Source organism: Salvelinus namaycush, chromosome 32, assembly GCF_016432855.1.
Source record: "Salvelinus namaycush isolate Seneca chromosome 32, SaNama_1.0, whole genome shotgun sequence".
NCBI lineage: Eukaryota > Metazoa > Chordata > Actinopteri > Salmoniformes > Salmonidae > Salvelinus > Salvelinus namaycush.
The window spans coordinates 12,528,943-12,589,890 of record NC_052338.1 but is presented as its reverse complement, the minus strand read 5'-3'; the positions used below and the strand labels follow the sequence as shown (position 1 = coordinate 12,589,890).

At 42.2% G+C, this 60,948-nt stretch overlaps 1 protein-coding gene across 1 annotated transcript; it reads right to left on the bottom strand.

Annotated features, from left to right (window-relative positions):
* Window positions 1–8,895: 8,895 nt before the first annotated feature.
* On the bottom strand, window positions 8,896–53,315 carry LOC120026837 (A-kinase anchor protein 9-like). Its single transcript, XM_038971547.1, has 15 exons — window positions 53,069–53,315; window positions 33,870–34,133; window positions 28,960–29,004; window positions 28,313–28,372; window positions 27,230–27,379; window positions 26,362–26,517; window positions 20,409–20,606; window positions 17,299–20,118; window positions 15,753–15,839; window positions 14,624–14,759; window positions 14,263–14,342; window positions 13,638–13,767; window positions 13,227–13,324; window positions 9,334–9,445; window positions 8,896–9,137 (listed from the first exon to the last, which is right to left on the bottom strand). Exons 1-15 carry the CDS (start codon window positions 53,114–53,116, stop codon window positions 8,896–8,898), a joined length of 4,626 nt encoding a protein of 1,541 aa, XP_038827475.1. The 5' UTR covers window positions 53,117–53,315.
* Window positions 53,316–60,948: the final 7,633 nt, after the last annotated feature.

Here is a 60,948-nt window from a genome sequence, read left to right as displayed (position 1 = left end):
TTTACAAGGGTATGTTTGGCAGCATGAGTGAAGGATCCTTTGTTGAGAAATAGGAAGCTGATTCTAGATTTAATTTTGGATTGGAGATGCTTAATGTGAGTCTGGAAGGAGAGTTTACAGTCCAACCAGACACCTAGGTAGTTGTCCACATATTGTAAGTCAGAACCGTCCAGAAAAGTGATGCTGGACGGACGGGCAGATGCGGGCAACGATCGGTTGAAAAGCATGCATTTAGTTTCAGTTGCATTTAAGAGCAGTTGGAGGCCACGGAAGATGAGTTGTATGGCATTGATGCTCGTCTGGGGGTTAGTTAACACAGTGTCCAAAGAAGTGCCAGAAGAATACAGAATGGTGTCGTCTGCGTAGAGGTGGATCAGAGAATCACCAGCAGCAAGAGCGACATCATTGATGTATACAGATAAAAGAGTCGGCCCGAGAATTGAACCCTGTGGCACCCCCATGGAGACTGCCAGAGGTCCGGACAACAGGCCCTCCGATTTGACACACTGAACTCTGTCTGAGAAGTAGTTGGTGAACCAGGCGAGGCAGTCATTTGAGAAACCAAGGCTGTTGAGCCTGCCGATAAGAATGTGGTGATTGACAGAGTCGAAAGCCTTGGCCATGTCGATGAATACAGCTGCACAGTATTGTCTCTTATCGATGGCGGTTATGATATCGTTTAGGACCTTGAGCGTGGCTGAGGTGCACCCATCACCAGCTCGGAAACCAGATTGCAAAGCGGAGAAGGTACGGTGGGATTCAAAATGGTCGGTGATCTGTTTGTTAACTTGGCTTTTGAAAACCTTAGAAAAGGCAGGGTAGGATAGATAAAGGTTTGAAGCAGTTTGGGTCTAGAGTGTCTCCCCCTTTAAAGAGGGGGATGACCGCGGCAGCTTTCCAATCTTTGGGGATCTCAGACGATACGAAAGCGAGGTTGAACAGGCTAGTAATAGGATTTGCAACAATTTTGGCTGATAATTTTAGAAAGAGAGCGTTCAGATTGTCTAGCCCTACTAATTTGTAGGGGTCCAGATTTTGCAGCTCTTTCAGAACATCCAGATAGCTGATTTGGGTGAAGGAGAAATGGGGGAGGCTTGGGCAAGTTGCTGTGGGGGGTGCATGGCTGTTGACCGGGGTAGGGGTGGCCAGGTGGAAGGCATGGCCAGCCGTAAAAAAATGCTTATTGAAATTCTCAATTATCGTAGATTTATCGGTGGTGACAGAGTTTCCTAGGCTCAGTGCAGTGGGCAGCTGGGAGGAGGTGCTCTTATTCTCCATGGACTTTACAGTGTCCCAGAATTTTTTGGAGCTTGTGCTGCAGGATGCAAATTTCTGTTGGATAAAGCTAGCCTTTGCTTTCCTAACCGCCTGTGTATATTGGTTCCTGACTTCCCTGAAAAGTTGCATATCGCGGGGGCTATTTGATGCTAATGGTCAAGGGCAGTCAGGTCTGGAGTGAACCACGGGCTATATCTGCAACTGGTTCTACATTTTTTGAATGGGGCATGCTTATTATAAGATGGTGAGGAGAGCACTTTCAAAGAATAACCAGGCATCCTCTACTGATGGAATGAGGTCAATATCCTTCCAGGATACCCGGGCCAGGTCGATTAGAAAGGCCTGCTCGCTGAAGTGTTTTAGGGAGCGTTTGACAGTGATGAGGGGTGGTCGTTCGACAGCAGACCCATTACGGACGCAAGCAATGAGGCAGTGATCGCTGAGATCCTGATTGAAGACAGCAGAGGTGTATTTGGAGGGCAGGTTGGTTAGGATGATATCTATGAGGGTGCCTGTGTTTACGGATTTGGGGTTGTACCTGGTAGGTTCATTGATAATTTGTGTGAGATTGAGGGCATCAAGCTTAGATTGTAGAATGGCCGGGGTGTTAAGCATGTCCCAGTTTAGGTCACCTAGCAGCACGAGTTCTGAAGATAGACGGGGGGCAATCAATTCACATATGGTGTCCAGGGCACAGCTGGGGGCAGAAGGTGGTCTATAGCAAGCGGAAACGGTGAGAGACTTGTTCCTGGAAAGGTGGATTTTTAAAAGTAGAAGCTCAAATTGTTTGGGCACAGACCTGGATAGTATGACAGAACTCTGCAGGCTCTCTCTGCAGTAGATTGCAACTCCGCCCCCTTTGGCAGTTCTATCTTGTCGGAAAATGTTATAGTTAGGGATGGAAATTTCTGGGTTTTTGGTGGCCTTCCTAAGCCAGGATTCAGACACAGCTAGAACATGCGGGTTGGAAGTGTGCTAAAGCAGTGAATAAAACAAACTTAGGGAAGAGGCTTCTAATGTTAACATGCATGAAACCAAGGATTTTACAGTTACAGAAGTCAACAAATGAGAGGGCCTGGGGAATGGGAGTGGAGCAAGGCACTGCAGGGCCTAGATTAACCTCTACATCACCAGAGGAGGAGTGTGATAAGGGTACGGCTAAGGGCTATAAGAACTGGTCGTCTAGTACGTTCGGAACAGAGAGTAAAAGGAGCCGGTTTCTGGGCGCGGTAGAATAGATTCAATGCATAATGTACAGACAAAGGTATGGTAGGTTGTGAATACAGTTGAGGTAAACCTAGACTTTGAGTGACGATGAGAGAGGTATTGTCTCTAGACATCAATTAAACATAGTTTTTTGGGGAATCTGTACTCCATACATTTTCCTTGACAACCAAAAGTACTCATTACATTTTGAATGCTTAGCAGGACAGGAAAATTGTGAAATTCACGCACTTATCAAGAGAACACATGGTCATCCCTATTGCCTATGGTCTGGCAAACTCACTAAACAAAAATAAATGTATGAGTGTTGGAGTGTGCCCCTGGCAACCGTACATTTTAAAAACAAGCAAATGGTGCAGTCTGGTTTGCCTAATATATGGAATTTGAAACGATTTATACTTTTACTTTCACTTTTGATACTTAAGTATATTTTAAAACAAATACTTTTACTCAAGTGGTATTTTACTGGATGACTCACTTTTACTTGAGTCTATTAAAAAGGTATCTATACCTTTACTAAAGCATGACAATTGGGTACTTTTTCCACCACTGTATTTTAGCAGATGCGACTTACAGTAGTGAGTGCATACATTTCCATTATTTTTTCCCCCCTTCATACTGGTCCCCCGTGGGAACGGACGACCCTGGCATTGCAAGTGCTATGCTCTACCAACTGAGCTACATTTAACAATAAATGAACTGCAACATATCGGCTAAAGCAATTGAATTCAGGAATGAATGAAATCAAGATTGAACTCCTTGGCCTGAATGCCAAGTGTCACGTCTGGAGGAAACCTGGCACCATCCCTACGGTGAAGCATGGTGGTGGCAGCATCATGCTGTGGGGATGTTATTCAGTGGCAGGGACTGGGAGACTAGTGAGGATCGAGGGAAAGATGAACGGAGCATAGTAGAAAGTGATCCTTCATGAAATCCTGCTCCAGGGCGCTTAGGACATCAGACTGGGGCAAAGGTTCACCTTCCAACAGGACAACGACCATAAGCACACAGCCAAGACAATGCAGGAGTGGCTTTAGGAGAAGTCTCTCAATGTCCTTGAGTGGCCCAGCCAGAACCCGGACTTGAACCCGATCGAACATCTCTGAAGACACCTGAAAATAGCTGTGTAGCGATGCTCCCCATCCAACCTGACAGAGTGAGAGGATCTGCAGAGAAGAATGGGAGAAACTCCCCAAATACAGATGTATCAAGCTTGTAGTGTCATACCCAAGACGACTCGAGGCTGTAATCGCTGCCAAAAGTGCTTCAACAAAGTACTCAGTAAAGGGTCTGAATACTTATGTAAATGAGTTTTTTTTTTCTTCTTTAAAAAAAAAATATATAAATTAGTAAACATTTCTAAAAACCCATTTTTGCTTTGTCATTTTGGTTTATTGTGTATAGAATGAGGGGAAAACAATTGAATACATTTGAGAATAAGGCTGTAACGTAACAAAATGTGGATAAAGTCAAGGGGTCTGAATACTTTCCGAATGCACTGTACATCACTTTACAGTATATGTTACATCCCTACTATATACACTGATAATAATTAATATATCAGGAGATAAAAGCTATGCTAATAATAATGGACCCAGGACAGGGTGAGAATAAGACTGAAATCTACTTTCAAAGGATTAAGGAGACGGCTAATACCTTGGCAATTCAAGTGGGCCTGAATGGCAACTGTAGAAGTTCACTGCCTGGTGCTTTCAGGTCACAGTGATCTGATAAGTGCTGCTGCACTCTTTCTATGCATGCACAGACAGACAGATGAGGGAGATGAGCTATGATGAAACTGGCTCTCATGAGGACCGCCACAGGAAAGGAAGACCCAGAGTTACCAGAGGATAAGTCCATTAAGAGTTCCAGAAATTTCAGACCAAATAAATGCTTCAGAGTTCAAATAACAGACATCTCAAAATCAACTGTTCAGAGGAGACTGCGTGAATCAGGCCTTCATGGTCGAATTGCTGCAAAGAAACCACTACTAAAGGACACCAATAAGAAGAAGAGATTTTTGGTTCCAACCGCCGTGTCTTTGTGAGACGCAGAGTAGGTGAACGGATGATCTCCACATTTGTGGTTACCACCGTGAAGTATGGAGGTGGTGTGATGGTGCTTTGCTGGTGACACTGTGATTTGTGATGGTGTGGGGGTGCTTTGCTGGTGACACTGTCAGTGATATATTTAGAATTCAAGGCACACTTAACCAGCATGGCTACCACAGCATTCTGCAGCGACACGCCATCCCATCTGGTTTGCGCTTAGTGGGACTATCATTTGTTTTTCAACAGGACAATCACCCAACACACCTCCAGGCTGTGTAAGGGGTATTTGACCAAGAAGGAGAGTGATGGAGTGCTGTATCAGATGACCTGGCCTCCACAATCACCCGATAATCACCCGCCCTCATCCCAAACCCGATGGTTTGGGATGAGTTGGACCACAGAGTGAAGGAAAAGCAGCCAACAAGCGCTCAGCATATGTGGGAACTCCTTCAAGACTGTTGGAAAAACATTACTCATGAAGCTGGTTGAGAGAATGCCAAAAGTGTGCAAAGCTGTCATCAAGGCAAAGGGTGACTACTTTGAAGAATGTACAAAATAGTAAAAATAAAGAAAAACCCTTGAATGAGTAGGTGTGTCCAAACGTTTGACTGGTACTTGTGGCAAAGGGGGGCTGAGTGATAAATGGCAGATCTAATAAACAGGCTCTGCCCTCGCACTAAAATGGCCACCCCAACATGAACTACAGATCCCCAGAAGCAAGGGGAACGCTCAGAAGGTGGGGCCGACCCACAGATCGGTTTACCATCCTCAGACGGACGGGCTGGTTGAGAAATTCAACCGCACCCTGAAGTCAATGCTCAGGAAGGTAATCGATAAGGATGGGAAAAACTGTGATTTCATGTTGCCGTATCTGATGTTAACCATTAGACAGATTCCCCAAGCCTCGCTGGGGTTTTCACCCTTTGAGCTGGTATATGGGAGGCATCCCCAGGGAATCTTAGACATCGCCTGGGAAACCTGGGAGCCCCAACCAACCCTTTATACTAGTGTTATAGAGCACGTCGCGGCAATGCCAGACAGGATAGCCACAGTCACGCCCATCATGTGGGTGCACATGAGGCAAGCACAAGAGCACCAGCGGCACACTTATAACCGGCAGGCTACCCTGCGGGAATTTCAACCGGGATATAAGGTGTTAGTGCTGGTCCCCACGGTAGAGTGTAAACTACTAGCCACATAGAAAGGACCATATGACGTGCTGGAGAGAATAGGATTAGTTCATTATTGGATCTGACAGCCAGGTCGTCGGCCCCCGGGAACAGATCTATCACATAAACCTGTTAAAAGCATGCAGAGAGAAACACCAATTGTCACGTACCCCACACCCACTCAGGAGGCAGCCACTGTGTGTGTTTCACATACTCTGTCCCCAGCACAAGTACAGGAAGTAAAGACTCTGATCCAGAAAAACAGATGTGTTTTCAGGGACACCAGGCCGAATTGAGGTTACGGCTCATGATATTGTTTCCCTACCAGGGAAAAAAGTGAGCATGAGGCCATATTGGGTACCCGAGGATCGACGAGCCGCGATTAGAGCAGAGATAGAAAATGTTGGCAGATGGAGTAGTCGAAGAGTCACATAGTGAGTGGTCTAGCCCAATTGTGATGATCTCCAAGCCCGATGGGTCTTTGCAGTTTTGTAATGATTTTCGGAAGGTAAATGAAATCTCCAAGTTTGATGCCTACCCCATGCCCCGAGTAGATGAACTGTTGGAGAAAATTGGTCAAGTTCAGTACATTACGACCCTGCACCTAGCCGAAGGTTACTACCAAATTCATCTGCCTCCCAGAGCCAAAGAAAGACAGCCTTTGCAACCTCTGATGGTTTGTATCAATACACAGTCATGCCATTCGGCTTACACAGGGCCCCAGCCAACTTTCAACGGACCAGGTCCTAAATCCGCACAGAGCTTACGCCGCAGCCTATTTAAATGACATGACGGATATACAGCCCAGATTGGGAATCCCACTTACCCAGGGTACAGGCAGTGCTAGACGCCCTTAGGAAAGCAGGGCTCACGGCAAACCCTGCCAAGTGTTGTGGGGTTAGAGGAAACCGAGTATCTGGGAAGAGGGTTCATCAAACCCAAACTTAAGGTCGAGGCAATTAGAAGATGGCCAAAACCAGGACCCTTCCTAGGGTTGACCGGTTACTTCCGGAAGGTCATCCCAAATTATGCCATAGTGGCCACCCCACTCACCGACATGACGAGTGTCAGAGGGCCAAACATGCTAAAATGGAATGAAAAGGCAACTAAATCATTTAGAACATTACAGGAGGCTCCCTGCTGTAATCCAGTGCTGGTGGTACCAGACTTTGAGCGCGAGTTCATTGTTCAGACGGATACGTCAGAGGTTGGCTTGGGAGCCATGCTCTCCCAAGAGGTAGATGGGGTGGGAAAGTTGGAACCACGGGCGGCCAACTACTCAGTACTGAGAAAGAGACTGTGGCAGTAAAGTGGGCTCTAGAAAGCCTGAAATACTACCTGCTAACGCGCCACTTCACTCTACTCAGTGACCATGCCCCACTCACCTGGATGCATAGGGCTAAAGAGAAGAACGGTCGAGTGATGTGGTGGTTTTTGAGTCTCCAACCATTTCACTTAAAACAAAGAGCAGGGAAGGAAATGGGAAATGTGGATGGGTTGTCACGCATGCACGCCTATTTTGCTGCGGTAGCCCGACCTAGGGGGTGCTCAGCATATGTGTGAACTCTTGGAAACTGTTGGAAAAGCTTTCCTCATGAAGATGGTTGAGAGAATGCCAAGAGTGTGCAAAGCTGTCATCAAGGCAAAGGGTGGCTACTTCGAAGAATCTCAAATATAAAATATATTTTGATTTGTTTAACACTTGTTTGATTGTTTCATAGTTTTGATGTCTTCACTATTACTCTAAAATAGTAAAAATTAAGAAAAATCCTTGAATGAGTAGGTGTGTCCAAACTTTGGACTGGTACTTGTGGCAAAGAAGGGGGCCGAGTGATAAATGGCAGATATGTGAGGGCAGAACTAATAAACGGGCTCTGCCCTCGCACTAAAATGGCCATCCCGAAAAGAACTACAAATCGCTGACCGCCAAAAACTACAATCCCCTGAAGAGAGAGAGGAAGGGGCTGGGGGATCTGTGAACCATAGAGAAAGAGAAAGTAACAATATATATTAGCTGGTTTATACCGTATATGACCTGGACTGTTTGGACTTACCTGTTGGCGTTTGGACTAGAGGTCGACCGATTTCAAGTTTTCATAACTATCGGTAATCACATTTTTAGACGCCGATTACATTGCAATCTACAAGGAGACTGCGTGGCAGGCTGACCACCTGTTACGCAAGTGCAGCAAGGAGCCAAGGTAAGTTGCAGGCTAGCATTAAACTTAACTTGTAAAAAAACAATCAATCTTAACATAATCACTAGTTAACTACACATAGTTAATGACATTACTAGTTTAACTAGCTTGTCCTGCGTTGCATATAATCAATGCGGTGCCTGTTAATTTATCATCGAATCACAGCCTACTTCGCCAAACGGTTGATGTTTTAACGAAAGCGCCTTTGCGAAAAAAGCACAATCGTTGCACCAATGAACCTAACCATAAACATCAATGCCTTTCTTAAAATCAATACACAAGTACATTTTTTTTTTTAAACCTGCATATTTAGTTAAAAGAAATGCATGTTAGCAGGCAATATTAACTAGGGAAATTGTGTCGCTTCTCTTGCGTTCAGTGCAAGCAGAGTCAGGGGATATGCAGAAGTTTGGGCCGCCTGGCTCGTTGCGGACTGTGTGAAGACCATTTCTTCCTAACAAAGGCCGTAATTCATTTGCCAGAATTTTACATAATTATGACATAACATTGAAGGTTGTGCAACGTAGCAGCAATATTTAGACTTAGGGTTGCCACCCGTGTTAGATAAAATACGGAATGGTTCTGTATTTCACTGAAAGAATAAACGTTTTGTTTTCGAAAATGATAGTTTCCGGATATGACCATACCTAACGCTCGTATTTCTGTGTGTTTATTATGTTATAATTAAGTCTATGATTTGATATTTGATAGAGCAGTCTGAGCGGTGGTAAGCAGCAGCAGGCTCATAAGCATTCATTCAAACAGCACTTTCCTGCATTTGCCAGCAGCTCTTCGCAATGCTTGAAGCACATCGCTGTTTATGACTGCATGCATCCACCATCGATTGAAAATGACTGATTCCGTTAGTTTGACAGAAGTAGTGCCTAGTATAAACACTGAGAAGTTCATGCATGTGATTTATGTATAGCTATTTCTAAATCATAGTTATCATCACCATTACCTGAACTACCTGAATTACCTGAACTGGGCCTCAGTGCCTGTGACCTCATCAAGGTGCTGCTGTAGCACTAGGAGTTCGGTAGAGTAGCGCTCCTCTGTCTCTTTGGCCTGCTGCTGGTAGTAGGCCCTAAGGTGCTCCACCTCCAGTCTGTGGCATTCCTCCAGCTGGGCCCGCTGCTGCTGGACGTCGGCCCTCAACTTCTGGACGTCCTCAGCAGTGTGGGAGGAGGGCGAGGCAGTGGTCAGCTCCCTCTGATCTGGGTAGAGAGAGATAGCCATGCTAATGCTAACACTATGTAGACGGAAGCAGATGGCCTCTATCTTTCCCATTCATTTTGGTATTGAGGCTTGCAGACATTCCAAATGCAGATGGTATAGAATATGGGCACCACATAATTCGGCACCATTTTGGGGTGATTTTGGTTTAGACATACAATGTAGATCAAGATTTACCATCGAGGCCGTGTGTGGAAGTAATAGAGCTGTCGATAATCTTGCGCAGGCTGGCGATCTCCTCCTGACTGCTGCGCTTCAGATCATTGTACCCCAGCTGTATCACCTCAATCTAAGAATAACAAGTAGTTTGACAGCAGAGTTCGTTGGCGTTATCATTAAAGTCAATTAGCTAGAGTGCCTTCAGGAAGTATTCACACCCCTTGACTTTTCCCCTCCCAAAAAATCATAATTGAAATTGTCACTGGCCTACACACAATACCCCGTAATGTCAAAGTGGAATTATGTTTTTAGAATGTGAATGTACCCCACACATACAATTATCTGTAAGGTCCCTGAATCAAGCAGTGAATTTAAAACACAGATTCACCTGCAAAGATCAGGGAGGTTTTCTAATGCCTGGCAAAGGGCACTATTGGAGGTAAAAAATAAACAAAATAAAAACATTGAACATGCAAGTTATTAATTACACTTTGGATGGTGTATCAATACACCCAGTCACTACAAACCTACAGGTGGAGTTTACGGCAGGAGTTTAATGGCTGTGATAGGAGAAAAATTAGATCAACATTGTACAATAAACAAAAAATAAACATGTGAAGTATTGGTCCCATGTTTCATGAGCTGAAATAAAATCCCAGAAAATGTTCAATAAACACAAAAAACATATTTCGCACAAATTTGTTTACATCTCTGATAGTGAGCATTTCTCCTTTGCCAAGATAATCCATTCACCTGACAGATGTGGCATATGAAGAAGCTGATTGAACAGCATGATCATTACACAGGTGCACCTTGTGATGGGGACAATAAAATGCCACTAAAATGTGCAGTTTTGTCACAACACAATGCCACAGATGTCTCAAGTTGACAGAGTGTGCAATTGGCATGCTGACTACTGTAATGTCCACCGGAGCTGTTGCCAGATAATTTAATGTTAATTTCTCTACCACAAGCCACCTCCAACATTGTTTTAGAGAATTTGGCAGTACATCCAAGCGGCCTCACAACCGCAGACCACGTGTAACCCCGCCAGCCCAGGGACTCCACACCCAGCTTCTTTACCTACGAGATCGTCTGCAGACCAGCCACCAAGACAGCTGATGCAACTGTACGTTGCACAAAATGATCTGTACACAATTCCTGGAATCTGAAAATGTCCCAGTTCTTCCATGGCCTGTATACGCAGACATGTCACCCATTGAGCATGTTTGGGATGCTCTGTATCAACGTGGACCACAGCAGGACCACAGTTCCTGCCAATACCCAGCAACTTCACACAGCCATTGAAGAGGAGTTGGACAACATCCCACAGGCCACAATCAACAACCTGATCAACTCTACGCAAAGGATATGAAGCATATGGTGGTCACACCAGATACTGACAGGTTTTCTGGTATCTGTGACCAACAGATGCATATCTGTATTCCCAATCATGTGAAATCCATAGATTAAGGCCACATTTATTTATTTCAATTGACAGATTTCCTTATATGAACTTTAACTCAGTAAAATCTTTGAAATTGTTGCATGTTTCGTTTATATTTTTGTTCAGTGTAGTTACTCCACAATACTAACCTAAATGACAGAGTGAAAAGAAGGAAGCCTGTACAGAATAAAAATATTCCAAAACATACAGTAATACTGCAAAAAAAAAAAAAATGGAAATGCAATGAACTTTTTGTCCTGAATACAAGTGTTATATTTGGGGCAAATCCAATACAACACATGACTGAATACCTCTCTCCATATTTTCAAGCATAGTGGTGGCTGAATTATGTTATGGGTATGCTTTAATAGTTAAGGACTGAGGAGTTTTTCTGGATAAAACAAAAGAAATGCACAGGCAAAATCCTAGAGGAAAACCTGGTTCAGTCTGCTTTCCACCAGACACTGGGATATGAATTCCCCTTTCAGCAGGACACAAGGCCATATCTACAGTGGAGTTGCTTACCAAAAAGACAGTGAATTTTACCCATAGCGGCCTAGTAACAGTTTTGACTTAAATCTATTTCAAAAGCTATGGCAAGAGCTGAAAATCGTTGTCAACAATGATCAACAACCAATTTGACAGATCTTGAAGAACTATGAAAATAATGGGCAAATGTTGCACAATCCTGGTTTGGAAAGCTCTTCGGGGCTTACCCAGAAAGACTCACAGCTGTAATCGCTATCAAAGATGATTCTAACATGTATTGAATACTTATCTAATCAAGATACATTAGTGTTTTATTTGAATTCAAATGTTTTACTTTTTTTTTTACAAAATGGGGCCTCCCGGATGGCACAGCAGTCAGATTCGGGTTCGATCCCAGGCTGTGTCACAGACGGCCGCAACTGGGAGACACATGAGGCGGCGCACAATTGGCCCAGCATCATCCAGGTTATGGGAGGATTTGGCCGGCTGGGTTGTCCTTGTCCCATCGCGCACTAGCGACTCCTTGTGGCGGCCAGGCGCATGCACGCTGACTTCGTGCATGCGAAGCACCCCACAACATGATGCTGCCACCCCCGTGCTTCACGGTTGGGATGGTGTTCTTCGGCTTGCAAGCCTCCCCCTTTTTCCTCCAAACATTACAACGGTCATTATGGCCAAAAAGTTATATTTTTGTTTCATAAGACCAGAGGAAATTTCTCCAAAAGGTACGATCTTTGTCGCCATGTGCAGTTGTAAACCGTAGTCTGGCTTTTTTAATGGCGGTTTTGGAGCAGTGGCTTCTTCCTTGCTGAGCGGCCTTTCAGGTTATGACGATAGAGGACTTGTTTTACTGTGGTTATAGATACTTTTGTACCCGTTTCCTCCAGCATCTTCACAAGGTCCTTTGCTGTTCTGGGATTGATTTGCACTTTTCGCACCAAAGTACGTTCATCTCTAGGAAACAGAACGCGTCTCCTTCCTGGGCGGTATGACGGCTGTGTGGTCCCATGGTGTTTATACTGCGTGCTATTGTTTGTACAGATGAACGTGGTACCTTCAGGCGTTTGGCAATTGCTCCCAAGGATGAACCAGACTTGTGGAGGTCTACAATTTTTTCCCCCTAAGGTCTTGGTTGATTTCTTTTGATTTTCCAATGATGTCAAGCAAAGAGCCACTGAGTTTGAAGTTAGGCCTTGAAATACATCCACAGGTACACCTCCAATTGACTCAAATGATGTCAATTATCCTATCAGAAGCTTCTAAAGCCATGACACAATTTTCTGGAATTTTCCAAGCTGTTTAAAGGCACTGTCAATTTAGTGTATGTAAACTTCTGACCCACTGGAATTGTGATACAGTGAATTATAAGTGAAATAATCTGTCTGTAAATAATTGTTGGAAAAATTACTTGTGTCATGCACAAAGTAGACGTCCTAACCGACTTGCCAAAACTATATAGGTTGTTTACAAGAAATTTGTGGAGTGGTTGAAAAACGAGTTTTAATGACTCCAACCTAAGTGTATGTAAACATCCGACTTCAACTGGGTGTGTGTGTGTTTGTGTGTTATATATAGATATAGATATATATATATATATATCAATAAATAAATGTTTTTTCTTCCAATTTGACATGTGTTTTGTGTTGATCCTTGACAATAAATCCATGTTAATCCCACCTTGCAACCCAAGGGGTGTGAATACTTTTAAAGCACTATCATTCGTCATATCATTATTAACTAGCACAGTTAGAAGTTAAAAAGCTAAGTGCTAGTGTCCTAGCAATTACTGTACAATAATCAAATCATTGTTGCTTTCATCCCAGTCATAACACTGTGATTACATGTCAAACCCTAACAAGAGGTTGTAACGTCTAAACACAACCAATCAATGACGTTTCATGTTTTTTCCCAACAATGCATAAACTGAGCCTAAACCCCACAAAAAGTTAACTAAAATGAACAGTTTTACACACACCGTATTGCCATCTGCCTTCAGTAAGGACTGGAGCTGTAGTAGACGACCATGCTCCTGCTCAATCCTCTCCTTCACCTGCTGAAGGTCTCTACACATTTCTATTGAGCGAGACAGAAGAAATGCCCATTACAAATATGTCCTCATGCAGTTTGTCTCAGGTACTGTATTTGTATCTTAATTACTATAAGATATTTCATGTATCATTCATGTAGCTGTATTTGATGTGTGTATGCAAATGAAAACTGGGGGGAAATACAATATATACTAATTTGTAATTTTATCATGCCACAGTCAAGATCGTTTGGCGACTTATTTATTTGGACTTTTCCGTTAGTCAGCGACTCATTTCATAGGCTGCGTGTTTATGTAGTATTGCTATCATTCGGGTAGACATCACAACCAATAAAGCACCCTTTGCATCCTGTAAAACAGCACTGGGATCCCTGGTTTCTTCCTTTTCAAACGAATGAATCGTCCAGTCCTCGACATCAGTGGGGTGGAGATACTCCAAGAATTCCTCTCCGAAAAGTTTAGCAAAGGACTGTAAAGAGAACGGCAAAATAGCTCTCAAACATATCGATGTCTCAGTGAATATTTGATGCACTCGTGTGGTAATAATCAATGTCCAAACCTGAAATAATTAGGTCAAATAACATTCTCAGAAATCAAAAGTAATTGACAATGCAAAGGAACACTAATCAATACTTGGTTTATTAGGTTTGCTGTGTGTGTCCTATCCTTGTGGGGACATACAATTACCAAAAGTCCCCATAAGTATAGTAAAACCAGGAAAATTCTCTGCTGTGCAGACATTTCCCACATCCCCATCAGGACAAAGGCTATTTTAAGTTTAGGTTTAGAGTTACAATTACAGTTCGGGTTAGAATTAGCGTTAGGGTAAGGGATTAGTGGTTAGGGTTATGGTACGGGTTAGGAGTTTGGTTTACAAGTTAGGGAAAATTATTTTATGGAAATTAGGTTCCCACAAGGATAGAATGAACATAACACGTGCGTGTGTGTAATTAATGTTAACTACCAGGATGAGCTGCTTGCATTCTTCAGACACAATTTGCACCACATTCTGGCACTTGGAGCTTTTGGGATCATCTGTGAAGTCTGAGAAAAAAAACAAAAGCATACAGTATTATTGTCTTATATTGAGCATAAACAGTACACCATAATTCAATTACTAAAATATGATGAAAGCAAAAGTGACTGAATAACTTGTGTGTGAGTCAGTGTGTTGTTTTCTATCTACAGTTTGTAGCATGGTTAAAGTCATGAATGATAGATCAAAAACAACTTCAATGTGGCCCGTCTTAGCTCCATAACCCCAGATACACACACACAATGAAAAATGCATGTGTGCACACACAGTGAAACACACACGCCCGCACCCTTTGGTTCTTTGAGGCGGCCCAGCTCAAGTACGCAGGCACGGGCATCTGTCTGCTCCCGGAGCAGCTCCAGCTGCGCAGCGTGTATCTGAGACAGGCTGATCCGCTGGGCCTCCAGCTGCAGCCTGCACTCCACCTTCACAAATAGACAGAGTGGAGAGAGCATACAATGAGATACACCAGAATGTATATACTCCCTCAGTCTACCTACTGTGGTAGATATTTTGTTATTCCTTATCTCCACGTTGTCTCCCTTTTTGTTACGAACTTCGAGCCGGTTCGTGACAACCTTTAAACAAACATTCCAAATGGTGTACCCACAATATATAATGGACAGTCCATCCAGCACCTTGTTTGAATGAGAACGCCTGTTTCAGATTTTATAAGCGAGACAGGGGGGAGCACCTGGGCTTTAGCACAACAAATGAGGGGCCAGCTATTATCCATTCTTCAGCCAACAATACAATGGGGAGCTGGCAAGGGTTTTCACCCGTCTGTGGATGGATGTGTAAATGCAGATGTGTTTCAGCTACACTTGCGTGAAATTGTGATTTTCATTTATGTTGATGACAATGCATTTTGCTGTGCAGTGTGTTTTTGTGTTGATTGGTAACACTGTTGTTTTCATAATGCTTTGTCACACAGCAATTGATCCAACCAATTTAAGCGATATACTATAAATATTACAGTAGGACATCAAATTGATCAAATTGATGTCAAGCACATGCCTGGTAGCCTAATGCATGTAGCTATGTAGAATATGATCCTGTTCTTTAGCAAATACTGCTTGAAACGGAGGTTGAATAACTGCATACTGCAACTTCCTAAAAAGATTCATAGTTCTTACTTTGGTTATTTCACACTGATTATTAGCACAGTCTGGGCAGTACAACACTTGCTGACACAATAACAACCAAGCATATGACTCTTGAAAATAAAAATCGGTGACAAAAGAAAAGCTTTGCCTTTCATCACAGTCTTACTACTGGGTGCCCATAGTTTCTCTATGAAGCTTTGCCACCTGTTGATTGACCTTCCCAACCCGCTGTACTACTCTCTGATGGATCAAAGGCAGCCACTCAGGCCGGAGCTAAAAGCACAGGCGGATGTGAGCTCAGGTGACATTTACATGCTCTATCGTCTCGTTGTCCCTGTCGTCCTCCTCTCGCTTCGCTACATGGTCGGCCCGACACTCCATCCCATCTACTCTCTTCCCCTGAAAAGAGGAGAAAAGGTAACCATTGTAACAAGAGTTTAAACATGTGAATATAAAACACGTTAACAGTGTTGATGAGGTCTGGCGACAACGCGTATGGCATGTAACACAATGAAGTGCTTACTGAGAAGGCCACACTGTAAACATTAAGACAGCTTCGGAAGCATTTCACAACACCTTTTATTAGCAATTCATTAATATCAATGAATACTATGTCGTCTCAAATATGGTGTACTTCACTTGCACGCAGTACTGATACCAAGAACAAGAGGCAATAGCACCATTAAGTTGTTTTTATAAAGTCATTTATAAATATTGATGTAAATGTTGCTTATGAAGACGCTACTGTGTGTAGTCTCTTCCCAGTAAGAGAAATTGAACAATGTGGTGCACTGATGCAAGATGAGGGACAAATGCTGTACATCTTTGACAATGCTCTACTGAGGTGAAGGCTTGGAGATGTATAATACAGGTGAGACACATGAGTGGCAGTGACATAAAATGGCTTCTCACCTTCGAGCACTTACTCCCTGCAGGACGGAAAGAAACTACAATGTATACATTTCTCTACATAAAAGCAAAGAAGTTCTTCAGCGAGAGAAAGATATTTATGAAAGACAACGACGTATGCTTCATGTCTTTTCATGGCTCTTTTTAATCTTTGAAGAGCATAGTTGTCACAGAATATAATTCTTACATAACAGCTTGAGTAAAGCTTGGTGATTTCAGCGTAATAATTTAAACAATCTGAAAATGTTACGTGGAGTGGAGCGTCAATACTCTGTGTGTTTATGCAACAGGCTCTCCTACAGACTCTCTGTGCATTGAACCAATTGACGCTCCCCCTTCAGCTTCTCCTGCTTTACAATGAGTGGTATGTGTGGCCTGACAACCACATACAAAATATTGAGCTTCTTTTTACCTAAGGGTGTACTTATGTTATTCACTGCCTATGAGAGCCAGCATCTGTCAGGTGCTTTGTAATCAAGCCTATCAATCACTAGAGTCAAAGGCTGAATGAAAAAAAAAAAACGTCAGTGCTAGAACAGGCAAACCTCACCTCAACCAGGTTTTAAAAAAAGCCTTCGGTTCAGTCTATGCAGCGTATGAATACAGATACCATTCACCTGTATCAAATAACGATCAACAATTATAAGATTTAACAAGGGAGTAATGATACATCGTTACGTAATACTGGTTGTGAACGTGATCAACTGTTTACCTGGTTATTTCAACAATAGTCAATTATGTACTGAGCATTAACATAAGACGAATGAAAATGCTCTATAAAACATTAACAGTTCAATCAGAAAGATTGTTTCATCAGACTTATGAAAAGGCAGGGATTGCGAGAGAGACATAAAAAGACAAAAGGCAAGGCACTTATCGTTTCGGTAGTGGGGGCCATTCCAGCTAAGAGGACTGCAGCAGTAGCTGGCTGCTGCGTGTGAATGCCTACCTGCTTCCCAATGTCGTCTCGCTCTCCGTGGTACCCGACGCTGGAGTCCTCCTCCCCGGTCCTCTGCTGTGAGCTCGACGGAACCTGGCTCTCCATCTGAGCCCGCGACTCCCGCTCTGCTGCAGCAGTAGAACCTCCAGCTTTGTTTCTCTCCACCACCCCCTCCTTCTCTCTCTTCTCTTTTGACTGGGCAGAGCTCTGGCGTTTCTTCTTGCCTCGCCGCTGCTGTGTCTTGCGCCTGTCTGACCCAGAGGCTGAAGGCTCTACAGCGGAGCTATGCTCAACAGGTCCCTCCCCCACAGTCGAGACCTGAGATGGGGCTGCAGACGGAGCGAGTGTTTGGCTCTGGTGCCGAGCCTCCGGGGTGTGTCGGAGACGATCTCGCTCTATTTCGGCGGCCTGTAAGGAGGAGCGGAGCACCTCTACCTCCCCTTGGAGAGATTCGATCTGGAGATGATGATCCTTGATGGAGCAAGCTAGGGCTGCAGACTGAACAGGCTGCTCTCTCTGTTGGAGATGTGCTTGGCTCTGAGCAGCTCTCCCTCCCTCCTCTCTCTGCAGTTCCATCTCTCCCTTTCTCTCCTTCAGAGTCTCCCGCTCTCTTTCGAGCTCTTCCTCAAGGTTTTCGTTTTGGGCAATGACCTCTTTGTTTTCTCTCTTGACCTGACTGAGCTCTCCTTCCAGCTCATCCAATTCGCCTTCTGTAACAGTCAGCTGCTCGGTAACTTCAGACAGCCTCACAGCCAGTTCCTCCCTTTCTGTCAGAGATACCTTCAGCTTCTCCATCAGCTCAGTAGTGTCTTTCTCTATCGAAGCATCGCCGTTGTCCTCCATTTGGCTATTTTCCTTGCTCTCCCTCAGCTCCTGAATCTGCGACTGAAGGCTGGCAAGTTGAGACTCAAACACAAGTGTCTCCTTGAGAATCCTCTCTTCCAACTGCGCCTTTACCTCAACAAGGCACGTGTACTCCTCCTTGAGCTCCTGATAGTTCACCTCAAAGTTCTTTTCGGCAAAAGAGAATGTGTTCCTTTGCTTTTCAATCTCCTCTTGCAACTCTACAACTTGTCGCTGCTTTTGTTCATTTTCTGTGGTGAGGGATTTAAATTTTTTCGTCTTGGACTCCACTTCCTCTTTCATGGCGTTGTTGGATTCTATCAAAACCCTATTTTCTGACTCCTGCCCCCTCCATTTGTTGTCCCAGCTCTTTTCTCTCTCCTTGGACTCATTTTCTAGCAGCTCATTCTTTTTCAACAGCATTTGGATTTCCCTTTCCATTCTGACACTTTCTTCTCCACACTTTCTCAGTTCCTCAACCTCCAACTGAAGTTCCTTGAGTTGCGCCACCAGCTCTTCGGCTTTTGAGCTGTGCAGTGCCATCTTTAGGTCGTCTTTCAGTGCAACAATTTGGTGTAACAGCTCGTCCCGCTTGACCTCGTAACCGTTCCGCAGTTCCTCCAGGGCTCGGCTGTGCCGAATGGATGCCTCATTGAGGAGGTTCTCAGCGTTGAGATGGCTTTCCCTCTGGAGGTCCTCCCGAAGGATAATGAGCTCCTCCTCGTGGCTGAAGAGGAGCTGTGTCCTCAGCCTCTCCAGTTCCGACTCCTGTGACTCTGCCATGCGGTCCAGCACCGCGTCCTTCTCACGCTCCATCATCTCCAGTTTGATCTTGTAGTTGGTTGTCTCCGACTCGTGCTTGGCCTCAATCTCTTCTGCAGACTCTGCAGCGGCGGCTAGCTGGGCCTTCAGGTCATCGATGGTTTCCTGGAAGCGCTGCAGCTCACCCCGACAACGCTCATGGACAGCAAAGTTCTGGGAGGCCTGCTCCATTTTGGCATGAGCTGAGCGGAGGTCCTGGAGCAGGTCAGTCACCTGACCCTGGAGGTTGAGCTTCTCCTGCGCCACCTGGGTCAGCTCCTGTCTGGCCTTCTCATGGAGAGCCTGGGCCTCTTGGAGCCTCTGCTGAAGCTCTGCGATCTTGCCCTTAAGCTCGATCACCAACTCGGGACTGGGACTGGGCGCGGATTGCTGAGCTCTTAGAAGTGCTAGATCTTCGCAATGCTGCTCCGTGACCCGCTCCAGGGCCGCAGAGTGCTGCAAACGAAGTTCCAGCTTCATCTGGACGATCTGCTCACCGTACATCTCATCTAGCTCTGCCCGAAGATGCTCCAGCCTGCGGGCTGAGTCCTCTTCCATTCTCTGGAAGGTGTCGCTCTCTGACAGGCTCCCCTGATGGCATCGCTTCTGGAGATCTTCCACAGTGCCCATTAGCTGCTGGATTTCACTGGAGGACATCCGCTCCTTCTGCCTAGAGGCTGAGAGTTCGCACCTGCTTGACTCCAGCTCAAACCTACAGCTATCCAACTCACCCTTACTGCTCTCCAGCTCAACCCTACAGCTATTCAACTCACCCTTACTGCCCTCCAGCTCAACCCTACAGCTAACCAACTCACTCTTAGTGCTCTCTAAGTCCCTCTTACAGTTATCCAAGTCACTCTTACAGCTCTCCAGCTCTTGAGCCTTTGAGGACATTTGCTGGTTGAGGCCGTTCAAGCATTTCTCAGAGGCCGTCAACTCACCCTTTAGCTGGTGGAGGGAGGAGTCATGTTCTGACATGACTCTCTCCTGCTCGGCAATCAGCAGTTCTTTCTCGTTCATCTTCTGTGCAAAAGTCTCCTCAGTCATCCTTCCCACCTGTGTAAGCTCCACCTTGAGCATGGTCAGTGTACGCTCATGTTCTGTTATTATTGCAGTTTGTTCCGAAATCAGCAGGTCTTTCTCATTTAACCTTTGTGCAAATGATTCTTCTGTTCTTCTTCCCACCTGTGAGGGAAAAGTAAGAATTAGACATACAGGTAAAATGTCAAATATAATTCAAGTCTCATACTAAAACGGTTGAAATAAAACTTCTACAAAACAGCCCTTAAACTAAATTAAGTTTTTGTAAGGTAATAAGCTAATAATAGTAAGAAATGTAATCAGATTTCAAAATGCACCCTGTAATCAACCACCTTTAAAAGAGATCCATTGAATAGATCAATACATTTCATACAAGCAGACGATTTCACCTGAATGACAGGCATTGACTAACACCAACTACGCAGCCGCCTCACCATCTCAGACTCGTTGAGCCGGTGCTGGAGCTGGCTGACATGCAGCAGATGCTCCTTGCTCATCATTTGATGCGCTCTGACCTGGCCATCCATCTCCTCCAGCTGCTGCTGGTATTGGACGAGCTGCTGCTTGGCCTGCAGGAGGTCCTGCGCTGTGCTGCTGTGGCTGGTGTTCCTCAGTGTCTCGCCTGACTGCAGCTGTCAATCAAACCAGAGGGTGTTCATGTTCCCATGGAAATTGGGGAAAACAACAATATCACCACCACATCTGCTGTATAATTATTACAAGGGTAATAAAATCCATTAAATGTTGATAGAGCAGAGAAAAGCTTGAGACAGAATAAGATTGCATAGGACTAGCACAGGTATGTCTAACCTAGAGTTGCAAAATTCCAGTAACTTTCCCCAAATTCCCCGTTTTTCCAGAAATCCCGGTTGTAGGATTCAAAGAATTCTGCTTTTCCCCAACTGTTTACAGGAATATTCCAACAAGGTTCTCTGGAAAACCAGGGAAAGATACCGGAATTTTGCAAACGCCCGATGGGACTCCCAATCACGGCCAGTTGTGATACAGCCGGGAATAAAACCGGGGGCTGTAGTGATGCCTTAGCACAGATGCAGTGCCTTAGACCGCTGCGTCACTCGGGAGCCCCTTCATTAGGAATGCTTTTCCAACAGTCTTGAAGGAGTTCCCACATATGCTGAGTACTTGTTGGCTGCTTTTCCTTCACTCTGCGGTCCAACTCATCCCAAACCATCTCAATTGGGTTGCGGTTGGGTGATTGTGGAGGCCGGGTGTGTTTTGGGTCATTGTCCTGTTGAAAAATAAATGATAGTCCCACTAAGCACAAACCAGATGGGATGGCGTATCGCTGCAGAATGCGGTGGTAGCCATGCTGGTTAAGTGTGCCTTGAATTCGAAATATATCACTGACAGTGTCACAAGCAAAGCACCCCAACACCATCACAACTCCTCCGTGCGTCACGGTGGGAACCACACATGCGGATATCATCCGTTCACCTACTCTGCATCTCACAAAGACACGGGTTGGACCCAAAAAACACAAATTTGGACTCATCAGACCAAAGGACAGATTTCCACCGGTCTAATGTCCATTGCTCGTGTTTCTTGGCCCAAGAAAGTCTCTTCTTATTGGGGTCCTTTAGTAGTGGTTTCTTTGCAGCAATTTCGCCATGATGGCCTGATTCACGCAGTTTCCTCTGAACAGTTGGTGTTGATGTGTCTGTTACTTGAACTCTGTGAAGCATTTATTTGGGCTGCAATCTGAGGTACAGTTAACTCTAATGAACGTATCCTCTGCAGCAGAGATAACTCGGTCTTCCTGTCCTGTGGCGGTCCTCATGAGAGCCAGTTTCATCATAGCGCTTGATGGTTTTTGCTTCCTGCAAGCACTTGAAGAATCTTTCAAAGTTCCTGAAATTTTCCGCATTGTCTGACCTTCATGTCTTAAAGTAATGATGGACTGTCGTTTCTCTTTGGTTATTTGGGCTGTTCTTGCCATAATATGGACTTGGTTTTTTACCAAATAGGGCTATCTTCTGTACACCACCCCTGCATTGTCACAACACAACTGATTAGCTCAAACGCATTAAGTCAAGAAAATCCACAAATTAACTATTAACAAGGCACACCTGTTAATTGAAATGAATTCCAGGTGACTAACTCATGAAGCTGGTTGAGAGAATGCCAAGAGTATGCAAAGCTATCATCAAGGCAAAGGGTGGCGAAACAATATATTTAGATTTGTTTAACACTTTTTTGGTTACTACATGATTCAATGTGTTATTTCCTAGTTAAGTTTTCACTATTATTCTACAATGTAGAATATTGTATTTTCAATAAATATTGTAAAACCCTGGAATGAGTAGGTGTGTCCAAACTATGGACTGGTACTGTACATGTGACCCGTTTCAGGAAACTAGGCATTTGTCTCAAGTCCCGACTTCACAGGTGAGAAATTTTAACGTCTTCTTTTTTTAAAAATCAAAATGCGTTTTTTGGTGGAAATGCCATCTGGAACATGTGAACTTTCATGTGCCTTAATTACAAACTTGTATGAAAACTGTAAATACGAATACAATTGTTAAATTACGAGCCTTGCTGGTTAAGCCAAAGAAACAGACAGCAACCTTCCCACTAGCCATGATTGGCTGAGATAATGAGTGGGCTGGACATGCCGAGGAGAGAGGATTGGTTTGCCATATAGAAGGCTTCTGTCTATTTGAGCTGGTTAGTCTGATGGTAATCCTGTCAAACACTGCTTTTTTAAAATGTATCGCGTAGTGGAGCTGCATAAGTGTTTCTCTCCACTTTCTGGAGGATCGAGTTTTGAATTCAGTGGAATTAGATTCATGATAGCTAAAGAGATAGTGTACTGTTAGCTAGCTAGCTAATTTTAGATGGCTGGCTCCCTAGCTAACGTTATGTGTAGTATTCGTATCCCAGAACCATTTGCTTTGCTAGTTAGAGCCTAATGTTAGCTAGCTAGCTTTGAATCTGGTTGGTTAGCTACCAGCCGATTCAGGCAGGGTAGTAAGGACATGATTTGGCACTGTGTTCATTGTTGTTTAACTTGCTAACATTAGCTGGCTGGCTCGTTAGCTAACGTTACGTGATGTGTGTGATCTTACACGTCGTTTACCTAGCTAGGTTCTTGTTAACCTAGCTAGCTAGCGAGCTAGATACATGTCTTAAGCTCAAGTGTACAACACCCATTGAATATGAACGGTGTCAGTAAACGTCAGCAAAAAAGCAAAATGAAATTGTTGCCAGCAGAGCTCGTTAGACTGTTTTCATGTTATCCAGGAGGTAAACAAATCATCAGCCAGAGCATCAAGTGCGTGCTCTGAATGCCCCGAGAGCGAAACGAGATGGGTGGGGCAAAAGCTTAAGATGGTGTGAACGATGCTGAATGGGAGTAGACAAAGAGCTCTTCACTAGATACCAAAACATTCAAAGGTAATTTTCTCAAAAGTGAGTTTATCATCAACTTTCAAAGCAGAATTACTTTGGAGTACTTGGAGTACAAAAGGCTGAGAGAGGCTGGACTGAGGGCTTGTAGGCCTGTTGTAAGGCAGGTCCTCACTAGACATCACCGGCAACAACGTCGCCTATGGAACAAACCCACCTCAAAACTGCAGTGTACAATATACCATTTTGTAGCTCTGAGTCTCTACTTTTATCCAATGTAAAAAAGCACTATTTCAAATTTTGTTACATAAGACCAAATCCAGGTGGTAAGTCACATATACATTCATAAACTCAGCAACAACAAAAAACGTCCCTTTTTCAGGACCCGGTCTTTCAAAGATAATTTGTAGAAATCCAAATAACTTCACAGATCTTCATTGAAAAGGTTTGAACACTGTTTCCCATGCTTGTTCAATGTACCATAAACAATTAATGAACATGCACCTGTGGAACGGTCGTTAAGACACTAACAGTTTACAGACGGTAGGCAATTAAGGTCACAGTTATGAAAACTTAGGACACTAAAGAGGCCTTTCTACTGACTCTGAAAAACACCAAAAGAAAGATGCCCAGGGTCCCTGCTCATATGCGTGAACGTGCCTTAGGCATGCTGCAAGGAGGCATGAGGACTGCAGATGTGACCAGGGCAATAAATTGCAATGTCCGTACTGTGAGACACCTAAGACAGTGCTACAGGGAGACAGGACGGACAGCTGATCGTCCTCGCAGTGGCAGACCACGTGTAACACCTGCACAGGATCGGTATCTGAACATCACACCTGCGGGACAGGTACAGGATGGCAACAACAACTGCCCGAGTTACACCAGGAACACACAATCCCTCCATCAGTGCTCAGACTGTCTGCAATAGGCTGAGAGAGGCTGGACTGAGGGCTTGTAGGCCTGTTGAAAGGCAGGTCCTCACCAGACATCACCAGCAACAACGTTGTCTATGGGCACAAACCCACCGTCACTGGACCAGACAGGACTGGCAAAAAGTGCTCTTCACTGACGAGTCACGTTTTTTTCTCACCAGGGCTGATGGTCGGATTCGCTTTTATCGTCGAAGGAATGAGCGTTACACCGAGGCCTGTACTCTGGAGCGGGATCGATTTGAAGGTGGAGGGTCCGTCATGGTTTGGGGCTGTGTCACAGCATCATCGGACTGCGCTTGTTGTCATTGCAGGCAATCTCAACGCTGTGCATTGCAGGCAATCTCAACACTCATCCTGACATGACCCTCCAGCATGACAATGCTACCAGCCATACTGCTCGTTCTGTGCGTGATTTCCTGCAAGACAGGAATGTCAGTGTTCTGCCATGGCCAGCGAAGAGCACGGATCTCAATCCCATTGATAATGTCGGGGACCTGTTGGATCGGAGGGAGAGGGCTAGGGCCATTCCCTCTAGAAATGTCCAGGAACTTGCAGGTGCCTTGATGGAAGAGTGGGGTAACATCTCACAGCAAGAACCCCCCCCCCTCTTTGTTCAGGGACACATTATTCAATTTCTGTTAGTCACATGTCTGTGGAACTTGTTCAGTTTATGTCTCAGTTGTTGAATCTTATGTTCATACATGTTATGTTTGCTGAAAATAAACGCAGTTGACAGTTTCTTTTTTTGCTGAGTTTACATACATATACACACACTACCCTTCCAAAGTTTGGGGTCACTTAGAAATATCCTTGTTTTTGAAAGAAAAGCAAATTTTTTGTCCATTTAAAACAACATCAAATTGATCAGAAATACAGTGTAGACGTTATTGTTGTAAATAACTATCGTAGCTGGAAACTGTAGATATTCCATAAAAAAAAATCTGCTTAGGCGTACAGATGCCCATTATGAACAACCATCACTCCTGTGTTCCAATGGCACGTTGTGTTAGCTAATCCAAGTTTATAATTTTAAAAGGCTAATTGATCATTAGAAAACATTAGTGTCTAGTTTGAGAAACAGATGCCTCAAGTCCTCAACTGGCAGCTTCATTAAATAGTACCTGCAAAACACCAGTCTCAACGTCAACAGTGAAGAGGCAACTCCGGGATGCTGGCCATCTAGGCAGTTGCAAAGAAAAGCCATATATCAGACTGGTCAATAAAAATAAAATGTTAAGATGGGCAATATAACACTGACACTGGACAGAGGAACTCTGCCTAGAAGGCCAGCATCCCAGAGTAGCCTCTTCACTGTTGATGTTGAGACTGGTGTTTTGCAGGTACCATTTAATGAAGCTGCCAGTTGAGGACTTGAGGCATCTGTTTCTCAAACTAGACACTAATGTACTTGTCCTCTTGCTCAGTTGTGCACCGGGGCCTCACACTCCTCTTTCTATTCTGGTTAGAGCCAGTTTGTGCTGTTCTTTGAAGGGAGTAGTACACAGCATTTTATAAGATCTTCAGTTTTTTGGCAATTTCTCGCATGGAATAGCCTTCATTTCTCAGAACAAGAATAGACTGACGAGTTTCAGAAGAAAGTGCTTTGTTTCTGGCCATTTTGAGCCTGTAATAGAACCCACAAAGGCTGATGCTCCAGATACTCAACTAGTCTAAAGGCCAATTTTATTGCTTCTTTAAATCAGGACAACAGTTTTCAGCTGTGCTAACATAATTGATAAACTTGGATTAGCTAACAACGTGCCATTGGAACACAGGAGTGATGGTTGCTGATAATGGGCCTTGGTACGCCTATGTAGATATTCCATTAAAAAAACAATCTGCCGTTTACAACAATAACGTCTACACTGTATTTCTGATCAATTTGATGTTGTTTTAAATGGACAAAAAATTTGCTTTTCTTTCAAAAACAAGGACATTTCTAAGTGACCCCAAACTTTTGAACGGTAATGTACATAAAAATGAACACCTGCCTAATCTTGTTTTCTTCTTGTATTATAGACTAGGGTTGGATAATATGGTATAATGTAATGTAGTGTAGTGTATAGATTAAACAAGAATGTCTTACCTGCTGGAACTGAATGTGCAGTTTCTGGCTCTGCTCAGTCATCTCCAAGAACTCCCTCATGACCTCGTCCTTCTCTTTGCGAGACTGCTGCAGATTGGCTGTGAGTTGGGTGATGATGCCGTCTCGCTGCTTTAAGGCATCCTTGAAGTCCTGCAGCTGGAGGAGAAAAAGAAGTGCAGTGTGTATACCTTGCATAATCAACGTCAGTGATTCACAAGTCACACTTTAGTATGACAAAGAAAACAGTACACTGGCTTGACTTGATAAAGACAAAATGTGGTCTCAACAACAGAAGTAGCTAGTTGTGATATTTAAGGGTAGAGGTGATTTAAAGGAGTATGGGTGGTAATACAACCATTGAAAAGGGAAATACCAAGAATAGTTTATATGTACTTGTTACGTGTGTTTGGCAATTCACTTGATCTTCACAGAAATCTCATATATTTAAGTAGTAATCTGAATATCAGTATATAAATGCTTAGAAATAGGTTCCTTGACAGATAAGAACGAAAATAAGTAGGCCTAAACTACTGCGAACAAAACCATACAAATTATTGTAATAGAGAACCACAGAAGTGAAAAAAGGAAATATTAATCATAACATTAATTTTTAACAGTGACCCCTGCTGGGTAGCAAAATTATTATCAATATGAGAGCTGCACCCTCAAAGGAAGGTCAGGCCCTTAGTGTGGGCTCAGCAAGGCCAACCCCTTATGCAATCTGGTTGATGAATTAAGACTCAAACACACACTACAACAAATGTTAATGTTTCATGAATATTTGCAGATGACAGGTGAAGCAGGTTATCTACTATTTTCTAAGTACCAATCTTAATTCCTTCATACATACACATAGAGCGCATATTACCTGTTGTACCCCCTCTGAGCCGAAAGCCACTCTAAATTCCTCCAGCTCTCGGCTCAGCTCCTCTACCGCGAGAGTCTTGGCAGCCAGCTCTTCCTCCATGACCTGTACACTTCCACCCCTTGCCTCCTGCTGAACAGAGCCCACTTCCTCCTGTCGTGGGGGGGGGGGGGGCAGTGGCTAGATTAGCAATTACCTAACATCCAAAACTGACACAGAATGGAGGGGGAAATAGTAGCTAGCTTAGCATTTAGCTAACCTACAAAACCACCACTGAAGCAATTAGTTAGCATCCAAGGCCGCCACAGAACTGAGGGGAATGGTAGAAATTAACTAGCCAACATCCAAAACTGCCAAAGAACTGGCAGCCATTAAAGAGCACGGTGCTGGCAATGGTGCCCTCTTTCGCTTTACCTCTGTACTTCACTACTCTTAGCTTATCCGTCACACTCCCCGCATTTTTCTTTCTACCTCGCTCTATCTTCTTTTCCTCAGAATGATTTTACTTCTTTACTCTCAAGCAGAAACAGTCAATCACTGCCTTTGTTGTCACTCAGACTCTGTCCCCTCCTTCTCCCTTTTCTCTCTCCCTCCATCCCTCTCTCTTCCTGCCTGAAAATAGCAGGATTACCCGTGTGCCTTGGCAAATGAGCAGCTCTTGCATCCCTGTCCAACACCCTCTTCTCTAGCCACCATTCCATCCTCCAATCCCTCTTTCTACTTCTGTTCCTCCCTCTGTTTTCCTCTCTCTGGTCTGACTTCCAGAGTAATTTACACATCTGAAATGTCAAGCAGCCCCCATTCCATACTCCCCATCTCTGCTGTTAAAATGGGGTGTAAAAGTTAAAGTATGACGGCAGCAGCCCACGGACAATGCTGCACTGTAGTCCCTGGCCTTGAATCAAAACCACTTCACAAGCGCACACTGAGGATTCCAGGAGTAGAGAATAAAAAGCAACTTGGTTAGTGAGTTAGTCTGAGGAAAATCTCAGGGTTAGGAGGTCAGAATGCAGTGTGGAGACAGAGCAAAAATGTTACAGTAAAAAAAGACCGTAGCTGGTTGTCTATTTAATTGTTGTACTGTACCCAGAAAAACTCCTTGTAAGTCTCCATTGGGTTCTCGGTCATCTCAAGGCAGCCATTCACCTGTTAATTCACAATACTGTTTGGTAAAGCAGGGAGATTTCATGGTTCAGCTTCCCATTGTTCACTGGTGTACAGAATGTAATTAAATTTGGAATTTTGGTTCTGTCGTCCATGTCAAGCTTTAAAGTAATGATTGTCGCCTTCTCCAAACCGTTAAACTCGGTGTCACAGGCAAAGCTATTAATGGCGGCTCTGTAGAAGAGGAGAGGGGGGTGAGGTGCGACGGGACTACTTTGACTTGTCAAGTTCAGATAAATGCCAGACGGGGACTTGGGGAGCAGAGTGCCTGGCAACAAGCTAGCCAAGTCACATCGTCTGTTCCAAAAGGCAACCTGGGAAAAGGCAGGCCTGTCCAAGGACCTAATCCCCAAACCGTAACACTAATCCTCAATAGCAGAGGACCTTATTAACAGATCTAAGATCAGCTTACCCTCTGTCAAATCTGAACCTTAACCACTAGGGGAAATCGTTTTTTAATGTGCGATAACAAGACATTTTGCAATTTGGGTGAACTATCCCTTCAAGTACAGTGTATTAACTCCATTTAAAAGTGTTCTCTGGTGTAAACTACGACGAAGTTAACTCACCTCGGAGGAGTAGTCTTCGGCTGTGGTGGACACTTCACTATCTGGCTGAAATAGGAAACAAGAGGAGGATTCATCAGACAATTGTATGGGGAGGACCATAATAGGCCCCATAATAGTCACCAGTACAAGTGGCCCACACAAACAAGCAGAGGGAATGGGGCCTCCCGAGTGGCGCAGTGGTCTAAATGCTAGAGGCATCACTACAGATCCGGGTTCGATCCGGGCTGTGTCACAGCCAGCCGTGACTGGGAAACCCACGAGGTGGCTCACAATTGGCCCAGCGCCGTACGGGTTAGGGGAGGGTTTAGACAGCCGGGATGTCCTTGTCCCATAGCGCTCTTGCCTACTTTTATAAGACAGCTCCTTTTCAATGGAATAATGGCCATGATCATTAAAGCCTATTCTAGAGGGGCTAATTTCACTTTAACAAGATTAAAAGTTGGAACACCATGGTGCAAGACGAGGAGAAATGAGAGCTTTTATTGTCCGAGTTTATGGCATCGGCCGATAGTTCCTGTAGCGGGCCGGGCGCATGCACGCTGACACGGTCACCAGTTGGTGTGGCTTGGCAGGGTGCGTTTCAGAGGACGCATGTCTCAACCGTCGCCTCTCCTGAGTCCGTATGGGAGTTGCAGCGATGGGACAAGACTAACTACCAATTGGATATCACGAAATTCAGGAGAAAAAGGGACAAAAAAATGTATACATTTTTAAATATAATTTAAAAAACAAGCATAGGGAAAAACAAAGCTTCAAAGTGCATTAAAACTGATGGACCATAACATGAGTATGCAGTTTCAGCTAAAACAAGCCCATCCTAGGTCAATATTGTGTGTACAGTTAGAATTCTGCTGTTCATGATATGACAAGGCTATTGTTCTCTCATTTCCGATTAGTCTTTGTGCAGCCAGTTCGGGTCAGTTTCGGGAGAAGAATGGGTTAATTATGGCGATGTCAAATGCTGTCTACCCGTTTGACCTACATTCAATGGGGAATTTTGGAAGCATGGTGTGCCACATTCAATCACCGGGTGCAACCTACTTTTATAAGACAGCTTCTTTTCAATGGAATAATGGCCATGATCATTAAAGCCTATTCTAGAGGGGCTAATTTCACTTTAACAAGATTAAAAGTTGGAACACCATGGTGCAAGATGAGGAGAAATGAAATGAGAGCTTTTATTGTCAGAGTTTATGGCACAGTAGGCCGATAGTTCCTTTATATTGAGGATTGAGAGAGACTTTGAAATGCTTAGATATCAGCAACAATTTAGCCTATATTCCTTGGACTGTGCTTGTTGAATTCTGGTGATTCTAGGGGAGATAGAATAGGAAACAGCGTTTTCCTATTCTAGCAACACAAGATGTGACGTCTTAACTTCTTATGGCTGGGGGCAGTATTGAGTAGCTTGGATGAATACGGTGCCCAGAGTAAACTGCCTGCTACTCAGGCCCAGAAGCTAAGATATGCATATTATTAGTCGATTTGGATAGAAAACACTCTGAAGTTTCTATAACTGTTTGAATGATGTCTGTGAGTATAACAGAACTCATATGGCAGGCAAAAACCTAAGAAAAAATCCAACCAGGAAGTGGGAAATCTGAGGTTTGTAGGTTTGCCTATCCAATATACAGTGTCTATGGGGTCATATTGCACTTCCTAAGGCTTCCACTAGATGTCAACAGTCTTTAGAACCTTGTTTCAGGCTTCTACTGTGAAGGATGAGGGAATGAGAGCTGTTTCAACCAGGTGTCTGGCAGAGTGCCATGAGCTCACTCAGGCGCGCCCCCGTGAGAGGTAGCTGCGTTCCTTAAGACAAAGGAATTCTCCGGTTGAAACATTATTTAAGATTTATGTTAAAAACATCCTAAAGATTGATTCTATACATCTTTTGACATGTTTCTACGAACTGTAATGGAATTGTTTGACTTTTCGCCTGGCCTGCGCGTCATGAATTTGGATTTTTTAACTAAACGCGCAAACAAAGAGGTATTTGGACATAAATTATGGACTTTATCGAACAAAACAAACATTTATTGTGGAACTGGGATTCCTGGGAGTGCATTCTGATGAAGATCATCAAAGGTAAGTGAATATTTATAACGCTATTTCTGACTTCTGTTGACTCCACAACATGGCGGGTACCTGTATGGCTTGTTTTTGTGTCTGAGCTGTGTTTTTCTGTGACCAGGTACTGACCTAACATAATCAGATGGTGTGCTTTCGTCGTAAAGCCTTTTTTGAAATCGGACACTGTGGTGGGATTAACAACAGTTTATCTGTAAAATACTTGTATGTTTGAGGAATTTTAATTATGAGATTTCTGTTGTTTGAATTTGGCGCCCTGCACTTTCACTGGCTGTTGTCAAGTCGATCCCGTTAACGGGATCTCAGCCGTAAGAGAAGTTTCTGATTGTTGTCATGTTTGCAACTTTGTCCAAGATCATGTGGGGATTGGAGTTACTTAAAATGTATCTAAAGTATGAATAAGAAAAGTGAATATGAATTTCAAAGATAGGCAAGCTGCTTATCATGGATTTGATTGTATTAGGAACGTCAGATAATCAGCAAATCTGCCTCTATTATACCACTTGTGTCAGATGGGAACCGCAGTTCATCTGTTTGAGATATGCGCCGGTGAGAGACAATACAACAGGTTAGCACTCGCACAGATCACTGTGAAGCAGTCTGCCTATACAAGTGCCTTGGAGGGGAACACTTTGAAGCTGGTGTTTCCACAGCAACCCCTCTCTGCAAGGGAAGTTGTATGGCTACTTAGAACATCTCCATGTTCATTCAATGGTGCGCCCAGGGCCAATTACACCCTTTGTCTTGGAAATGAAAAACCCATTGTTGTGAGAACAAACAGACTAAAAACAAAAAGGTTTTAACTAAATGTTTGAACCATTTATCAGTCTCATTATTACAAATATGGATTCAGATAAGTCTGAACTCAACGGCATGAGTCTAAACTCATGAGCATCTTGGACCTACGAAAATGTTATCATTAATGACAGAAGTGGAAAATTCATGACAAACAGTTAGACGCGGTGCTGCTCAAAATGTCTGCATGCCTATAGAAATACAGTAGGAGAAAGTGCTGAGCTATACCTCAAGAATACCAACCACCAAAAGAAAAGACAGGAAGCAGCCACTCTATTCAATCACCTCCGGGTCCATTTTGTGCTGCAAGGTCACAAAGCTCTCCAACAAAAGAATGAGGCGGCTTAAACAGTTTAAAGGCAATTCTGTTGCCACGGCAACCCATCATTTCCTAGTCACATTCGGGTAGCAAGGAGAGAAGAAATACTGTGTGGTTTTTCAGCAACAGAGGGAATGAAAACTATTAATGCAGTTCGTGACACAAGTAGTACAAAGGAACAGAAGGGAGGGAGAAAAGAGAGGAGTTTGCATTGTTCGGCGTAGGTGCAGAGTTGGGGGTGGCATGGTGCATACAGCCTGGTTGATGCTTGTGAATGCGCTCAAGGTTGTGAGGGGCTTGCCGATTGTCTGTGAAACAGAAATTATTTCACATTGACGATGTAACGGTGAGCTGAGTTATATTAAAAATGACAGGATAAGACGGTCATTTGAAAGAGGGAGAGAATCATTGAGCAAGCTTGCAATGAAGCTTTATAAAGAAATGTCTGAAGAGATAGGAAAAGAAGTCTGAACAAAATTCACACCAAATCCTTACCTTATTATTTTGCTCATTATCTAACCAAAGTTGAAAGAATACTCTAACCCAACCCTCTAGCACAATAACAATATTCACAAAAATAAAAGAAATGCAGTTTGCCAGCTGTAACTCAGGTGTTAAATTCAGCAAATCAAGAGATAACACAGCACTAACAAGGACACTTATTGGCTGCTCCACTGTTCATCCCTTTAACCCAGAGTTTCCCGAACTCGGTCCTCCACGGGGTGCACGTTTTGTTTTTTTCCCTAGCACTACACAGCTGATTCAAATAATCAACTAAACATCCACCTTTGATAATTTGAATCAGTTGTGTAGTGTTAGGGCAAAAATCAAAAGGTTCACCGCTTAGGGCCCCGAGGAAAGAGTTTGGGAAACGCTGCTTCAATATTGCGCCTTTGAAAATCGGCACTCACAAAAGTCGCTCATAGCAACGCATAGGTTGATTCCAGAGACTTGAGACACTGCTCATTCTGCTCGAACGGATTCAGACAATATCTTTGACGCAACAAAATGTGAATCCCTTATCAGGCAGTGAATATGCGTGATTACCAAAACCTTTTTATGTCATGTTTGGACAGCATTTTATTATCTAATGTTCTATTCAACATTTCACATGTACATCTTAGTCATTTAGCAGATACTCTATCCAGAGAAACTTACAGTAGTGAGTGCATAAATTATCATACTTTTTCAAGCCAAAAATGTGCATCTTAAAAACTGTACCAATGCTTTAGAAGTAAAGAGCACATTTAGTGTTAATTCATATTTGTGATTCAAGTTACCATGATCTTTCCCTAGATGATCAGTATGGGACAATACAGGAAGCCACATAAATATAGGCTACTACTGCTTACAATGTATCCCTACACACATTAGGCTTCTTCTCCAACATAGCATCAGCAAAAAAAGAACCTAGAACTAAAATACATGATCCATCTAATCTAGGTCTTGATGAGTGGTTGATTAGCTCAATCAGTTCACCCTTGTGATAAATTCAGCACAGAAGACCAATATCATTTTAATAAACTGTAATTTCAGGGCCAGGAGAAGTACCAGTTCTCATCCCTTTTCACACTACTGAGCCAAGCCAGTTTATTCTCTAGTCTTTTCAACGCAGACTCTCCAAATCAAGCAAGGCTGCACGCTAGGAGAAGCTCAATTGAAATGGTAAATCAATGGTTAGGGATGGTACAGGGTTTTTTGGCCTTACCTCTATGGTGTACGTCTGGTCGTGTTTGACCGTCTCACCACTGTGCAGGGTCCTGGCGAAGGTAAACTCTGTGGTAGGGGGGTCCAGTTCCCCTCTTCCTCCTCCTACCCCCCCCCCATTCCCCTCCCCCACTGGCTGATCTAACTCCTGCTCGGCCTCCCCTCTCCCCGGTCCATCTCCACCCGGGTTGTCGTCTGTTTCTCTCCTCTTTTTCTTCTTCTTCTGTCTGTCGGCATGAGCTTTCCTCTGCCGGTACTCAGCCAACTGGGGTCACACAGGGAGAGGAAAAGCAGACAACAGGCAAGGCAGGGTCAGTGAGGTTAAATACAGAGATTACAGTGTGTCTGCGCTGCTTAAGAAGCAGTCCAACAAACTTAGCTAAATTCTAGGTTTAAGGCTAGAGGCTATGTTACACTGAACACTGACTATACTACATCTATAGGCTAAATGCTACACTTCACATTCCTTAAAAAAAAGCAACCACAATCAACGTCAAATGATCTTTGATGATTAGTTCAATTAGCCTTTTCTGTTAGATGAGGCCTACCCAAGAATCAACTACTTTAGTTGGTGTTTCAAATTCAAAAATGTTCTGGGGGGAAAAAATCTACAAGAGGAAAATACCTACAGTAGTGCTACATAGCTTGGTAAAGCTCGTGTGAAACATTGCATGCGTCCCGGCGCTAGCAACCTCGGCTGCAAATGTGAATCCTTACCGTACATAGGCCCCTAATGCCCAACAGTTAGCTTCCTGTTGTGGCTACCCCTAATCTTTTAAATACCCGCTAAAAGGATTACATTTTTTAAACTCCCTATATGTCAAACATCTAATGACTTAAACGCATTGGTAATTTGGTATATGGATAAACTGCTGTTTTCACCACCCCTTAAAGCGTTCGCCGTTTACAATTGTCCCCCCTCTCCTAAATATTAGTGTGCAAAGTGATGTCTTTAGTAACAAACGGAAGAGAAACTGTTTGGATAGGAAAGGAGGATTACATCTGGATCCATGTAAATCTCGAAGATGGCCAAATGCTACTTGAGCAAATGGCGGTTTTGGGATTAGCGAAAGTCTAAAAGTCGTCCAAAATCTATCCTAATCTACCACGGCGCCTAATCTACCACGGCGCTCCCTTCATCGAGTTGCAGACTTTCATTTCCATATCCCTTGAGGGGGCAGGCTTTTTTTGAAACGAACGTAGATGGTGGGTGTGTGGACAATCCCAGGTTAATCTGGAGCGGCACTTGGACAAATCTGATGCTTTTAAGAGTGTATCTACTAGAAGCTAGGCTCACCTGACCTCCCCTGCTTTTCACAAGCTCTAACAGAGCACAGAGACCTGGAGAGAAAATTTAGGCTGCTAGTATATTGAGATGCATCATGCCAGGCCTGCTGAATTGAGGGGTATCAACAGATTAATTGCTCTTATGTTTTAGTTAATGAGAAAAACATGAATTTCCATGTAATATGCCAATGTCTAATTTTACAATATGTAAACACAGATAGACTACACACAAATTAGCTCGGAGCATGTACACACACACACACATACACGCGCGTACACAAAACTTCCCTTGGTGTGTAGTCTGCACCCACAAACACAGACATTTAATTTCCCTCAGTGCATAAACAGCAGGGGTTCTGTACAGTTAATTGCCACAAGGGAACGCTGGCACTAATTACATGGATTGGAGAGTAAAAGCTCTGATATCCATTATGGATAAGGGGCTGGTGACAGCCACTGAGTAGGGTGAAGTGAGTGAGCGTTAATGCAAGAGTCAGTGAACTGAATGGCCGGCTATGGGAGCTGGCTGACAGCAGGGGAGCTCAAACAGCTGGCCCTTATGGGCAGCAGGTGTGAGACAATGTATTTTTAAAAAGTAGGAGGGTATCATATTTCCAGTAGGAGGGTATCATACTAGAGCTCAATGCAGCTGAACCTAGTGCATGCAGCTCTACAGTTGGCAGGGGTCTGCAACATGTGTCCTGATCCAGGGACCGTTTTTTTGGCTCGCCTGCTTTTATCTGGCCCCCCAACTTGTGATCCCATTTTGACAGGTTAAGTTCATAATAACCCAGTTAAAGTCGTTAAAGTAGAAATTTGAATGAAGTTTGGCCATTACAGAGTAGGAGGCCAAGTCTCAAATAAGTCTCAAATAAGGCTTTTCAGTCAATCATATACTGAAAAAAAAATTTTGGTTTCATGAGCCGAAATAAAAGATCCCAGAAAAAAAAGCTTTTTCTGTCAAATTATGTTAACAAATTTGCAGTGGTAGACAGTACTTAAGTAAAAATACTTTCAAAAGTACTACTTAAGTAGTTTATTGGGGTATCTGTACTTTACTATTTATATATTTTACTTTACTACATTCCTAAAGAAAATAATGTACTTTTTACTCTATACATTTTCCCTGACACCCAAAAGCATTTTGAATGCGGAGTTGGACAGGAAAATGGTCCAAATCACACACTTATCAAGAGAACATCCCTGGTCGTCCATACTGCCTCTGATCTGACACTACCGGTCAAAAGTTTTAGAATACCTACTCATTCAAGGGTTTTTCATTATTTTTACTATTTTCTACATTGTAGAACAATAGTGAAGACATCACAACTATGAAATAACACATATTGAATCATGTAGTAACCAAAAAAAGTGTTAAACAAATCTAAATATATTTTATATTTGAGATTCTTCAAATAGCCACCCTTTGCCTTGATGACAGTTTTGCACACTTTGCATTCTCTCAACCAGCTTCATGAGTTAGTCACCTGGAATGCATTTCAATTATCATGTATGCCTTGTGAAAAGTTAATTTGTGGAATTTCTATTCTTCTTAATGCAGTTGAGCCAATCAGTTGTGTTGTGACATGGTAGAGGTGGTATTCAGAAGATAGCCCTATTTGGTAAAAGACCAAGTCCATATTATAGCAAGAACAGCTCAAATAAGCAAAGAGAAACGACAGCCCATCATTACTTTTATTAAGACAAGAAGTTCAGTTAATGCAGAAAATTTCAAGAATTTTGAAAGTTTCTTTAAGTGCAGTCTCAAAAACCATCAAGCACTATGATGAAACTGGCTCTCATGAGGACCGCCACGGGAATGGAAGACCTAGAGTTACCTCCGCCGCAGAGGATAAGTTAATTGGAGTTACCAGCCCAAATAAATGCTTCAGAGTTCAAGTAACAGACACATCAACTGTTCAGAGGAGACTGTGTGAATCAGGCCTTCATGGTCAAATTGCTGCAAAGAAACCACTACTAAAGGACACCAATAATAAGAAGAGACTTGCTTGGGCCAAGAAACATTAGCAATGGACATTAGACCGGTGGAAATTTGTCCTTTGGTCTGGAGACCAACTTGGAGATTTTTGGTTCCAACCGCCATGTCTTTGTGAGACGAGGTGTGGGTGAACAGATCATCTCCGCATGTGTATTTCCCACTGTGAAGCGTGGAGGAGGTGGTGTTATGGTGTGGGGGTGCTTTGCTGGTGACACTGACTGTGTTACTTTTGATTTTGTCCCCCCCTTTGTTCAGGGACACATTATTCAATTTCTGTTAGTCGCAGATCTGTGGAACTTGTTCAGTTTATGTCTCAGTTGTTGAATTTTGTTATGTTCATACAAATATTTACACATGTTAAGTTCTGAAAATAAACGCAATTGATATTGAGAGGACGTTTCTTTTTTTGAGTTTATGTTCAGTCTCGCCAAAAAGCTTGTCCATTTCATATAGGCAAATATCCACAACACCTCTTATTTCTCCAACATGCCAATATTTAGAGTATGCTTTTTTGGTTATAGGCCTACATTCCCCCCAAGGGGTACTATAGACACACACATCACAAGTGAAATTTATATTTTGTTTTTCCATTCTGTGAGATAAAGTTGTAATTTTGCATGCAAAAATAACATCCCTAATGCTGGAATTGCCCAATATTAAAAATCACAGTAGAACACTTGGTGGTACAGTGGTTGAAAAAGTAAGGGTAGACGTAACTATGGATGAAACGGTTCCTAGTTTCACGATAAACAATGATCAAATTCCCGATGGTTAGCATTACCATTTCAAATTTGAATTATCATTAAAACCTTGGTTTGAAAAACTCAGGGTAAATACTGTCCAGCATCAACCAAAGTAAGCAACAATCTGACGCAGGCACAGCATACAAAGTAGGTTTTGTTTTGTGTGAAAACATAGCGGAAGGCAGTGACGGCGCTCGGGAGATTTGTCACCCTTCTAAGAGGAGTGCTGAGGGAAACGTAATCGAAGATGGTCACCCTGTCTGCAGAACACGCAATTAAAAAAAAAAAATTGCTGCGAAAGGGGGCAACACTTCAAATCTCCAGTTATCTTCGTGACCACCACCCACTACTTTATAGCGAATGCAAGGTAACTTTTAACTCAATGCATTATGTGGGGACTTGGGAATAGGGGAAAATGTCATGGTTTGTCTGTCTAACTTGCTAATAGCTTGTCAATAATGTAAAGTGAAGCCTTCAGTGTTACCTACTCTTGTAAAAATACTACACGTTCTGCTGCTGTATGCGTCGTGTGTCTGCAGACTCTATACGCCCATTGCACACAATAACACGTGATGTAGTTAAGTCACCCAACCAACATATTTTGTTCATTTAAAATCAGGCAGTCGTCGACTTGGTTGTAAAAGTGTTCCAACAGGAGAAACACGATAGAGTCCTATACAATACTGCTGTATTTATGTCAATTGTTGGGCTCATTGCAATTACTATCACTGTCTTATTAATTCTTAAAACTAATTTGTATTTATGTAAATTGTGCATGGGGTCATTGCATATACTCAAATGCAACACAGAAGAGATTGTGTGTGTGTGGTGTGAATAATAATAATAATAATAATAATAATAATAATGTAACACCAATAATAACAAACGCACAACAGAGTTTTTTGAGAATATGCTGGAAGAGTGGGGGATCAACAAGACCGACCTTGTCTGCATAACCACAGACAACGCAACAAACATGATCAAGACTTTTGAAGAGTTCCCAGATCTGTGGCTTGGGCTCTTTGGCCATAATTTTTACCTGGCCATCTCAAAGGCTCTGAAAATTCAGAGTTGACAGAGCAGTCAAGGCTTGCTGTCATCTGGTCCAAGGCTTCTCACAGGGCTGGAAAAGGAGAGAACTGCGAGAAAAGCAAGCTGCCCTTAACATGCCACAGAAGGCTCTGATCCATGATGAGGTAACCCGATGGGGATCTACACACAAGATGCTTGAGCGTTTCCTCAGCCATCAGCAGCCAGTCTGTGTGACACTGGCTGGGGAAAGAGGAACATGGCATCTGATGCCGACAAAGTGTCATGGAGCAACTGTGCCAGCTCCTTGAACCTCTGAGCAAGTTTACAGATACACTTGCCTCAGAGACACGAGTGACACTGTCAGCCATCAAGCCTGTCCTGGACCACATCACCCGTGACGTTCTGGTGGAAAAGGATACAGAGCCATCCCTGACCAAGGAGATGAAAAGGGTAATGAGAGAAGACCTTAACAACAGATACACAGAGAAGGCAAAGAGAGTCATGCACATGGCTTGTTTCATTGACCCCCGCTTCAAAAGGAGCTTTTTAGATGAGCCTAAGCTGCAAAAGTTGACACTGACAGCTGTGTCCAGGAGGCCTTGAAGCTAGCAGCTGCACAAGTCAGGGAAGAAGCACAAAGCGGCATTGGCGGGGAAAGGTCTGGCTAGGTTGGGGGCAATGCATCAGAGCTGCCTCACCTTGCCAGGAAGCTTTTGTGCATCCCAGCAACCAGCGTGCCATCAGAGTGTTCAGTGCCAGCGGGCACATGGTCTCCCCTCACAGATCACTACTTACCGCGACAAAGTAAATATGCTGAAATTTTTACATTTCAATCTCAAGTGAACAAATATGCATCCATACAGGATGTTAGGCCAGCAGAACCTTATTTCTTTATGAAGGAGAGAACGGACATACAATTAGTGCTGTTCATTTGATTTGTTTACATATTTTAATGTAAACACCTGCACGTTGGATTTGTTTACATATGGTTGTATTGTTCTTACATGCACATTGCTTTACTTACTTAAGGTTGTGTTCATTTAAACCTGCACTAGGGAAACTTTTACCTCTCATGGCCACATGGAGCCATCTTTAACATTAAAGTTATTATTTTAATGTTTATGCACACAAAAAGTGCATAGTGCTGATAATTGTTGTTGTTGTTTGTTGGTGAAATGATTTCAGTGTGTGTATCAGTACTTTTTGAACATTTCCAGCACATTTTAACAATACTGCGATAATACTGATAACCGTGATCATTTTGGTCACTAAAATTGTGATATGAAATTTTCATACCGTTTCATCTCTAGACCTAACACTCTTTATACTTCTGGTTCATACAGATTATATCTTCATAAATACACACTCAGTGTCATTAGGTTAAGTGTAAACTGCAACACGCAACAACTAGGCTTACTTTAACACATAGGGAGGCTGGGGAGTTACTGTATGTCAATAGAGTTTCAGCTAGCATTATCCTTGTACTGTAGTCTAATAGTTTGTAGATGGTCTGAGCAACTCCAGATCTGTGGGGATTTGCACAGCATAAACAAATTCAATTTATTTTCTCCCAGTAAATTGAAACCCTCAGAATACTTAGGCTAATGATGCTGTGTTGCCCTATTTGGCAGAGGACCATCGAGTTGGATAAGCATATGGGACTGCGGCCTACGTAGGTGCATAATGCCATCTGCAGCCTCAAAGATGGAGCAAGTGACAATGTTTTGCAAACATTGTTTATCTGGGACAAACATGTAGACTACTTGGCAGTCAGCGAGCGTAAATCGTTGCTGCTTATTCATATAGCACTCTAAGCACTTCAAATCAAAACACTGGCTTGTTGGACGATAATTCTAGAGATTTCTGCATCAAGCTTTCCACCTCATTGAGTTGTTTCACAAAGGTTAGCTAATGCAGCCACTGGCGCCGTTACAAGAGAGCGATTATCTGTTCCTCAGTGTCACTGCTTATCCCCACAGATAATAACGATAAATTAACACAATTCATGCCGAAAACAGCACACTGTACCATGATTCAGTGTTTTTGGGGGCTTTCTATTTGATCAATTATGGCACATTGAGTAATGTTTGCTGTAAGTGAGTGATCGTTCATTTAAACAGAGAGAATTCCCATTATAGATATCCTAGTGGGTACAGAAAACAAACTACTGTGAAAAAAATGTGTAACCCAATGTACAGGCACGGATTAAAAGACAATGAACAACAATCAACATAAATAACCAGATTCAATTTGGCAGTAGTGCAGTTATAGGCCTACATATGTGTGACCCTAATCACATTTGTAACACCCACCTTCATTGCCAAAACAAACACAAGAAAGACTTAACCTCTGATCATCTAATGCTATAGCCTAAGGCTGAACAATACACGAACCACACCTGGGTGTACAAACTGGGTTTAAGTGGTTTAACTAAGGGCACTCAGCTCTGGAGTCTACAGTGATCACAATGGCCGATCTTGTATACCATTACACAAGATAGCTTGAGACTGAAATTAAATCATTAGTGGAGTCGAGGCTGATTAAGTATCCAAAGGCTCTGAACGTACAATCAATATGGACTAAACAGAGTAGGACCACCGTACGGGAGAATAAAACTTGATTCAGGACAAAAGTTGTAATTGCTTGTGAGTCGGAAGTAGCACAGACCTTTTTCCAATAGGGATTGCAGGATTGACTCAAAGTGCAACCTCCAAGAGCATAAACAAAATGTCATACGCCCAACAATAAGCCCCCAAAGTAATAAAGTAAAGATATCCTTAAAGTAATAGGCCTCTTGTAGACATTTTTATGAACAGGATTTTTTTCTGGATTGAAACAGGCCTAAAGTGGTGGGAGTGGCAGGGGGTGTGGCAATGGGCACGGTCAGCCGATCGGCGTGGCTGAATTGTCGAGAACATTTTAGAGACACCCATCTTGGCGGTTTATAGAAATTTGAATTTTTAGGCCAATTTCCTACAATTATACAAATTTCTCCTTTTGCAGTTTAAAGCTAATTTCCTGCAATTCTATTCATCTTGCCATGGCTAATGCTGCATTATTTTGCAAAAACATAATAACAAAATCAATACTGATAAATTCAGTGTTGTTTTTTACTTTGAAATTATCCCTGACTGTCTAGCTTCTACTTATTGTAAATTCTTAAAGATTATATTATCTAAAAAATAAGTATTGTTTCATAATTTTTTCTACATACTTTAAATCTGGTTTTAGTCATTTAATTTTAAACAAAGCTTTTTGCCATCCTAAAAATCATGATTTATTTTATATAAATGGCACTGTTTAGACTTCGGCAACCCCCCCAAAAAAACACTTAGTTGCCTGCCCAAGGATTTGAATGGAAGAAAAATCCCTGAATAATATTAATATCAACTAGGTCTAAACTCCATTTACGTGAACAGTCAAATCGGCTGTGTCAGAGCTTGAAACACTATTAGTGTCGTTCCTGTGACGAGGTAAGCCACTTGCTGTTGCTGGCACAATGCCCGGGCAGCTTAGAAAACAGCCATCTTGACAGCTGCTGCGATGATCAACAGTTGGCATGTCAACACAGACTTGAGCCAACACTTCATATACCATTTCTTACTCAATATGTACAGTATGTACTGTATTTTAGAAACATCTCATAATATACAGTGCCTTCAAAGTATTCACACCCCTTTACCTTTTCCCACATTTTCTTGTTTCAACCTAAATTTAAAATGTATTAAATTTAGATTGTGTGTCACTGGCTTACACACAATACCCAATAATGTTAAAGTGGAATTATGTTTTTTGAATTTTTTACAAATTGATAAAATATGAAAAGCCTGAATGTCTTGAGTGAAGTATTGAACCGCTTTGATACGGCAAGACTAAATAAGATCAGGAGCTAGAATTTCCTTGACAAGTCACAAATTGCATGGACTCACTGTGTGCAATAATAGTGTTTAACATGATTATTTAATTGCTACCTCATCTCTGTACCCCACACATACAATTAACTGTAAGGTCCCTCAGTCAAGCAGTGAATTTCAAACAGATTCAACCACGAATACCAGGGAGGTTTACAAATGCCTCGCAAAGAAGGGCACCTACTGGTAGATGGGTAAAAAAAAAAGCAGACATACAATATCTCTTTGAGCATTGTGAAGTTATTAATTACACTTTAGATGGTGTATCAATACACCCAGTCACTACAAAGACACAGGCGTCCTTCCCAACTCAGTTGCCAGAGAGGAAGGAAACCTCAGGGATTTCACCATGAGGCCAATGGTGACTTTAACCTCTCTTGGGTAGGGGGCAGCATTTGACCCCTCTGGATGAAAAGCGTGCCCAAAGTAAACTGCCTGTTACTCAGGCCCAGAAGCTAGGATATGCATATAATGGTTGATCTGGATAGAAAACTCTAAAGTTTCTAAAACTGTTAAAATAATGTCTGTGAGTATAACAGAACTGATATGGCAGGCAAAACCCCGAGGACAAACCATCCAGGGGGGAAAAAATTGAGGTCATAGGATTTTCCAATGGTTTTCTTTGGGATACCCTTATTATTAGGAACCTGGTTGCAGTTCCTATGGCTTCCACTAGATGTAAACAGTCTTTAGAAATTGTTCTATGTTTTTCTTTTGAGAAATTAAGAAGTAGTCCTATTCATTGTAAGTATCACTCCAGGTGGACTCTACTAGAGGTCAACCGATTATGATTTTTCAACGCCGATACCAATTATTGGAGGACAAAAAAAGCCGATACCGATAAATCGGACGATTTATTTAATATATATATATATATATCATACACACACACATTTTTGTAACAATGACAATTGCAACAATACTGAATGAACAATGAACACTTTTATTTTAACTTAATATAATACATAAATACACACAGCTCTGAAGTGACAATGATACTGAAGAGTCTGCTTAGGAGACAAATACTTCAACTGTTTGAATAAAAATAGAGTTTAAGTTACCTGTGATGAATGTTGAAAACAAAAACTGTCATTTCTATATGCAGGAAATCCTATTTTAATAATGGGCATGGTAAGAATTGACGACCAGAGTGCGAGTCATAATTCCCGTGACACCTTCTAGCAAAATCTTAAAAGCTGTTCATTTATTCCATAGGATATTTTTAGATTCACTTAAAATAAGGTCTGTGTTTCGTGTAGGTTTACACCACATTGCCAATTTTATAACTGTGTAGATATTCATAGGACAAGGTAACTCTGGTCAATATTGGCTAAATATAAGCGAAGATAAAAAAAAATTGTAGAGTGGATTTATGAAAATATGTTGACAAACGTTACCTTATCCTAGTGAGATTTACACGGGTATCAAAACGTCGAGGCGGTTTAAGCCTGCACGAAACACAGACCTTATTTGAAGTAGATCGAGACATTCTCTATGGAGGACATGAACGGTAAAATAACGAAGAAACCCCTTTCAAGTTCAGCCGCAAGTTATTACAGGAATTATAACGCGTCAACTATTTCTCTCTAAACCATATACCTTTGACTAATCCGGAAACTATCACCTCGAAAACAAAACGTTTATTCCGTTCCGTATTTTATTTAACGGGTGGCATCCATGAGTCTAAATATTCCTGTTACATTGCACAACCTTCAATGTTATGTCATAATTACGTAAAATTCTGGCAAATTAGTTCGCAAAGAGCCAGGCGGCCCAAACTGTTGCATATACCCTGACTCTGCGTGCAATGAACGCAAGAGAAATGACACAATTTCACCTGGTTAATATTGCCTGCTAACCTGGATATCTTTTAGCTAAATATGCAGGTTTAAAAATATATACTTGTGTATTGATTTTAAGAAAGGCATTGATGTTTATGGTTAAGTACACACTGGAGCAATGACAGTCATTGATTGATTGTTTTTTATAAGATAAGTTTAATGCTAGCTAGCAATGTACCTTAGCTTACTGCATTCGAGGCACAGGCAGGCTCCTCGTGGAGTGCAATGTAATCAGTGTTAGAGCATTGGACTAGTTAACTGTACGGTTGCAAGATTGGATCCCCCGAGCTGACAAGGTTAGAAATCTGTCGTTCCCCTGAACGAGGCAGAACGTTCCTAGGCCGTCATTGAAAATAAGAATGTGCTCTTAACTGACTTGCCTAGTTAAATAAAGATTAAATAAAGGTGTAAGTAAAAAAAATATATATTTTTTTAAATCAATAAATAAAAATAATAATAATAAAAAATAAAATAATAATAAATACTTTTTTTTAAATCTGGCAAATCGGCGCCCAAAAAAAACGATTTCCGATTGTTATGAAAACTTGAAATCGGCCCCGATTTAAATCGGCCATTCCGATTAATCGGTCGACCTCTAGACTCTATTTTGGTGCGCGTGAACTGGAGCACGCTTCACATTGTTTTTATCCGGTATTAGAAATAGTTTATTCTGTCTTAAATTTTATCGATTATTTACATTTTAGGGTACCTGAGATTGGATTAGGAACGTTGTTTGAAATGTTTGGACCAAGTTTACATGGAATTTATTAGATACTTTGTAGGCATGTTGGGCGAGTTGAAACCGGTGTATTTCTGAATCAAACGCGCCAAATAAATTGACATTTTCGGGACATAAATAAGGACATTATCAAACAAAAGGACCATAACTGGGACATTTGAGTGCCAACAGAAGAAGATCTTCAAAGGTAAGGCATTAATTATATCACTATTTCTGACTTTTGTGGCGCACCTGCCTGGTTGAAATATGATTTATGTGTTTGTATGCGGGGCGCTGTCCTCAGATAATTGCATGGTTTGCTTTCGCCGTAAAGCCTTTTTGAAATCTGACACAGCGGCTGGATTAACAAGAAGTTAAGCTTTCTTTTTATGTATAACACATATATTTTCAAGAATGTTAAATATTTGAATTTGGTATTTTTGAATTTCGCGCTCTACAATTTCACCGGATGCTACCGTCCCACCTGCCCATAAGAAGTTAAAACAGTTACAGAGTTTAATGGCTGTAATAGGAGAGAACTGAGGATGGATCAACAACACTATAGTTACTCCAAAATACTAACCTAAATGGCAGAGTGAAAAGAAGGAAGCCTGTACAGAATAAAATATTCCAAAACATGCATCCTGTTTGCAATAAGGCACAAAAGTAAAACTGCAAAAAATGTGGCAAAGAAATTAACTTTATGTCCTGATTACAAAGCATTATGTCTGGGGCAAATCCAACACATCACGGAGTACCACTCTCCATATTTTCAAGCATTGTCGTGACTGTATCATGTTATGGGTATGCTTGTCATCGACAAGGAGTAGGGAGTTTAGGATAAAAAGAAACAGAATAGAGCTAAGCACAGGCAAAATTCTAGAGGAAAACCTGGTTCAGTTCACAGGAGTAACAACATGAATTTGTGCATGAGGCAGAAACTATGGGAGAGTGGAGGGATGTTGAGGCAGACCCTCAGTCTGCTGCGCTCCTCCCTCCACTGAGACTGACCATCAGATCCTGGTACCATCAGCCCAGTAAATTAAAAAGCTAATTATTTAAGATGTATGCTCACTCATTGGAAATTAACACAACAAAGGATCTATTACCGCTGTGATCATATAGCCTACCTCAAAAAATGTCTCGAACTACTATGCATTGGCAGGGCAATTCAAGCAAAGCCAATATGCGGTGATAATGTATTGGGCCTATAGCTTACTACACAAACCTCATTGCTACAGTACTGTTTCTAATTGGTTAATGAGGCGAAGCGAGAGGTTTCACTCTTGTCTAAATCTGTTCAAAATTAGCCCAATGCGTTTCTATGGGCTCATTTTGGACCTAAGCTTGTCACCTTTGGGACAACAACTCCCATTGTAAGGGCATAGGCTTACATTTAAGTCATGTTAAAACAAAATCTGAGCAGTAGATCTCTGCTTGCATTTTGACTCAAAGTGCTCTTGACTAAGAAGTTTGGTGACCACTGTTCTAGAGTTTCTTGTTAACACGATCAATGTTTTCCTTTACAGTGGCAATTGTGATGGAATCAACACAAAATTAGCCACATTCAATGCAACATAACGAAACATAAAACTACGCAAGAGATTTTGTTTTGGCAGAAGGCATCGGAGTAGGATTCTATTGCATTGACATGCACTACTCAACCCATACTCTACACAGACTTGTGCGGAATAAACAAGTAGGCCTAAATGCAAATAGAGCATTGCCATATATGGATCTGTGCCATTTACTTCGAACTGGACTGCGTTTACTAGAGGTCGACCAATTAATCGGAATGGCCGATTTAATTAGGGCCGATTTCAAGTTTATAACAATCGGTAATCTGGATTTTTGGACACCGATCATGGCCGATTACGTTGCACTCCACGAGGAGACTGCGTGGCAGGCTGACTACCTGTTATGCGAGTGCAGCAAGGAGACAAGGTAAGGTGCTAGCTAGTATTAAACGTATCTTATAAAAAACAATCAATCTTAACATAATCACTAGTTAACTACACATGGTTGATGATATTACTAGTTTATCTAGCTTGTCCTGCGTTGCATAGAATCGATGCGGTGCCTGTAAAATTTATCATTGAATCACAGCCTACTTCGCCAAACGGGTGATTTAACAAGCTCATTCACAAAAAAAGCACTGTTGTTACACCAATGTGTACCTAACCATAAAAATCAACGCCTTTCTTAAAATCAATACACAAGTATATATTTTTAAACCTGCATATTTAGTTAATATTGCCTGCTAACATGAATTTCTTTTAACTAGGAAAATTGTGTCACTTCTCTTGCGTTCTGTGCAACAGAGTCAGGGTATATGCAGCAGTTTGGGCCACCTGGCTGGTTGCGAACTGTGTGAAGACTATTTATTCCTAACAAAGACAGCCAACGTCGCCAAACGGGGGATGAGTTAACAAAAAAAGCGCATTTGCAAATAAAGCACAATCGTTGCATGAATGAACCTAACCATATACATCAATGTCTTTCTTAAAATCAATACATAGAAGTATATATTTTTAAACCTGCATATTTAGTTAAAAGAAATCCAGGTTAGCAGGCAATATTAACTAGGGAAATTGTGTCACTTCTCTTGCATTCATTGCACGCAGAGTCAGGGTATATGCAAGTTTGGGCCGCCTGGCTCGTTGAGAACTAATTTGCCAGAATTGTACGTAATTATGACATAACATTGAAGGTTGTGTTAGAACATTTTTTTAGAAAAACCTGTTAGAAAAAATACGGAACGGTTCCGTATTTCACTGAAAGAATAAACGTTTTGTTTTCGAAATGATAGTTTCCGGATTTGACCATATTAATGACCTAAGGCTCGTATTTCTGTGTGTTATTATGTTATAATTAAGTATATGATTTGATAGAGCAGTCTGACTGAGCGGTGGTAGGCAGCAGCAGGCTCGTAAGCATTCATTCAAACAGCACTTTCGTGCGTTTGCCAGCAGCTCTTCGCTGTGCTTCAAGCCTATCAACTCCCGAGATTAGGCTGGTGTAACCGATGTGAAATGGCTAGCTAGTTAGCGGGGTGCGCGCTAGTTAGCGGGGTGCGCGCTAATAGCGTTTCAATAGGTGACGTCACTCACTCTGAGACCTTGAAGTAGTTGTTCCCCTTACTCTGCAAGGCTCGCGGCTTTTGTGGAGCGATGGGTAACGATGCTTCGAGGGTGGCTGTTGTCGATGTGTTCCTTGTTCGAGCCCAGGTAGGGGCGAGGAGAGGGACGGAAGCTATACTGTTACACTGGCAATACTAAAGTGCCTATAAGAACATCCAATATTCAAAGGTATATGAAATACAAATGGTATAGAGAGAAACAGTCCTATAATTCCTAAAACTTCTTACCTGGGAATATTGAAGACTCATGTTAAAAGGAATCGGTATCGGTGGTGAGAAATCATAATCGGTCGACCTCTAGTGTATATTACTTTGTTTTTATTTGATTACTTTATTATTTTTCATTTCTTAAAGTCATCTCTGCTCTGGCAGTAGTAGTCTGCCAGCCAAACCAAACGTTCTGTATGCAATTAACGCAAGAGAAGTGACACAATTTCACCTGGTTAATATTGCCTACTAACCTGGATTTCTTTTAGCTAAATATGCAGGTTTAAAAATATGTACTTCTGTGTATTGATTTTAAGAAAAGGCACTGATGTTTATGGTTAGGTACACATTGGAGCAACGACAGTCCTGTTTCGCGAATGCGCACCGCATCGATTATATGCAACGCAGGACACGCTAGATAAACTAGTAATATCATCAACCATGTGTAGTTAACTAGTGATTGTGATTAATTGTTTTTTTATAAAGGTACATTTAATGCTAGCTAGCAACTTACCTTGGCTTCTTACTGCATTCGCGTAACAGGCAGGCTCCTCGTGGAATGCAATGTAAAGCAGGTGGTTAGAGCGTTGAACTAGTTAACCGTAAGGTTGCAAGATTGAATCCCCGAGCTGACAAGGTAAAAATCTGTCTTTCTGCCCCTGAACAAGGCAGTTAACCCACCGTTCCTAGGCCGTCATTGAAAATAAAAATGTGTTCTTAACTGACTTGCCTAGTTAAATAAAGGTGTAAAAAAATAACATTAAAAAAAATTACAAATTAAAATTAAAAAATTAAAATTCAATCAGCCAAATCGGTGTCCAAAAATACCGATTTCCGATTGTTATGAAAACTTGAAATCGGCTCTAATTAATCAGCCATTCTGATTAATCGGTCGACCTCTAATATACACAACTGAAATAGTATTATTTAATAGTAATTTCCTATTTTTCTATAGATGTGGAATAAGAGAAGGGGTATTAATACTTTTTGAAGACACTAGTGATTCCGACACCATACTGATTCCGACACCATACAAAAAAAGCTTAAGCTTCATGCAGTGAAGTCTCATGGGGCAAAAAATAAAACATAATTATCTAAAAAGGCCAGCATTGCAACTGAAATAAAATAAACGTCTTTAATGTTTACAACAGTTCTCCACTAGAGGGCTCTTCTGAATTATTTTTGAGCAAGAGCCTTTTGGGCCTCTGGGCTCCAAAGAACATCTGAAATGATAGGTTTTATGATTCTCCTCAGGCACAAACTTAGTACATGATGGCTCCAGTCCTTTAAATATTTAGTATAATATTATGACACGCAAGAAAATTGTGAAAGGAGCAACTGTTGAGGCACAATTACCACACCATGGAGCAGAGGGGTTGACTTGACTGTAGAATGTTCATGTTGTTTTATGAGTGAAAAGTACACACTTTATATGAAATGCATTATGGACCTGGCTGTCATTGTTGAAGGTGCAGAAAGATGGTGTGGAATTCACTACAAGGCTAAGCTATATGCTCTGTAAACCATGAGGTTTGATAAAGCCGCCTGGGTGAATGAGAAACAGGAAAAGTATGGACTAGGTCTGGGTCTACTACGGTTTCAAATAGGCTAGTATCTTTGAAAGTCCAGTGAGAGTCCAGTGTTTCCTCTATTCCTCTCCTCTTCCTCTATTCATTTAGGATTTATTCAAAAATATGTTGAAAAAAAGCAATACAAATCTATATATTTCTGTCAAGATGCAATTTTGAATGGACATTCTCAATGAATGGAAGTCTAAATGCCATGCATGTTGGTTTATAGCAGGGATGGGCAACTCCAGTCCTCAGGGGCCGGAGTGGTGTAATTTTATCCTCATCCCTAGCAAACACAACTGATTAAACTAATTGCATTCTAAATTGAAGATCAGGATTAGCTGATTATTGGAGTCAGGTGTGTTAGCTGGGTCAAAAGTGTGTCACCAATCAGGCCCCAGAGGACTGTAGTTGCCCATCCATGGTTTATAGGAGGACTCAATTGGTATTGCTCGACTCCTCGTTTCCTCTGGTCCAACCTCTCCTCCTTTTGAAAAAGATAGTCGAGGAGCAGAGGCGAGGAAATGCGCTCGTATGAAATGAGAATCCTTCTCCACTCGTGCGTCATCAGGCAAATTATATTTATCATATCTTAAAAATAAATGTGTAATGTGATAAAAACGAATTTATCTAGTTGTGCAATAGAGATAGATAAAGATAAAAGGATAAGTAGTGTATCATTTTTTAAATGTGTACATGTTTTTCTCCTTCGAGAAAACAACAGCTGATTCAAAGAGGGTGTGGCGGATTTTAAAACTCTTCCTCGCTAGCCGCCGGGATGATACTCGTGTATCCTCTACCGAAGTAGGTAATCGAGGAGGGAGAACACTCCGTTAGCCTACTAACGAATTAACACACTCCTCAATCATTTGACCACGGTTTCTGGGTCACGGAGGAGAGGAGGACAGATGAGCCGAGGAGAAGACAGACCTTTCCCAATTGAGAATCTGAGAGTCATTACATTTCTTTGAATCTTAGATGGCCTAGGCCTATACTTTTGCAACCACCCCCTGAAGAACTTAATGCCAGTCAAGTAAAAATTGGACTTACAAAATAATCAGACTTCGTATGCCAAGACCCATCACAAACAACTGAACACATTTAAACCAATAGGACCAGTAGGCCTAAATCCTCTTCATCTATTGCTAATTCCATACAGTTCACCTGGCTGGAGAAAGCCTATAAATCTGACATTTTTGTTCAAGGTTCATGCCAATGATTATTAATGATCAAGAGTAAAGTTAAGTCAATGGCAAATCAAAGACAGGTGGATAAGTGATGACAGTAGGGAGTAAAACCAAGTTACATGTGGGTGACCAGGTCAGTCATAGTGTCACAGGGTTGTACAAACAGTTTGGTCATATTGACACATATCATTGCAAGACAATTACATCATAAAGAATGCAAATTAGCCTAGCTAGATTGTTATTGAATGTTTGTTCCCAAACTCTGTATGACTATGGTAAAGAGCCATATGGCCTCCCTATGCTTACTACGGTAGTCGGAGTTGAATCATCACAGGTTGGCTACAGAAAGACATGTCTCATTCAAAATCCTTACTGCTAACATCACTGAGCATTTAAATATAATTTAGTCAATTTATAGGCTAGTTTTGATTAGCACCTTCCAAAATAGTGTCAGGTGTGGTGACAAAGTGATTTCCCTTTCAATAGCATCTAGCCTTCTCTTCAAATACTGCATAAATACTACTGACTCAAAATAAACCTCTGGCGTCATAGGTATGGGTGGTGTCAAGTCATGTTATTGTGCATTAGGGCCTAAACTCGTCAAGGGATTTTAAGGCAGAGGAATGACACTGCAAAGGTCAGTAACCTCAAATTCTGAAAGGACCTGCCGTAAGAGTCCAGTCTACTTTCCTTCCATCTGCCTCCAAGTACCTTTATATATTTTTAGACTAAAGCAGGGAAGTGATTTTCATCATCCTTCTCAGTTGACTATGACAGTGTGTTATCGTATCATCTTACAAGTAGGCTACTGTGGACCCCAGGAAGAGTAGCTGCTGATTTTGCAACAGCTAATGGGGGATCCTAATAAAATACTGTACCAGTTCACTGGATACTTCGAAATTGTATTGAAAATGCAATGATGGTTGAAATAATACATACATTGAAACAGTATGCAGAGTTTGTGTGACATCCATCCCTTCTGCATGACATGAGAAGTTGTTTTACATTATTCAGTTAAACTTATTAATAACACTGGTTGTTACAGTGTAACGTTAGCATGCTATAAAAAAAAAGTATGTATGAGACCATTTGAGTTTGCTCAAGCTAACTTGGGGCATGTCCTGAAAAACCTGTCACAATCATCTCAACCTTTTAAATCACGTGACTAATAAAACCTGACGTTGACCGTAAAGGCTGAACTGGTTAGCTGGCTAACATTCATACTTTTCTTCAAAACTGGTAGATTTTAGGAGGAAACAGCACGTTTCTATGACATGCCAATGGCTGGGTCGCATGACAAAGGAAGTCCGGCTAGTTTGCTAACCCAGACACCCAAGCTCCCGGGCTGTCATCCACATTGGGGGACATGTTTTCTAGTAGTGACAGCTGACAAGGACGGGAACACGGAAGGTGCTCCCAAAACAGCTACTAAATGAAACTATACAAGACAATGTTTTACTGAGCACGCGCAGCAATAACTGTTGTTCCCAAGGTTGACTAGTAGAAACGTTTGAAACACAGAGAAAGAATTGACCACGGCTAGCTAGCTAATAGTGCTATCATACCTTTGCTTTGCCGGCCTCGAGCTTCTTTTGCCTCTCCTCGTCTTCCATTACCGTTGTCCCTGTGGCTGAGAGAAGAGGAAAGGGGCTTCATGCGAAGTGTCAGCGAATACGCCCAGAGTCTGTGGGGAAAGTGTCTGTCTGTTGACATTAAATTTGTTTGGTAATGGTGTCAAATCACTGCGACGAAGTCGCATTAGGAGCAGACTCCTCGCTACAGCCACATCTCCGCCGCCATGTTCTCCACGTAAACACGAGACTGATTGTGATGACGTCACGTAAGTGGCTGTTTTCCTCAGCTACGCCCCTTTGGGAACGTCGGAATGTCACTCACAGTTCAAAATGTTTATTTTATTCTTATTTTTACAGAGGGAAACATACTGTGCGTACACAAGTAAAAATATAGATTGATTATAGATTGAAATCATTTGCATGAGTAAATACATATTCTCTTTTCTGTGGAGGTGCAAACAAGATCACTGGGTTGCACAATCGCTCATCAGGATTCATTTCACATTGCCCCAGTTAAAATGACCAGATCTATTTTAAATCAAATGAAATATGGTCTCTCCATATGATTATGTCTGAAATTGTGGTATTAAAACAAATACAAAATGAGAGCACACTTTGCACACCTAAAACCCTCACAAACTTTTACAGATGCACAATTGAGAGCATCCTGTATCTCCGCCTGGTACAGCAATCGCAGGGCTCTCCAGAGGGTGGTGCGGTCTGCCCAACGCATCCCCGGAGGCAAACTACCTGCCCTCCAGGACACCTACAGCACCTGATGTCACAGGAAGGCCAAAAATATATTCAAGGCCAACAACCACCCGAGCCACTGCCTGTTCACTCGGCTATTATCCTGAAGGTGAGGTTACAGGTGCATCAAAGCTGGGACAGAGAGATTGAAAACAGCTTCTATCTCAAGGAAATCAGATTGTTAAATAGCCGTCACTAGCACATTAGAGGCTGCTGCCTATATACATAGACTTGAAATCACTGGCCACTTTAATAAATGGAACACTAGGCACTTTAATAATGTTAACATATTTTGCATTACTCATCTCATATGTCTATACTGTATTCTATTCTATTCTATTCAACTGTATCTTAGTCTATGCCGCTCTGACATTGCTCATCCATATATTTACGTATATATTCTTAATTCCATTCCTTAGATTTGTGTGTATTGTTGTGAAATTGTTAGATATTACTTGTTAGTTATTACTGCACTGTTGGAGCTAGAATCACAAGCATTTCACTACACCCGCAATAACATCTGCTAAACACATGTATGTGACCAATAAAATTTGATTTGGGTCACAGTCATAGAACATGTCTATTTGACATTTACGCTCATTGCTTCCACCCCAACCCAATCACAAGTTATACCACTTATAGCATTTAAGGAAATTCTCTGGATTCTCCATTGTGCTGGGAAGCCATGATGGCAACCCCTGATATTCAGCATTGTAAATGTGATTTAGGTCAAGAAAGCTCACAGAAAAGAAAAACCAAACCTTTGAAGCTTCTATACAGACTGACACCTACATACCGGCAGCAGCAGGAGAAGGTGGTCTGTGTCTTCGGCTGATGGGAGCTGTGCAGCTTATGGTCTGGCAGATCTTGAATTCCACCCATCTTCTCTTTGACATCTTTAGCTACCCACTTTGAATCCCAAATAAAGGTGTTCAGCTCCCACCTGTGAGCTTTTGTTGTCTGTGCAGTACCTTCAGCAAGACCTGCTGCCCATCAGAATGTTTTTGGCCTTTAATAATGGATGGCTCTGAGGAGTACTATGTCAGTGGCACAGTAACCCAAGCACCACCACAATTGCAGGGCATCAACAAATAGATCAGGAAACTGTAACACAGTGAGTCCACAAAGACAAAAGCATTTTGATGGTAAAACTATAGTGGTTGGGTTGTTTTGGTTGAGATTGTTTGTTTCTTGGAATAAAGAATAAGTGAAGCTGAGAAGAGGCTGATAAATAGGCTATCGAACATTAGTGTTGGTCACTCAGATCTTTTTCCCTATTGATTTAGTCTTGAGGATCCCAAGCCTGCTAAAAGCCGGGCTGATGAATGACAACAATGCATAGTCGTATCAGATGACTGCTGCCCTATGAGGTCTCAACAGAATTCCCTAACAAATGCATTTGAGCAAAAAATACTAAAAGGCTGTGATTTGGACTGAATAAAATAAAAAATGCATTCAAGGCTTAAATAAATAACCATTGCTTACAATAATAAACAAACAAAAAACATTTTTATATCACCTTTATCTAACCAGGTAGGCCAGTTGAGAACAAGTTCTCATTTACAACTGCGAATTGGCCAAGATAAAGCAAAGCAGTGCGACAAAAAACAACAACACAGAGTTACACAAACAAAAGTACAGTCAATAACACAATTGAAAAAATCGATGTACAGTGTGTGCAAATGTAGAAGAGTAGTGAGGTAAGGCAATTAATAGGCCATAGAGGCAAAATAATTACAATTTAGCATTGACACTGGAGTGATAGATGTGCAGATGATGATGTGCAAGTAGAGATACTGTGGTGCAAAAGAGCAAGAAGATAAATAACAATATGGGGATGAGGTAGTTGGGTGTGCTATTTTCAGATTGGCTGTGTACAGGTACAGCGATCTGTAAACTGCTCTGACAGCTGATGCTTTAAGTTAGAGAGGGAGATATAAGTCTCCAACTTCAGCGATTTTTGCAATTCGTTCCAGTCATTGGCAGCAGAGAACTGGAAGGAAAGGAGACCAAAGGAAGTGTTGGTTTTGGGGATGCATGGTGAAATATACTTGCTGGAGCGCGTGCTTGCTACTGGTGGGTGTTGCTATGGTGACCAGTGAGCTGAGATAAGGTGGGGCTTTACCTAGCAAAGACTTATAGATGACCTGGAGCCAGTGGGTTTGGCAACGAATATGTAACGAGGGCCAGCCAACGAGAGCATACAGGTCGCAGTGATGGGTAGTATATGGGGCTTTGGTGACAAAACGGATGGCACTGTGATAGACTCCATCCAGTTTACTGAGTAGAGTGTTGGAGGCTATTTTGTAAATGACATCGCAGTCATTTACATCGCAGTCAAGTCATTTACAGTCATTTACATCGCAGTCATGACATCGAAGTCAAGGATCGGTAGGATAGTCAGTTTTACGAGGGTGTGTTTGGCAGCATGAGTGAAGGGGGCTTTGTTATTAAATAGGAAACCGATTCTAGATTTAATTTTGGAGATGCTTAATGTGAGTCTGGAAGGAGAGTTTACAGTCTAACCGGACACCTAGGTATTTGTAGTTGTCCACATATTCTAAGTCAGAACCGTCCAGAGTAGTGACGCTAGTCGGGCGGGCAGGTGCGAGCAGCAATCGGTTGAAGAGCATGCATTTAGTTTTACTAGCATTTAAAAGCAGTTGGATCCACGGAAGGAGTGTTGTATGGCGTTGAAGCTCGTTTGGAGGTTTGTTAACAGTGTCCCAAGAAGGGTGATCTGTTTGTTAACTTGGCTTTTGAAGATTTTAGAAAGGCATGGCAGGATGGATATAGGTCTATAACAGTTTGGGTCTAGAGTGTCTCTCCCTTTAAAGAGGGGGATGACTGCGGCAGCTTCCCAATCTTTGGGGATCTCAGACGATATGAAAGAGAGGTTGAACAGGCTGGTAATAGGGGTTGCAACAATTTCGGCGGATAATTTTAGAAAGATAGGGTCCAGATTGTCTAGCCCAGCTGATTTGTAGGGATCCAGATTTTGCAGCTATTTCAGAACATCAGCTGTCTGGATTTGGGTGAAGGAGAAGCGGAGGGGGGGGGGGGGGGGGGGGGGGCTTGGGCAAGTTGCTGCAGGGGGTGCAGAGCTGTTGGCCGGGGTAGGTGTAGCCAGGTGGAAAGCATGGCCAGCCGTGGAAAGATGCTTATTGAAATGATCGATTCTCGTAGATTTATCGATGGTGACAGTGTTTCCTAGCCTCAGTGCAGTGAGCAGCTGGGGGAAGGTGCTCTTTTTCTCCATGGACTTTACGGTGTCCCAAAACTTTTTGGAATTAGTGCTACAGGAAGCAAATTTCTGTTTGAAAAAGCTAGCCTTCGCTTTCCTAACTGACTGTGTATATTGGTTCCTGACTTCCCTGAAAAGTTGCATATCGCAGGGGCTATTCGATGCTCATGCAGAACACCACAGGATGTTTTTGTGCTGGTCAAGGGCAGTCAAGTCTGGGGTGAGCCAAGGGCTATAACTGTTCTTAGTTCTACATTTTTTGAATGGGGCATGCTTCTTTAAGATGGTGAGGGAAGCACTTTTAAAGAGCAACCAGGCATCCTCTACTGACGGGATGAGGTCAATATCCTTCCAGGATACCTGGACCAGGTCGATTAGAAAGGCCTGCTCGCTGAAGTGTTTTAGGGAGCGTTTGACAGTGATGAGGGGTGGTCGTTTGACCGCAGACCCATTACGGATGCAGGCAATGAGGCAGTGATCGCTGAGATCCTGGTTGAAGACAGCAGAGGTGTATTTAGAGAGCAAGGATGGTCAGGATGATATCTATGAGGGTGCCCATGGTTACAGATTTAAGGTTGTACCTGGTAGGTTCCTTGATAATTTGTGTGAGATTGAGGGCATCTAGCTTAGATTGTAGGACAGCTTGTGGCGTTGTGGCGTTCTTCAACAAAGATGGCTGACAAAACATTACGGTGGAACCAGATGTAAGTTGTTATAACATCATAACGAGTCAAGCAAAACATTTACAATTGAGAGGAATATGTTCGTTAATGTAGAGACAAACGTTTGTGCATATTGTTTTGTCATGAAGTTAATTTACGAAAAACGCTATTTAGCAAGTTATCTGACTAGCTAACATTAGTCAGCTAGCTAGTGTTTGGATAATTAATTTGTAATTTGTGTTGTTTAATGTTTTAGGGACTCCTGAGAAAACCATCAAACCAGGCTGTCGTCTTGTGAAACAGTGGATGTAAAGAATCTAACTAGCTAAAGCATTTACTGCAAATTGAATGTACAATTGTGTAAGCTTGCCTTGCAATGCAGCTAAAGTAACATAGCTAGCTAACTATTTACTTGCTTATTGTGTAGTGGAGGATAAAAATAACTGTATGCCTATGGATATGTAGCTTGCTACAGTATGTAGCCGATCTGTGTATGGACCCTAAAACGTTAGGTTCTGATCTAATATTCATACCAATCTATGAACCTCAGCTATCATAGTTGTTGTATCAACTTCAAGTCTGAATGGCATTAATGAAGCCTATGGATAGAGTATAGTATAATAACTTTATTGTGCCAAGGATGCAAGTCCTATATACATGTGTACTTTAGTTATTACAACGCATGAGATTCCCACATTGTAGCCTGTACATTGAATATATTCACTGATCATGTACTCTTCCTTGGCAAATAAAGGTGCGGTTCAGGTATGAACCTCTGAGACATTCTTTTTCAGTTATATCAAACTACATTATTTGAATGATGCTGTGTCTGCATGTATGTATTACAATTATACACTTCAACAGTGTTTACCACTCCTGCTCCAAGGACATCAATGATTACACATGGTAACTATGCAATAGACTAGAAACATGATTGATTTGTAATTCATATATACAGGAAAAAAATGATGCATATCTAACTCCCTTCATCTGCATTAATCTGAGGACACAGGATAGTATTTCAATGAGATACTTAATTTCAACCAGTGGAGAATGTGAAATGCTTTATTGAAAGAAGTTCATTATCCAGGTGTTATAAATACATAAATGCATTATAATTATGATAATTGTAATATTATAAATACAAGTTCAATCTGTACTTCAATGCACATATGGTGTGTATTATAAAACGAGGAAGAAAGACGAGGTGGGGAGAGAGGTGTAGAAGACAGAAAGGGAAAGAGGTAAGAACAGTGGAAGACCGCATTTGATTCATGAATTACAGTGCTACCCTAATATTCTCTCAGTTCATCACAATTGCGGTGTCTCCTAACCAGCCTTGGGCCCCCAGTTGGCCCGCAGGTTATCTTAAGAGCGGGTGAGGTGGCGATGACGGGACAGGCTTCCACTCTCACATCAAAACATATCTGCAGACGAGTGACAGATGGATAGAGAGAGAGCATGATTAAGCCTTGTTTTTTTATTCTAATTTATTCTTATTTCAATGTAAAGCATCTCTTTAATAATACTTCCTGTTGACCCGACCAAGTGACATCTCACCTATGATCATGCTGTGCCCTCTGTGTCAGCCAGTTCAGATGCGGAAGGGGTTCACCAAAACAGCTATAACCTAGAGGATTTGGGGAGAAGGATGAAGTGAAGAAGAGAGACTGTTATTGTGTGTGTGTGGTCTCACCTGGTGTCCACACTAAGTGGCTACAGAGTACTTTATGCTGAAAAACAGACACATGAGGACAAACAATAGAAGATAATGTCAACAGAAGATACTGTATGTGATGGAGACACCTACCTGAAACATTTAAATATAGAGAGCTATGTGTCTCACCACTTGGTTATTGCAAGGCTAACCCCCAGGGAAATCATGACTTGGCAGCAACAGATAGTCCAGTGAAAATGGCTGTGTTCATGTGGTGTAAAATCAGAAAATTATCAGCTTACATCTTAAGGTTTTTTTAATTAATGCATGTGAGACAGGTACAACAAGACAGGCAGAGATGGAGAAAAATAACACAAAACAGTTTAATTACCTCTGGTTATGGACACTTTTGCCAGCAATAAAGCTTCCACGGCCTGTTCCTCGGACAGTGAACATCTGGCAATATCTATATTTTCGACCCATTGATCAGCTCGCTCTCCGAAAGTAAAGAAAACAGCTTATTTTTTATAGATATGAAAACAATAACTTAGATATGACCGTTCAATCTAAAGCAGCAGATTTTTAGGATACGTCAATACAGCCCAGTGCTGCTTACCTGAGATGCCATCTTCGTAGGTGTCCGCTTTGACTTCCTTTGTGTCGCTAACTAGCTAGCCATTTCACACCGGTTACACCCGAAAATCGAAATATACACATTGCGAGATATTTGACGAAATAGACAGACATGTCTATATTTCCCCCATAGGAAACAATGGGAAGGCCGCAGAGTTCCAATATTATTTTTGTTTGTTTACATTTTAACTATAAAACAACGTGAGCATGTCTCATTGCCAACAATAGCGAAGCAGGCATTGTGACGTTGAACAATAAGCTGGGAATAGAACGTTCGGAAGGCGAGTTGGTGCCACGGTGCTCAATAGAACTAATAGGAGCTGGCAGGGTGAAAAATGCACTAAAATAAGGCCTGTTTTTCCGCCATTACTTCAAAACGACGGCAAGCAGCTGGGAAATATGGTCATATTATGAAACTGGGCTCCACGGCGGATGCAATGAACTAGTTTTTATCAGAAAAGAACGTTGTTAAAAATTGAATGTGTCCAGCCTACTATATATACGGATTTCAGAGCACTCTCGTCTGAGTGTACCAGAGCGCAGAATAATTACTTTACGAGCGCTCAACAAGCGCTCAACACCCATTGGATATGGCCGGTGTCAGTAAACATCGGGAAAAAGGCGCAATTAAATTGTTTCCAGCAGCACATTTACAGTCACTAACGCTCTGGTTAACACGAAAACTGCCTTACCAGCTCTACTAGGGCGAGTAAAATGGTCAGAGTGGTCTCATTTGTGTCTGGAAGTAGCTAGCCAACGTTAGCTTGGGTGCTTGACTGCCATTGTATGGCCAGAACGCTCAAATAAACCCTACTCCTCGGCCCGAACGTCCAGCGTGCGCTCCGAGAGCGAAACGGTCTGAATTTACAAATTGACAATTTTTCTCTGAATGGAAACACCATAATATTAATCAAATTCATTAAGC

Coding starts and splice junctions, on each gene's coding strand:
- LOC120026837 (XM_038971547.1), bottom strand. CDS start 53,116: ATGGAAGACGAGGAGAGGCAAAAGAAGCTCGAGGCCGGCAAAGCAAAG. Junction 29,005..33,869: donor ACCAGACGTACACCATAGAG/GTAAGGCCAAAA, acceptor TTCCTATTTCAG/CCAGATAGTGAAGTGTCCAC. Junction 20,119..20,408: donor GGCTCAACGAGTCTGAGATG/GTGAGGCGGCTG, acceptor TTTCCCTCACAG/GTGGGAAGAAGAACAGAAGA.